At 36.5% G+C, this 72,089-nt stretch overlaps 1 pseudogene; it reads right to left on the minus strand.

Annotated features, from left to right (window-relative positions):
- Positions 1-49,771: 49,771 nt before the first annotated feature.
- On the minus strand, positions 49,772-50,272 carry LOC112813847 (prostaglandin E synthase 3-like; annotated as a pseudogene).
- Between the last annotated feature and the right edge of the window lie 21,817 nt (positions 50,273-72,089).

A 72,089-nucleotide genomic window follows, 5' to 3' on the forward strand; every position in this document is an offset into this window, starting at 1 on the left:
TAATGAGCCTATCATACTGTTGATACTTACTGAATTGATTCAAGTTAAACACATGCTGGTATTCAGCCGTATTTACTTGAACCTGATCGTATGTAAGTAATTTTTTTTATTTCAGTTTGGGGACCTTAGATTTATATCAGATGACGTATTATTATATTGGTCTATTATTATACTGTTCTGCTTGTCAGTATTTTTTTTGGCTCCTCATGCAGTAACTAGATTATATATCTTGTTCAGTAATGTCTTCATATCATTTAATAACTGGGTGTAAACTCACTCATCTGAAAGTGATCAAAACAGAGCAGAAGACAGAGCAGACCATTATAGATGTTACTCTGGGGTCCAAACATGCCTAGATGTATGGTAAACTAAAATACGTTCCTATAGCTTGTCCTCAATAACCTCAATAAATTGGCAAATATTTTATTATATCTCTCTCATCTACAAAATCAGTAAGCCTCTCCAAAAGTGAAATGAGGTGACAGAATATGTTCTTACTCCAATTATGTAGGATCGTAGTGATTACAGCTTTCTTCTTTTTTTCCTCAGACCCTAGTTTATTTTATAACAATTTTTTAAAGAATGATAAAAGTTATACATTCAAACTATAAAAATAAAAGTCACACAGCTATGAAACATAAAAGTCTTCCATTCTGTCCAATGTCCATACACAACAACTCTCTAGAAGTAATACTTTTTTTTTAACCAGACATTTTCCTTTCCTTTTATTTAAACTGGAAAATCCTAACTCACAGGAAGAGAATGACATAAGAGAGAAGCTACGAAAGCACAATTCACAAAGATGAAGCTCAAAACATTTATGAGAATAAAAATCACTCATAGGACTCTCTAACTTTAGAAAACTAGCCAGTGACAATATAGGAGGGGCCCATTCCACAAGGTAGAAATAAGTCCATTTGAACAAAACCCCGATCCACTATCACGTTAGTATTCTTCTGGCAATTGCTCCAATCAGTAAGACACATTGCAGGTACATTAGGAACCTTACTTGCTTTTATCGGTAACTAAGTTTTTTTTTAATAATTTTATTTTATTATGTTATGTTAATCACCATACATCATTAATTTTTAACGTAGTGTTCCATGATTCATTGTTTGCGTATAACACCCAGTGCTCCATGCAGTACGTGCCCTCCTTAATACCCATCACCAGGCTAACCCATTCCCCCACCCCCCTCCCCTCTAGAACCCTCAGTTTGTTTCTCAGAGTCCATAGTCTCTCATGGTTCATCTTCCCCTCCGATTTCTCCCCCCTTCATTTTTCCCTTCCTACTATCTTCTTCTTCTTCTTTTTTAAACATATAATGTATCTCACTAATATGAGGAATTTGAGAAACAAGACAGAAGATCATAGGGGAAGGGAGGAAAAAAATGAAACAAGACGAAACCAGAGAGGGAGACAAACCATAAGAGACTCTTATTAATCTCAGGAAACAAACCGAGGGTTGCTGGAGTGGTGGGGCGTGGGAGGGATGGGGTGGCTGGGTGATGGACTTTGGGGAGAGTATAGGTAACTAAGTTTAAACAATTTTAATACCTCCAACCTAGTTAGGATCCCTATGCCCAAACTAGAGCCTAAGCAGAATTAAAAACCTTTAAAATCTTGACATTTTGGGGGGCTCTGAAGATGATCAAAAGTGTTAGTTTCCTCGACAAGGTTTTTTAATTTTACCTTCATTATGCAAATTTCACTTTTTTTGTACATGCTGGACCAGAAGAAAGTAAAGAAGAAATTGGAAAAAAGGAAAAATAATAAAGGAAGCCAAGAACAGGAACAAAGAAAGAGGATACAATGAAGAAAACAGCAGATTTGAGAAAGAAATTCAATTCAGCAAATTCATCAGAACAGTGTGAATATATGCTAAAATGATCAAACTCATAAATAATGTACATGTTTCCAATTTACACGGTTTGACCAAAAATGAAATGATTTTAGATGGTAGCAAACCAACAGATTCTCACTTCTACATTCATAAGTGATTCTGCCTGCATATCAACCACCCACTTTAATTGTGTAAACAGCAACAAAGCTTTCAGTGAAACATCATCCATTTCAACCACAATCACACCAGGAAACTTGAAGGGGTTTTTTGTTTGTTTATGTTTTTGCCTTTTTTTTTTTTAAGTGAGCAGTCCAAAACAGATTGACGGCAAAGAGTTCTTAAAATTTTGCATTTCTCTTACAAACGGTCATTCGAAGAACAATAATTTCAAAGTCTATTAAATCTTGGCATATAAACAGGGAAACTTGATGAATAGGTTGTGGTTGGAATATTGAGGAACGTTTTTGTTCTGCCAGTAGCAATTTAAGTTTTTGTAAAACACACCCACAGTTAAAATCAATTATAGGAAGGAACATGTAACAAGATGATGCAACATGCATGCATTACATTTAGAACCTTCATGACCTCATACATGCAGAAGAGGAGAGGATGGTCTTATAATTTGGCATATTTTCAAACATTTTATTTTACATTCATATTAAAATACACAGATAGAGGGCTAGTTATACCTTATTTCTGGGAGTATAGATATATATAGAAACTTTTTTATCATCCATTATATGCCTACTATTTATTAACGCATCCACCTAACCATCCAACACGTTCATTTTGTTCAGTTACTTGCCTTTTATACTTTAAATGCCACAATTTATTTTAATGAATAGATGAAATTACATTGTAATTTATATCAAGTGTAAGTATCTTCTATTTGCCTTTCCATATTTATTTGCCACACTTCCATATTTATTTGCCACCCTTCCCACCTTTTTTTTTTTTTTTTTTGGTATCCTGGGATGCTGACACGCATGGACCACATCACCAGTCTCTTTCTTGCCAGAGTTCTGATAGATACACTCACTGATGGCTTTTAGATTGTTTACAATATTTTACTACTTCAGAAAAATTTCAGTGACCAACCTTGTACACATATCTGTGCACAACTCAGGGGACTATTTCTGTAGGAAAATTCTCTAGAGGGGGCATTTATGAGTACCTATCTTTTTAAGATTTATTTATTTATTTCAGAGAGAGAGCTCATGAGCGGGAGAGGCAGAGGTAGAGACAAAATCTCAAGCAGACTCCACCCTGAGCGCGGAGCCCCACTGGGGGCTTGATCTCACAACCAAGAGACTGCCACCTGAGGTGAAACCAAGAGTTGGCCAGATAGGCGCCCCTCTTTTTTCAGATATTATCAAATTTATCATACAATTTGCAAATTTGTACCTACAATGACCCTGTGTTAATGGGAGTACAAACTCAGCTCCCCTGTGTGGCATGTGATCCATATGAAGTATTGGATAATACATTCTAGAATTGTTCCTTAGTTTGACATAAAAAAAATCACCAGTTTTTAGAAGCCACTTCAAATGTTTTAAGAAAACTTGGAAAATGATATTTTCTCAGCTTGCATTTCCATTCTCTGTCCTCTTTCCACAAGCCTTGCTATTCCTCTGATAGATCTGCCTTCACAAGTATGTCTCCTAGTCCTGGGATGTGACCCTTCTGTAGCATTAATACAAAGACTGGAGTGCTTACCAAGCCTCTTTAACTTGGAGGGATTAAACTCTAAACTGTGTCTTCCTTTCACTAGGAGGCTGTTAACAACTTTGTTCAACACTTTCAGCCTTCTAGATCCTGGTCTCCCTCTGGGCTCCGTAGAGTGTCACAGTTCGTGAGTCCACTAAGGGTGGGTGAAGAGTCTGAATGAAGATTTTCAGGCTTTCCTGTCTGCGGTCCCCCTTTTCTGGGACACTGCCTCCCTGATTCCCAGCCTCTGTGACAGCTCTGAAATTCGAACACAGACTCTTCAACACAATAAGATGTGACTTTGGGCTTGCGTGTTATTTTTGGTTTGCTGTGGGGACCACAGCACCCCACAGAGTGCCCCAAGGGAAAAAAAATCAATGTCATCTTCCAAGGGTCATATCCTCTCTAGCTTCTGCAATGCATTATTAAGGTCCTTTAAATAGTTCCGTTTTAATTTTATTTAGAGCTTATTATTATTATTGGCAATAGGTCAGTCTTACCAAGCTACTCTACCATTATCAGAAGCCAGAACTTGGTTATATGACCCTTTAAAAATGTTGGCATCTCAGAATTTTTAGAAGTAAAAGCCTAGATGTTTGTGTGAACACTGCAACAATTTTTGCTAAATCTTAAAAAGTGAGGAAGCCAGTGATACTCTAGAGTTAAAGCTTGAGATAAGTGGGATCTTATTTTATCGTCTGTGATGATAATGGAAACTCAGGGCTTTAAAAAAACAGAACATTTAGTTACTAAGTGTATAGACTATTCTAACAGTTACAATACATTTTAAAAGTTTATAATTCAAGTTTTTCTCAGAAATTCTTACATAAGACAAAACCGTATTGAAATAGCTTTACAGAAGTTTAGAAATGCATGAAATATTACATGTTGGTCTTGCATTTTTGGAAAAATCTGGCCTTCAGTTTAGAGGCAGATGAAGTTCTCTATCCTGAGGACACTGTTTTATGAAAGTGGTTAATATGGGAAAGGCTGTACTTTTCCATGTACTCGTATATCTTTATATTAGCTATGAAGAACGCTTTATTAGAATAAATGTAATAGTTCAAAGAAGATTAGAGAGGGTATCTAATTTAATGGAGAGAGAGACTGCTTTTAAGCATACTTTTGCACTTTAGAAGTATACATTTAAAAGCCATTGAAGGACTGATTAGAAATCAGTCTTATCTTTTCACTAAAGCATGAACAATAATGTAAGCATGGTTTAGGATCTTCTTAGCTTATTTATAAGTTTAGTTTTTAGCATTTTCAAGCTGCTTCCCCCTCCTGTATACCTTCACAGATGCTATTAATCTCAGAGCTTATTGTAATTATTAGTTTACTTATCTGTACCCTCTGATTGCCTCTGTCTTACTCAGCTTCATGGTCCTTATGCTCACCATAGTGCCTTAGATGTGGCAGATGGAGTAAAATCTGACTGTATGTATATTTATTTTTAATGACTAGATAAGCAGAGTGAGTATATTTTTAAAACTTTATGATCAAGATTTCTACTGTTTCAGATTGGTCTTCCACAGTTAGACCAATTAATATTTTTCTGGATATTTTAAGGAAACTTATTAACTAAACTTAATTATACCAGAAGTTTAGAGAAATCTGACACTATAGAAGGTAGGCTACAGAAGTTCTGTAAAGGCAGTTTTGTGTGAGGCCGGAGGTAAAGTTAAGATTTTACCTGAATATTATTCTGCAACCATCTTTCATAGCTCCCCCATTAGCTCAGAGGTTCTGTCAAGGTCAAGAGTGCAGCACTAGTCTCTGCCATCTCTGAAACCTGATTTGCTGGCTCTTAGTTCAAACACATTGTCCAAACTTACATTCTGTACAATGTCAAAAATGCCCGGGGAGGAGATTCATAACTCCCAAAGAGACTGGCTATTCTCCCCACCTTCTGTTTTATGCATTCTTCCTGTAAAGGCATACCACATTATATATATCAGTTTAGGACCTGAACTTTATTTTCTGGGAATAAAATATGAAAAGGAGTTAATGTCAAATGCAACAATAATAACTCCAGTAAATATAAAAATAATAACAGCTATCATTTATAGAGCACATATCATACACCAGCCTCTTTTCTATGTGCCACGGCTCAGTGTTTTACAACATTAACCTAAGATTCCCAAATACATTTATTTACACAATAAGAATATACAAGTTATTAGAAGAACACGAATTCATATCCCTCTACCAGGATCTGCTGGACCTCTTTGTAACAGCAACTCTAAGAAATGCCATTCTAATTGACTTATTTTCTTTCAAATAAATTAAAAGTTAAATTAGGTTATAGAGAAGTCCAGCTAGCCCATGAGCCTTTTGGTTTCTTTAGAGTTCTTTGTACGTACCTTTTCTGATCCTTATATGCTGGTTTCATGTTTGATTCTCAAAGAGTATATTGCCTATATTTCTAAGTTCCTTGTAGGGAGGGGACTGCACTGTGGTGAACTAGCACAAGAAGTCTCCTTCCTTATACAGTTTTGGTAAGACTCAGATGATGACAATAATTATTATTACTGTATTAATAACTAATAACTATATATTATTATTAATTTATAACATTATGTGCCAGACACTGTCCTATGCATTACAGATGTTGAGCCTTTTAACCCTGACAATAATGTTATGAGATAGGTACTGCTATAGTGCTATAATCCTCATTTTTAAGAAGACAATGAGGCATAAAGAAGTTAACTACCATGACCAAGTTCCCATAGCCAGGAAGGGGCAGAGTCAAAATTCATACCAGGCAGCTGTCTCCTGAGTAATGGAGGTTGATCTGGGGCTTTTTTTGCTAAAGAAATATTGTTTTATTTTTTTCTTGTTATAATGGAAGTTGCCTTCATTCAATGTGAAAATCTGTACTTGTGACTCTGAACTAACTCTTCTTTTTGTCATTTTTACACAGAAGGCTGATTAAATCTACATGTAGCAACTGTGGAGCAACTGTGGAAATTCTATTTAAAATAGAAAGATAAACCTTGGAAGTAGGATAGTGACAGGAAAGGGACAGGGTATAAAGTGTCAGCTCTTTGGGAACCAGTTTTAGAAAAGATAGTCTCTGGGTATCTGCTTATTTGCTCTTAATACATTCAAATTATAGTTTTAGTAAAAGATATTTCTGATCTTCAAAATAACTCCAGGAGTGGTTCAGATCCAATACTTTTTTTCTAATTTTCATAAGCCTGTAAAAAATTATGAATGCACGGGAGCCAAATTTTAGTAGAATCGAGTTAATTTTGGACGCTTTCATTAATGAGATGACAAAGTGGCATAAAGAAAACTGCATCTAATGAGAAGTATATAATTAAATGTTTAACATCAGCTTTGAGGAATAAGAGTTATTTTCCTACTCGTTTTTCTCTGATGAATAAGAAATTAAAGTGATGAATCACTAAATTCTACACCTGAAACTAATATTACACTGTATGTTAATTAACTGGAATTTAAATAAAAACTTGCAAAAGGAAAAAAAGAGAAATTAAAAAACTAAAGATCTAAACAGTATTTTGGTAGATTTAACAGAAAGAGACAATATTACAAGAGAAGAAAAATATATAATAGGGAGAAAAATGAAAGGCTTGTTGAAAACATCAAATCTAGGAAAACTAAAGACCGTGCGTATAATGGGTGTGTCCTAGTGTCTCACTGCAGTTTTAATTTGCATCCCTTTAATGACGAACAATACTGAATATTTTTTTGTATGCTTTTGTCACCCATTTGCCTGACTTGGTGAAGTATCTGTTCAAATCTTTTGGCCATGTTTTAGAAAAAATTGGATGATTTGTCTTCCTATGCTTATTTTTTGAGTTTTTTATACATTCTAGATAGAAGCCCACTATCAGACATATGATTTGAAAATATTTTCTCCGAGTTAGTAGCTTGTTTTTTTCATTCCCTTAACAGCACCTTCAACAGAAGTTTTTCATTTTACAAAGTCCTTCTCACCATTTTAAAAAGTTTTACAAATCACACTTTTAGTGTTATATCCAAGAAATCTTGTTTAATCTAAGGTCAAGATTTTGCCCTGTGTTTTTTTTTCTAGAAGTTTTATCGTTTTAGGTATACACTTAGATTTGTGTACCACTTTGAGCTGATTTTATATGTGGGTATGAGGTATGGATTGAGGTTATTAGTTGTGCTGGATATTTGATTGCCCTAGCACCCTTTGTTGGTAAGACTATTTTGTCACCATTAAATTTCAGCTCCATAGCAAAAAAAAAAAAAAATCAATTTAAAATTAGGCAGAGAAACCAAATTGTCCTCTTTCCATAAAAGACATGTAAGTGGCTTTTTTCTCTTCTTAATATGAGCATCTAATAGTATAAATTTCTCTGTAAGCACAGCTTAATCTGCATCCCAGATATATCCATACATTGTATTTTCATTTTAATTCAATTCAAAATATATTAATTACCTTCTCAGTTTCCCACTTGGATCCATATATTATTTACAATTGTATTATTTAACTTCCAGTAATTTAGGAAGATTTTCTTGTTATTTTTCTATTATTGATACCAAGTTTAATCCATTTTGGTCAAAGAACACACTTCCTATGATTTTAGTTCTCTTAAATTTCATGTTATGAGTATTTTGGTAAATGTTTCATGTGTATTAGTAAAAAGAGTTATTCTGCTGATGTTGGATGGTTTGCTGTTTAAATGTCTTTTAGAACAAGATTTTCCATTTCTTCCATCAACTACTAAAAGAAGAGTATTAAAGTCTCCAGTTGTAATTGTAGACTTAGTTCTTTGTTTATATTTTATCTTAACACACTAACCAAAAGACAGAGATTGTTAGCTTGGTTAAAAAAGCAAAACCAGGGGCGCCTGGGTGGCTCAGTTTGTTAAGCGTCTGCCTTCGGCTCAGGTCATGACCCCAGGGTCCCGGGGTCGAGCCCCTCATCGGGCTCCCTGCTCGGCAGGAAGCCTGCTTCTCCCTCTCTCTCTGCCTGCCGCTCTGCCTACTTGTGTTCTCTATCTATGTCAAATAAATAAAGTCTTAAAAAAAAAAGTATCATCCTTTTAAAAAAGCAAAACCAAACTACTGTATGCCAGAAACCCACTCACACTATAATGATAAATATAAATTAGAAGGAAAAAGATGGATATGTTATACCATAGAAACACTAATCAAAAGGAGAGATGGGTGGATATAATAATATCAAGAGTAAATTTCAGAACAAGACGATTACCAGAGATTAACTGGAACACTGTATAATGATAAAAGTTTCAAATCACCAAGAAGACAAAACAATCCTAGATGTGTGTATATCTAACCACAGAGCTTCAAGATGCACCAAGCATTGTTTTCTTGTTTATTGTTTGCTCTTTTTTTGAAGCCTTTTAAAACTGAAGTATTATTTATATATTATATATCTATTTTAAGAGTACAGTTGGATAAATTTTAATAATTATATATAGTTGTGTAACCACTTCCACAATCAAGATATACTATAGTCACCTGACCCTAAAAAGTCATTTTCTACCTTTGCACTTTATCTTACACCTTGCAGCTCATCTTTCTCTCCCCTGTCCCCAGGTCTCAGGCTGTCATTGTTTGCTTTCTGTTATGCAATTTTCATAATTTCTACAACTTCATATGAAAGAGATCATTTAGAAATGAGATGAAAAGCAGATAAATGAACTTTTATTGGATTTTTTTACTAATAATTTTTTTTATATTCATCAATGTTGTGTTCATTAATATTTTATTCCTATCTCTAAGTAGTATTGCTTGGCTCAATCATATCAGTTTACTATTCAACAATTGATGGATCTTTGAGTTGCCTCCAGGTTTTAGTTAATATGAATAATCCTGCTATAAGTACTTGCAAACCAATATTTGTGGTGACAAATGTAATTTCTCTTGGAGAAATACCTAGATTGAAATTGCTTGGTTATATGAAAAGTATAGGTTTAACTTTTAAAATATAGCCATTTTGTTTCCCAAATGCTGAACTTTTTTTAAAATGATTTACCATTTTGCCCTCTCACTTGCAATGCATGACACTTCCACCTGTTATATATAATACTAATAACTGGTATTAATAGGCTTCTGAACTTAAATCTAGTGGGTGTGTATTTCTATCTCATTTTTGTTTTAATTTGCATTTCTTTGATGTCTGGTCATCTTTTCGTGTACATATAGGCTTCTTATGTGTTTATATATTCTTTGTGTAATGTGTTCAAATCTTTTGCCCACTTTTGGGGGGCATATTTGCCTGCTTGTTATTGAATGTTGAGTTCTTTATATATGGAGGATACAACTCTTTACTAGACATATGCTTTGTAGATATTTTCTATCAGTCTGTGACTTGTTCTTTAGTTTATTTAATTCTGTCCTTGAAAGAACAAAAGGTTTTAATCCCTAATGAAGTTAACTTTATCATTTTGTACATATTTTATGCTTTTAGTATCCTAAAAAAACCTCTAAAACATAAAAAAACTCTAAAAAATAAACCTCTGTCTAACCCAATTAAACAGATATTTTCTTCTCTTTTCTTCTAGAAGTTTAATAGTTCATATCTAACAGGTAAGTCTATGGTCCAATTTTGTTTAATTTTTGCTATGGTGTAAGGTAAGGATAGAAGTCCATAATTTTTTCCTTACAGATCTTCAGTTGTTCTATCACCAGTTTTGAAAAGATCACTATTCTCCCCCATTGAGTTACCTTGACAACTTTGTTGGCATGAGTTTTTAATTTATTTCTGGACAGTTTATTCTGTTCCATTGTCTCATATATCCTTTTGCCAATAGCACTTTGTCTTGATCACTATAGCTTTATACTAATTTTGAAAACAGGTAGTTTAAAACTACCAATTTTATTTCTCAAAACAAATTTTGGCTTTTTTAGGTCCATTGACTTCCTGTGTAATTTTTGTTTTGTTTTGTTTTTTAGTTTGAGTTACTACACAAAACCTCCAAGTATACAATACAAAAACCTGGGGGTGGGGGGAGTGCGTTTCTACAAATGGTGAAAGGGACCACCATATGTTTGAAGAAGGGGCATTTGATCTCAGGTAAGAAGGACAGAAGAAATGTGAAAAAAAAAAAAAAACGCTGAGGGAATGTCTAGATCTAATTTGAGAATGACCATCCACTGCCAAAATAGAAGAGGAAAGCTCAGGCCAGCTTACCTGTGTGCCAGAAGGAGAAAACTGGGATAAGTAGACATAAGAATGACTATGCTTTCTTTTTGCCCTTCTTTCTTTTTTTTTTATTATGTTAATCACCATACATTACATCATTAGTTTTTGATGTAGTGTTCCATGATTGTTTGCCTATAACACCCAGTGCTCCATGCAGTACGTGCCCTCTTTAAATACCCATCATCAGGCTAACCCATCTCCCTACCCCCCTCCCCTCGAGAACCCTGTTTTTTTCTCAGAGTCCATCGTCTCTCATGGTTCACCTCCCCCTCTGATTCCCCCCCTTCATTTTTCCCTTCCTACTATCTTTTATTTTAACATATAATGTATTATTTGTTTCAGAGGTACAGATCTGTGATTCAACAGTCTTGCACACTTCACAGCGCTCACCATAGCACATACCCTCCCCAATGTCTGTCACCCAGCCACCCCATCCCTCCCACCCCCCAGCACTCCAGCAACCCTCAGTTTGTTTCCTGAGATTAAGAACCACTATGCTTTCTAACCTGCCTGTTCCCATATGAACACATGCTCAAGAGAAAATCCTTAAAAATTAACTAATATGTCTCTGGGTCTACACATAAAAAGCTTGGAATTTGCCATTCTATTTTAACAACAAGTAAAAACTGAACAAACTAAAAATATCCACTTTTCTTGGATCTGTAAGAGAGAGGAGAATACAAGGCAAACTGCTGCCTCCAAGATTGGAGAGACAGACAGGAGAATACGAGGAGTCACGGCTTACCAGAGCTGGGAATCATGAGAAGAAATTGCTGCAGGAATCCGTACCATAGGAAAACCAGGACTGTAACTGACGAACTGCTGGAGGCTCAGTGTAGACAACTCTGAGAGTTAAAAGGTCCAGAGAAATCCAGTCATAGGGGAGCCCCACAATTTTGTGAGATTTTCTTCTAGGAGCTCAACCAGGTTTTCACTGTGAGTATCAGAGAAAAATCCCCTAGTGCATCTGGCAGGAAGAGGGAGGAAAGCTAACAACTCTGAAGCAAACCAGAGCACTTCTGGTCTTTTTTTCTTCTAATTTTTTTATTGTTCTGTTAATCACCATACATTTAGAGCACTCTGGTCTTAATAAGACATGCCCTCAGGAGAGTTAAAGAGAGCCTTGTTAAAGAGAGCCTAACCTGCCAGGATATTGTCGGAGCCTAACAGACCTGGGGAAAGGGACCTGGCCAAGTCCAGTCAGCTGTGTCCTCCATGTGAGGGAAGAAAATACCCCACTCCAGCACACACTAACCATCCTGTCTTAACAAATGGGGGAAAAATAAAGAGCTGAGAAACACTTGTGAAGTTCACCCTGCAGAGGCATGTCCTCGCGAAAAGACTAAAACCAAATCATAAAACATCTCATCCTCCCAACCTCAACACCACATTACTAAGGCTTTTATTTACATTAGTTCCTTTTGCCCAGTAGATCATCTCTGGTTATCAAGAAGAAATCACGAGGCACAAGAAAAAACAAAAATCACAATTTGAAGACACAGATCAAGCATCAGAACCAGGGTCAGCCACTGCAGGGATATGGGATTATCAGACCAGAATTTAAAACAACTGTGACGGGGCGCCTGAGTGGCTCAGTTGGTTAAGCCACTGCCTTTGGCTCAGGTCATGATCCTGGAGTCCCGGGATGGAGTCCCGCATCGGGCTCCCCCTTCTCTGTGGGGAGCCTGCTTCTCCCTCTGCCTCTGCCTGCCACTCCCCCTGCTTGTGCTCACTCTGTCTCTCTCTCTCTCTATGTCAAATAAATAAATAAAAAAATAAAATAAAAAAAATAAAACAACTGTGACTCACATGCTTAGGGCCTTAGTGGATAAAAAAACTTTCATTTTTTTATTCATAATTAGTCTAATAAATAAAATTTGAAATAACAATAGCAACAATGTATTTACATGTGTTTAGGATACACACATGTACATTTAATATGTATATAAAATGTACTAATGGACATTTTAACAATATTTGTTCTCCCAATCCCTGAGCATGAAGTATCTTTCCGTCTTTTGTGCCATCTTTAGTTTCTTTCATCGATGTTTTATAGTTTTCAGAGTATAAGTCTTTCACCTCCTTGGTTAAGTTTGTTCCTAGGTATTTTATTATTTCTGATGCAATTGTAAATGGGACTGTTTTTTAATTTATCTTTCTGCTACCTCTTTATTACTGTATAGAAACACAATAAATTTCTGTATATTAATTTTGTATCCTGCAACCTTATAGAATTCATTTATCAGTTCTTGTAGTTTTTTTGTGAACTCTTTAGGGTTTTCTATATATATACTATTATGTCATCTACAAATAGTGAAAGTTTTATTTCTTCCTTATCAATTTGGATGCCTTTTATTCCTTTCTCTTGTCTGATTGTGGTGGCTAGGACTTCCAGTACTATGCTAAATAAAAATTGTTAGAGTGGATATCCTTGTCTTGTTTCTGATCTTAGAGGAAGAGCTCTCAGTTTTTCACCACTGAGTAAGATGTTAGCTGTAGGTTTTTCATAGATACCCTTATTGTGAAGAGGTATATTCCCTCTAAACTATTTTGTTGAGGGTTTTTATCATGAATGGATGTTATATTTGTCAAATTTTTTTTCCCTGCATCTATTGAGGTAATCATATGGTTTTTATCCTTTCTCTTGTTAATGTATCACATTGATTAATTTGACAATATTAAACCATCTCTGTATCCGAGGAATAAATCCCACTTAATTTTGGTGAATGATTTTTTTAATGTATTGTTGGATCCTATTTACTAATATTTTGTTGAGGATTTTTCCATCTATGTTCATCAGAGATACTGGCCTATAGTTTTCTTTTTCTGTAGTGTCTTTATCTGGTTTTGGTATGCTGGCCTCATAGAATGAATTTGGAAGTTTTCCTTCCTTTTCTGTTTTTTGGAATAGTTTGAGAAGAATAGTTATTAACTCTTCTTTAAATGTTTGGTATAGGAGGAGGAGCAAAAGTGAAGGAGTAGAAGACCTAAATTTCGTCTAGTCCCAGGAATTCAGCTAGATAGGGATCAAATCATTCTGAACACCTAAGAACTCAACAGAAGATCAAAGAAAAGAATAGCAGCAACTCTCTAAACAGAAAAGCAACCACTTTCTGGAAGGTAGGACGGGTGGAGAAGTGAATCCTAGGTGATATTTGGGAAGATAGACCCCGAGGGGAGGGAACCTACTCAGCTGGCTACCGGCAAGTGCTAGAGCAGCAGAGCACAAAATTGGAACTTTTAGAAGTCTGCTCTGCTGAGGGACGTCACTCCAGTGGCTAAACAGAGGGTGGAACCCTCAATGGGACAGTGTGGTCTCAGGACTCATGGGGTCACAGAAAGACTGGAGGTGCCAGAGTGTGGCAGAGCTCCCAGGTATCAGAGCAGGGAAGCCGGCTGCAGAGATGGAGCCGAGGCACGGGCTCTCAGCTTGGGGTTGTCATAAACTGTGATCCACAGCACAGTCGGGCCACTGCGCCTCCAGCAGGGACCCAACAACATGCAGATCCGGGGAGACTCCCCTTCCTCCCCCGGGAGGAGCTGAATGGGAGCGCACCGCAGGAATCTTCTGGGTTTGGAGACTCCAAACACGGTCAGGTGCCAGAGATAGAAATGCTTGGTCACAGGCCGGGTGAGCACGGAGTGCGGCCGGAGACCCAGGAGATGGGAGTGATTGACTGCTTTCCTCTGGGGGCACACTGAGGAGTGGGGCCCTGAGTTCTCGGCTCCTCTGGGCAGAGATTGGGAGGCCGCCATTTTCACTCTCATCCTCCAAGGCTGTACGGAAAGCTTGCAGGGAACAAAAGCTCCCAAGAGCAAATCCAAGTAGATTACATAGTCTGCCCCCTGGCAAGGGTGGGGCAATTCTGCTCCGGGAAAGACATTTGAGAAACATGGAGATGGGCCCCTCCCCAAGAAGATCAGCAAGAACAGCCAGCCAAGACCAAGTTTACTGATCAAGGAGAACAGCAGAACTCCAGCACTAGCGGAATACAGCACATAGAATTCATGGCTTTTTTCTCCATGATTCTTTAGTCTTTCAAAGTTAATTTTTTAAATTTTCTTTTTCTATTTTTTTTTGAATTTTTCTTTTTCCCTTTTTCAACCAACATCTTATCAATCCCTTTCTTAAAAATCCTTTTTATTTTTCATTTTTAGAGTCATATTCTATCCCTTCATTGTAGTTAATCTTATTTTTGGTATATATATATATATATAAGTTGTTCTCTCTTTAAAATTTTGGGATACAGTTTCTCTAATAGACCAAAATACACCCTAAATCTCCAGTGTATGGCTTTGTTCTAGTCTCCTGCCTGATCACATTCTCTCCCTTTTTTTTTTTTAATTTCTCTTCTTTCTTTTTTCAACCAACTTCTTATTTTATCAATTCCTTTTATAAAATCTTTTACAATTTTCATCTTTAAAGTCATATTCCATCCCTTCATCATATTTACCCTTATTTTTATACATATCTGTTTTTCTTTCTTTAAAATTTTGGGAGGCAGTTTCTTCTAACAAACCAAAATACACCCAAAATCTAGTGTGTGGCACTGATCTGTTCACTAGCCTGATCATATTTGACCATCTTTGCTTTTTCTTCTTTTTTCTTTCTTTCCCCTTTTTTCCCCCCAGTTTCGGGTCTCTTCTGATTTGTTTAGTGTATATTTTTCTGGGGTCATTGTTACCCTGTTAGCATTTTGTTCTCTCATTCATCTATTCTCCTCTGGACAAAATGACAAGATGGAAAACCTCAGCTCAAAAAAAAGAACAAGAGGTAGTACCAACTGCCAGGTACCCTAATCAATATGGACCTTAGTAAGATGTCAGAACAACGATTATAAAGATACTAGCTGGGCTTGAAAAAGGCATGGAAGATACTAGAGAAACACTTTCTGGAGAAATAAAAGAGCTAAAATCTAATCAAGTCGAAATCAAAAAGGCTATTAATGAGGTGCAATAAAAAATGGAGCCTCTAACTGCTAGGATAAATGAGGCAGAGGAGAGAATTAGTGATATAGAAGACCAAATGATGGAGAATAAAGAAGCTGAGAAAAAGAGATAAACAACTACTGGATCATGAGGGCAGAATTCGAAAGATAAGTGACACCATAGGACAAAACAATATCAGAATAATTGGGATCCCAGAAGAAGAAGAAAGAGAGAGAGGGGCAGAAAGTATATTGGAGCAAATTATAACAGAGGACTTCCCTAATTTGGGGAAGGAAACAGGCATCAAAATCCAGGAGGCACAGAGAACCCCCCTCAAAATCAATAAAAATAGGTCAACAGCCTGACACCTAATAGTAAAACTTATGAGTCTCAGAGACAAAGAGAAAATCCTGAAAGCAGCACAGGACAAGAGGTCTGTAACCTACAATGGTAGAAACATTAGATTGGCAACAGACCTATCCACAGAGACCTGGTAGGCCAGAAAGGACTAGTATGAATATTCAGAGCACTAAAAAAGAAAAATATGCAGCCAAGAATACTGTATCCAGCTAGGCTCTCATTGAAAATAGGAGAGATAAAAAGCTTCCAGAACAAACAAAAACTAAAAGAATTGCAAACACAAAATCTGCCCTACAAGAAATACTGAAAGGAATCCTCTAAGCAAAGAGAGAGCCTAAAAGTAACATAGACCAGAAAGGAACAGAGACAATATACAATAACCGTCACCTTACAGGTAATACAATGGCACTAAATTCATATCTTTCAATAGTTACCCTGAATGTAAATGGGCTAAATGCCCCAATCAAAAGACACAGGGTATCAGATTGGATAAAAAAACATAACCCATCGATATGCTGTCTGCAAGAGACTCATTTTAGATTCAAAGACACCTCCAGATTGAAAGTGAGGGGGTGGAAAATAATTTACCATGCTAATGGACATCAAAAGAAAGCTGGGGTGGCAATCCTTCTATCAGACAAATTAGATTTTAAACCAAAGACTATAATAAGAGATGAGGAAGGACATTATATCATACTTAATGGGTCTATCCAACAAGAAGATCTAACAATTGTAAATATCTATGCCCCTAACATGGGAGCAACCAATTATATAAGCCAATTAATAACAAAAGCAAAGAAACACATCGACAACAATACAATAATAGTGGGGGACAAAGAAGAAGTCAAACTCTCACTCTTTGCAGATGATATGATACTTTGTATGGAAAACCCAAAAGACTCCACCCCAAAACTGCTAGAACTCATACAGGATTTCAGTAAAGTGGCAGGATATAAAATCAGTGCACAGAAATCAGTTGCATTTCTATACATGAACAATAAGACAGAAGAAAGAGAAATTAAGGAGTCGATCCCATTTACAATTGCACCCAAAACCATAAGATACCTAGGAATAAATCTAACCAAAGAGACAAAGAATCTGTACACAGAAAACTATAAAATACTCATGAAAGAAATTGAGGAAGACACAAAGAAATGGAAAAACGTTCCATGCTCATGGATTGGAAGAACAAATACTGTGAAAATGTCAATGCTACCTAGAGCAATCTACACATTCAATGCAATCCCTATCAAAATACCATCAGCTTTTTTCAAAGAAATGGAACAAGTAGTCCTAAAATTTGTATGGAACCAGAAAAGACCCTGAATAGCCAGAGGAATGTTGACAAAGAAAAGCAAAGCTGGTGGCATCACAATTCCAGACTTCAAGCTTTATTACAAAGCCATAATCATCAAGACAGTATGGTACGGGAACAAAAACAGACACATAGATCAATGGAACAGAATAGAGAGCCCAGAAATGGACCCTCAACTCTATGGTCAACTCATCCTCGACAAAGCAGGAAAGAATGTCCAATGAAAAAAAACAGTCTCTTTAACAAATGGTGTTGGGAAAATTGGACAGCCACATGCAGAAGAATGAAACTGGACCATTTCCTTACACCACACACAAAAATAGACTCAAAATGGATGAAAGACCTAAATGTGAGACAGGAGTCCATCAAAATCCTAGAGGAGAACACAGGCAGCAACCTCTTTGACCTCAGCCGCAGCAACTTCCTAGAAGCAGCGCTAAAGGCAAGGGAAGTAAGGGCAAAAATGAACTATTGGGACTTCATTAAAATAAAAAGCTTTTGCACAGCAAAGGAAACAGTCAAAAAAACCAAAAGACAACTGACAGAATGAAAGAAGATATTTGCAAATGACATATCAGATAAAGGGCTAGTATCCAAAATCTATAAAGAACTTATCAAACTCAACACCCAAAGAACAAATAATCCAGTCAAGAAATGGGCAGAAGACATGAACAGACATTTTTCCAAAGAAGACATCCAAATGGCCAACAGACACATGAGAAAGTACTCAACATTGCTCGGCATCAGGGAAATCCAAATCAAAACCTCAATGAGATACCACCTCACACTAGTCAGAATGGCTAAAATTAACAAGTCAGGAAACGGCAAATGTTGGCAGGGATGCAGAGAAAAGGGAACCCTCCTACACTGTTGGTGGGAATGCAAGCTGGTGCAACCACTCTGGAAAACAGTATGGAGGTTCCTCAAAAAGTTGAAAATAGAGCTACCATACAATCCAGCAATTGCACTACTGGGTATTTCCCCAAAGACACAAATGTAGTGATCCAAAGGGGTATGTGCACTCCAATGTTTATAGCAGCAATCTCCACAATAGCCAAACTATGGAAAGAGCCAAGATGTCCATCGACAGTTGAATGGATAAAGAAGACATGGTATATATATACAATGGAATATTACACAGCCATCAAAAAACCCCCGAAATCTTGCCATTTGCAATGACGTAGATGGAACTAGAGGGTATTATGCTAAGTGAAATAAGTCAATCAGAGAAAGACATGTATCATATGATCTCACTGATATGAGGGATTCTTAATCTCAGGAAATAAACTGAGGGTTGCTGGAGTGGTGGGGGGGTGGGAGGGATGGGGTGGCTGGATGATAGATATTGGGGAGGGTATGTGCTATGTTGAGCACTGTGGATTTTGTAAGACTGATGAATCACAGACCTGTACCTCTGAAACAAATAATACATTATATGTTTAAAAAAAAAAAGAAGATAGTAAGAAGGGGAAAATGGGGGAAAATCAGCGGGGGAGACGAACCATGAGAGACTATGGACTCTGAGAAACAAACTGAGGGTTCTAGCAGGGAGGGGGTGGAGGGATGGGTTAGCCTGGTGATTGGTATTAAAGAGGGCATGTATTGAATGGAGCACTGGGTGTTATATGCAAACAATGAATCATGGAACACTACATCAAATGAATAAATAAATAGAGAAAAAAATGAAAAAAAAAAGTTTGGTGTAATTCACCTGTAAAGCTGTCTGGTCTGGGACTTTTGTTTGTTGGGAGTTTTTTGATTACTGATTCAATTTCATCACTGGTATTTCAATCTGTTCAAATTTTCTCTTTCTTCCTAATTCAGTTTTGGGAAGTTATATGTTCCTAGGAATTTATCCATTTCTTCTAGGTTGACCAATTTGTTGGCATATAATTTTTTCATAATATTCTCTTATGTTAAAATGTCCATACCACCAAAAGGAATCTATAGAATTAATGTAATCCCTATCAAAATTCCAGCAGCATTTTTTTTTCACAGAATTAGAACAAATAATCCTAAATTTTCTCGGGAACCACAAAACAAACAAATAAACACCACCAAATAGCCAAAACAATCTTGAAAAAAAACAAATGAGGTATCACAATCTCAGATTTCAAGGTATACTGTAAAGCTGTAGTAATCAAAACACTATGGTGCTAACACAAAAATAGACACATAGATCTATGGAACAGAATAGAGAGCTCAGAAATAAACTCATGATTATATGGTCAATCAATTGTCAGCAGAGGAGGCAAGAATATGTAATGGGAAATAATAGTCTCTAAAACAAATGGTGTTGGGAAAACTGGACAGCTACGAGCAAATGAGATTGGACCACTTTCTTACACCATACACAAAAATGGACTCAAAATAGACTAAGGACCTAAATGTAAGACCTGAAGCCATAGAAGTTCTAGAAGAGAGCACAGGCAATAATTTCTCTGACACTGACCATAGCAAGATCTTTCTAGATATGTCTCCTGAGACAAGGGAAACAAGCAAAAATAAACTATTGGGATTATATCAAAATAAAGTTTCTGCACAGTAAAAGAAACTATCAACAAAACTGGGAGACAACCTACTGAATGGGAGAAGTTATTTCAGTCTGTCCTTGAACATTATAGGTTTGAACTGCAGAGGTCCACTTATACAGGGATTTTTAATAGTATTGTTGACCCTTAAACAACAGGAGGTTAGGAGTGGTGGCTCCCATGCAGTCAAAAATCTGCCTAGAACTTCTGCTTCCCCAAAAACTTTACTAGTAGCCTACTGTTGGCCAGAAACCTTACTGGTAACATTGATTAACATGTATTTTTTACATTCTATGTATTATGTACTGTGTTCTTACAATAAAATAGGCTAGATCAAGAAAATCATAAGGAAGAGAAAATGCATTTACAGTACTGTAGGTATATTTACTGAAAAAATCGGAACATAGGCAGGCCAGGTGGGCTGGGCTGGGACAGAGGCCATGGCCATGGGAGGCCTGGCCCACAGCCTCATGGCTTCAGATCAATAGCAGCAAATGCAAGGTGGGCTCCTGAGTGGCGACAGCAGCCTCGAGGCCCACTACCACTGCTCTGTCTGCCTGGAGGTATACCACCAGCTGTGGCCATTGGCAGTTGTGGCCACATGTGAGTGTGCCTGCTTCCTGGAGGCCAAGGGGCCAGGACCCCACTGCAGGCAGGGGTCTGGGCTCCTCTGCTTTCCCAGTGCAGTGCTGGAGCCCTACATGCAGAGAACCAGGGAGGGGGGGCAGTAGGAAACAAGGCTCCCTCTCTGTGTCATCTCTACCCTCTGGACACGTTCCTCTACTTCAGCCCAGCCTCCTGCTGGCCCAGCCCCAGGCACTACACCTGAGCACTCCAACAGCATGCACGCGCACGCATGTACACACACAAGCGAGCGCGCGCACACACATGTGACCTGCAGCCTTGCCGGGTCCTGGGGCCACCAGGGGCTGCTGACAGCCTCAGGGTGTCCCTGGGTACTCAGAGGCCAGCAGACATGACTTCTGCACTGTCATCCTCCAATCAGTCCAGTGGAAACCTGTATGGGCAGGTGCAAATAAATGGCTTTTGCTGTTAAAAAAGAAAAATCTGCATATAAGTGGACCCATGCAGTTCAAATCCCTGTTTGGTCAACAATACAGTACTACAATGTATTTTCTCTTCCTTGGGATTTTTTTTTTTTAATCATTTTCTTTTCCCTAGCTTACTTTATTGTAAGAATACAGCATATAATATATAATAACATACATAATATGTGTTGTTCATGTTATCAGTAAGGCTTCTGGTCAACAGGAGGCTATTAGTAAGTTTTTAGAGGCCATTAGTAAATTTTTAAAGGCTATTAGTTAAGTTTTGGGGGAGTCAAAAGTTATACACATTTTCAACTTCATGGGGGTCAGTGTTCCCAACGCCCACATTATTCAAGTGTCAACTATGTATGTATATATGTGTGTACATATACATCTGATGTGGGAAGCAAAGGCAGAAGGAAATGTAGATAAAATTAAATGTCTTCATAACCTGCAGCCCATTGACAAATACTTGAGCAGGTAGAGTATAGTGTTCCTTCAGGAAGTTCCCACCTGTCCTAATGTTAATGCCTTGCTACAGGGGGAAAAACAACCTTGGTTTGACAATAGTAAGGCCTCAGGTTTCTTTTGAGTCTCCTTTAGCATATGAAAATCCTTCTGAAATTTCCCTTATCCTTACTTCCCCCAGCCCCACAAAGTATATAATCAGTTGTTCCTCACAATCCTGGGGAAGCAGCTCCTTCTGCCCACAGGTCCTGTCCCCTGCTTTAATAAAATCAACTTCTTGTCCCAAAGAAGTCTCAAGAATTCTTTCATGGCCTTTGGCTCCAGACCCCACCAAACTCACCAACATTCCAAAACTACATCACATCCACAAATACATCCACATATACACCACACACTCACATATATATGTATATATCACATATCATATTAATTATGTACTGTGTGATGTGGGAAACAGAGGCAGAAGAGAAATTATTAAATTTCCTTACTACCTACAGCCCATTGACAAGTCCTTGAAACAGGCAGAGTGACATTCCTCTAGGAACTCAGCTGCCTCGATGTTGTTAGTACTTTGCTAAGGGCAAAAGGAAATCCTAGCCCTACTCCCAGGATCCTGTAAGTCTATTTTAACATATAAAAATTCCTTAAAAAATTTCCTTTATCTCTAAACCACCCAAGATACGTGTTGGCAATAATTCCCCAAGCATGTAGCCCACTGGTATACATCTGGAGGGTCTCATGACTAAGGTTTTGTTAGATGGTAATAAATGACCTTTTCCCGACAATAGCTAGCCTCCTCAAGGTCCTGGAAACCTTGCTTCCAAAATTCCTTAGAGACTACCCTATTCCTAATCCCCTCCTAATTTGAAGGTATATAATCACCACTCCTCATGCCCCCGGTGCAGCTCCTTCTGCCCACGGGTCCCGTCCCCAGGCTTTAATAAAACCACCTTTTTGCACCAAAGACGTCTCAAGAATTCTTTCCTGTTGGCTTTGAACCCTAACGTCTTTCCTATATCATCTTGCAATATTTTAAGTGCTATGTCTATTTTAACTCATTTAGTCCTCATAACAATACTATCACATACATTATCCTCATTTTATAGATTAAAAATAGGGAAACAGAAAGATGAAGTTTACATAGCTAGTAAGCGGCAGAACCCAGATTCACAACCCTGCAATCTAGCTACAGAATATCTGCTCTCAATCACATCCCATTTATTTTCTCTGGTTTTATTTACCTCTAGGTGGTAACTTTTACTCTCTACTCTTATTCTTGAATATATGTTTAGCTGAATATATTATTAGTGATAGTTATTTTTCTCTTAGCACTTAGAATATTTTATTCTATTGCTTCCAGGAATATGTCAATGCAACTAAAATATTGCTATACATGTGATTGTCCTTTAGTTTTAGGTAATCTCTTTATGTTAGCCTTTAAGATTACTTTTTCTTGTCATTTACATCTTTTAGTGTCAATATAGAGTATCAAAGATGTGTAGTTTTTATACTCCTATATTCCTGGCTTCTTAGTTCTGAATTAGGAATTCTAAAGAATTCATATACAGTCTATCCTTGAAAATAGTTCCTCTGCCATTGTTATATATATATATATATATTATAGTTGACTCTTGAACAACACAAGTTTGAGCTATGCAGGTCCATTTACAGGTGGATTTTTTTTTCAATAAATATACCTACAGTACTATAAATGTATTTTCTCTTCCTTATAATTTTCTTAACAACATTTTCTTTTCTCTAGCTTACTTTGTTGTAAGAATATAGTAGATGATATATAGAACATACAAAATATGTGTCAATTGACTATGTTATCAATAAGATGTCAGGTCAGCAGTAGGCTATTAGTAGGTAAGTTTTTGAGGAGTTCAAAATTATACATGACTTTTTGATTGTGTGGGAGTTGAGGGTTTGGGAGCCCCTAACCCCACATTGTTCAAGACTTTATTGTGTGTGTGTGTGTGTGTGTGTGTGTGTGTGTGTGTGTGTGTGTTGTGTCTGGAGAGAGAGAGAGATTGAGAGATTGAGAAATACATACATTTTGTACATATGTACATATATATACTATAGGTATACATTATTCTGTATGTACATGTCAGGTGACGTAGGTACATATTGCACACATATGTATTCCATAGACTATGTATTTTATTCACACAGATATTTTATCTATTTTAAATGTTTCTTGAACATTTCTCCTTTATAGGATTTTTGAAAGTTCCTTTTATATCTACTAGCTGTTGTTCCATTTATTCCTATATTTCTATTTATATTTATTCAAAAATATCCTTCACTTCAGTTTTTTGTTTTTATTTTTGTTTTGGGGAAGGGAGAGGATCCTAAATGAAAAAAGTCATTTTCATTGACCTATGGTTTTAATCCTATCTAGAGTGATAGGACATTGTTCACTGTCTTGTATTTGTTTTCCTGACGTGTTTTGAAATTTTTCTCAGCAGACTGACCTTGAATGTGGGGTCCTGCACGGGCTCTCTGTAACATGTATTAGGATGAAATAACGAGAGTGAGTTTAAGTCACTGAGAGCAGTTCAAGGCACATAAGCTTTTGATAAGCCTTAGGACTTTTCATTATACCTACTATCTGTCTAGCATTTCTTTTGTTGCTTTCATCTGGCCCTTATGGATCTCATTCTAGAACCTCTTGTTATACTGGGGAGTTGATGTAGGCTCTGGCTGTTGGGGAGTTTGTTAATTTCTCCCTTGGAATGTACCTTTACTCTCAGCTTTATCAACCTCCTTTGTGTGCAAAGAGGCCCATCTTAGTTCAGTAATAGTAGTAGTTTCAAATAGTACTCACTTCTCAAATGCTGCCTAAGCGGTCACTTTTTGCCTTTCACTCCACAGTTAAACTCTCCACTCCCTGATGCTACTTCCAGATCCACAGCTCAGTGGGCCCACAATTTGTTTGTTGTTTATAAGATTTATTTATTTGAAATAGAGACACAGAGAGAGAGAGAGAGAGTAGGGGGAGGGGCAGAGCGAGAGGGAGACAAGCAAACTGCCTGCTGAGCAGGAAGCTGGAGGCAGGGCTGGATCTCATGACTTTGAGATCATAACCTGAGCCAAAATAAGTCAGATGCTTAATGAACTGAGCCACCAAGGTACCCCGGCCCACAGTTTCTTCAGGACTTTCTGCTTTGTCTTCCATTTATGCTTTTAGTACACGGAGATGTTGACCTTGTTCACTTTCTCCAGCTTTGTTATGATGAAAACTGGCGGGTCCGGGGACACTGCAAGCATGAACTTTCAATACCATATTAATTAAAATCTCATCAATTTATTTTACAAGTTCTGCTTACAACGTTTAAAATACAGCCTTCCAGGGATGCCTGGGTGGCTCAGTCCGTTAAGCAGCTGCCTTCAGCTCAGGTCATGATCCCAGGGTCCTGGGTTCGAGTCCTGCATTGGGCTCCTTGCTCAGCAGGGAGTCTGCTTCTTCCTCTGCCTGTTGCTCCCCATGTGCTCTCTCTCTCTCTCTCACAAATAAATAAATAAAATCTTTTATATATATATATATATATATATATATATATATAACTTTCTTTTCCATTATACTGAAAATAGTTCCTGATAGCTTGGGATTGAGTCTTAAGCAAATCATTTCAATAAAAACATAGACTTTGAATTAATTCACTTTATCTGAATCTAGACTCCATTGGCCAACACGATATTTACTATTTATAAGAACGATAGCTCTATTTGCATTCTTTACTTTACTGAGCTTCTATTTAATAAATGGTTTCTTTGCACTAATTCCAAGGCTCTATTGTTGCCATTTTTCAAGCAAGGCCACTAAATATCTTCATTTTCTATCTGAGAAAAATTTGATCTGAATCAATGAATGCCTCCATAATTATAATGAAAATATTTTCCTGACAATGAAATTCTGAACATTAGTTTTATTAAAGTGCAGTACTTAAGAAACATGTACTAATTATCAAATCAAAATATTTTATCTTTTTGCTTATGTATGTTACGTATGAATTTCTTTTTGGTGGAGGAAAGGGAGGGATGGAAGACAACGTTTTACTTATTATGTAGCACTCATATAAATATTATATGAAGAGCTTTATATGAACAGTTTTCTGATTAAGATGTTTAGGGGCCTGGAATATTTTTATGATAAAAATATTGGTTTATATTTCAAGTGAAACTGCATATAACCTTTATTCAAGACAAATATTGCCTCACTCTTTAAAATTCAGTGTCCACACTTCCTGGCTGTACAAAGAAGTGGAATGCACAAGTTTTTTGTTTGATATTTTCATCAACTTGGTTTTCACCAAGTGTTAGAGATATTTACAATAGTAAAGTACATCCACATGTCTGGTGTACTCTTCTGCATCTTGTGGACCTTAATAAATACATCTAACCCGAATGACTACATGTGATTTTCAATAGTAATAATTCATAGAGAAAAGGAAAATGTTCTATTTCATTCTGTATCATTGGTATGGACAGGAAGTATTTTGCTGCCAAGCCACAAGGAATTGTTTTTCCTGGTGACTCTAGCAAAACAGCATCCAATCCAATTAAAAAGCTTTTCTTTCCCTGTTAGTTTAAGAAGTCAGCACCCACGCTTCACTGTGGTGTTCAGCTCTCAGGTATTAAAAGCTCTCTTGACATCTTATTAAATTGGAGAGGCTTTCAGACCCAAGATTAAATGGCATGTATGAATCTCTTTATATTATTCAAAATATATATTCTATCCACATAAACTACTATTTCTATTATCTTAATTTTGTACAGCACAATAAATTATGTGAACTATTACTCGTAGGTAGAGGGTCATTTTTCAAAAAGGAAGTAACCACGTAATAAAAAGGTCAAAGGAAAATCACAAAAGAAAAAGTCTCTAATCCTTAAAAACACTTTTATTTTTAATTTGGAGGAAGATGAGGCACATCAGATATCAGCTATTTTCTACCATAATCTAAGATACACGGTGGAATAAATCATAAATCTCAATTCTACATGATAGATTCCCTCCTCCCAGGAATAAAAGTATGCTTGTAGTACCCATATTTAGAAAGGGAATCCTTCTTCTTCTTTTAAAATTTTATTTAGTGAGGTATAATTTACACACAATAAAATGCACATACTTTAATTATAGAGTTTGCTGAGTTTTTGTAAATTCATACATGCATACACATACACACACTGATATGACATTAATATATAAAATATTTTTATCACCCACAAATATTCTTTCATGTCAACTAGAGTCAATCCCCAATCTCCATTCTCGGCTCCAGGCAATTACTAATATACTTACTCTTTATCACTAAAGATTAGAATGTTTCCTAGACTTTCACACAAGTGGGTCTATATATGGTATATATCCTTTTGTATCTGGCTTATTTCAGTAAATGTATTTTTTAAAATAAACTTTTCATTATAGGATAATTTTAGATTCACAGAAGAATTGCAAAGATGGTACCTCATACCCAGTTTCCCCTATTAAAATCTTACATTAATTAAAATGTAAATAATGTAATTAATATGGTACATTTGTCACAACTAATGAAGCTGTATTGGTACATTAGTATTAATTAAAGTCATATTTTATGTAAATTTCCTTACTCTTTAACCTAATGTCCTTTTTTCAGTTACAGGAGCCCATCCAGAAGATTGTATTACATTTAGTCATAGCATTTAGTTGTCATGTCTCTTGGCTGTGCCACTTTCTCAGATTTTTCTTGTCTTTGATGACCTTGACAGATTTGAAGAGTACTGCTCAGATATTTTGAAGAATGTTCCTCAGCTGGGATTTGACTGATGTTTTCTCATGCTTACAATGTGGTTAGGGGTTTGGAGTGGAAGACCACAGAAATAAAGTGCCATTCACATCACCTCTTATCGACATGACTTTGTTGATGTTAACTTTAATCACCTAACTGAGGTAGTGGTTGTCAGATTTCTCCAGTGTAAAGTAACTCTCCCCACCCCGCCCAACACCTGTCACTTCCATGATGTACTCTTTGGGAGGAAGTCACTAACAGTAAGCCACACTTACAAAATGGGGAATCATGCCCACATCCTTCAGTATGGAGACCAACATAACATTATTTAGAATTCTGTATAGATTTGTTTATTATCCCCTATTTAGTTCTTTAATAAATCACTTATTTATATCAGTATGGACTCATGCACATTTAGCTTAAGCTTTGAGTTATAATACAACACTATATTATTAATTTTGTTCCAGTTTTCGCCATTGGAGCTCTTTCAACTGGCTCTTTTTCCTTTTAATATACTCCTATCATTGTAGGTTGTTTTGTTTTGTTTTGGTTCAATTAGGTTATTGTTTTTGTTTTTGAACACTACCTTGCTTTCTGTCACTACAAGATTCTCCAGCCTTATATATTCTCTGCTGTAGCCCTTAATCTATTTTACCAATAAGTACCTATTGCCAGCATGTACCCTTAATAGAATGGTATGAGAATGATTATCTATGTGGTTTTGTTTCCCAAAACCTAAAACTACAATCTGAACATGAGAAAAATTGGAGAATACTCCTAGATACAAAGAGCTAGATATGGTCATTTACTGGGATATATCATAATTTTAAGGCCTTCTCTGTGGATATACAAGTTATCAACCTATATATACATATCATATATATATATATGAGATATATATATAAATATTTCTATATGTATCTATCTGTATCTACATTGAATTCTGTAAAGTTGTACAATGTCTCCACTTTAATCCATTACTATGTGGATAATTTTAGCCATTTCCCATTGCTTATTAGTAAAGTCCCACTCCAGCAGTGAGAAACTTGATTTAACTGATATATACAAAAAAATATATATATATAGACATATATATATGTGCATGTGTGTGTGTGTTTCTGAATTGTTATCCTATACTGCTGGAGAAACAACTTTATCGATTAAATTGCTGTAGATAGTTCCTCTAGTCTTTGGTTTAAAGTCTCCACTGAATTCTAAAGTTACTTAGCTCAGCATTTTTTCCCCTTGCCCCTTCAGTGATGCTGTTTCATACATTTGCAATAGCGATGAGTCACTGCTGTATATAAAGGTACCATTAACCTTTATATATATGTATATATATAAAGGTACCATTAACTGCTGTATATAAAGGTACCACTGGAAGAATGGAGGGGATGAGGTTTCTCTGCAAATCAAGAGTTACAGTTTCATGTATGTTAAATTAAAGATACTTATTAGAAATCCAGGGGAAATATCAAATAAATTGTCAACAAATATTAACCATTTTTCTGGTATGTGAATTGCAATAATTTTCTCTTGGCCAATGTTTATCTTTTGAATTTGATTATGATATAATCATATGTAATTATGTATTTATATTTTATATTTAAATATATATAACATATTTTACAGGGAAATTAAAATATATTTTCTTTATATCCTTCTATTCCTTCTAATTGGTATTTTGAAAATTAAAACATGCTCTGGGTGCTTTAAAACTTTGTAGCAGAATAATTTTGTATTCCATTTAGTGAATTTCCTTGTAATCATTGTATTTTCTATCTAATCATGATGAAATTTTGCTCTAAGTAGTTAAGATCCATTATGTCTATATACAAAAGTCAAGATCAAGAACAGTCTGAGAGGAGACAACTGTCCCTACTCCAATCACTATATGAGTGAAGAGATCTTTGGTTAGGTACTCCTATTTAACTACATCCTCAATTACTAAAGTGAGGGAGTAAACATTCTTACTTCTTGAACGACTTAATGCCCTGCATTGTTATCTCTTCTTTCCTTTATAAATGCACTGCTTGGTCTATTGGTATATTACTTAATTTACTTAAAGCTCTATTTTTCAGAATATTAAATTTATAATAAAATTGTACATCAAGAGTATAATATGTGGGAAATAGGTTAAAATAGCCACAAATCATTTCATTACAAAATGAAAACTGAACTCATACCTTACCAACAGTTGCCTTTTAATCAATGGTGATAATCGTGTCATCATTACCTTAGCATTTTCATGGATAAGAGCCAAATACTGCTCACCAGGAAAAAATACACAAGGTAAGGGAGAAATTTCTTTTTTTTTTTTTTTTTTAACATACAAGACACTACGACAGGAGCTACAGGAATGCTGTGTACAATTTTAATATGGATTCTCATCTAGAGAGGAGCAGAAGGAAATTTGAAGGGGAGCTCAGTTTACATAGTTGTGATACTTTAGTAGTACTTTATGTGACATGGTATAAATAGGTATAAAAAATAAGAGCATGTTTATAACTGGCAAAATTATGCCATAGAAAGCTTTGAAAGGATAAGAACTTGTTACATAAAGTGCATTGTGCTAAAACGAAAAACATGGTCCTTTGTTGTTGACATATAAATAGCATTCAGGCCTCCCATTTTTTTTTTCTGGGCTTATTAGCCCTCAAGTAAATTCCATTTGGTATTTTTCTAACATAAATTATATATAGGCAAAGTGAAGCCTCTCCATTAAATATACATAATTTCAAATAAACCTGAATATGATTAATTGATCAATTAATGAGTGAGTTGCTCTTGCTACTTTCAGCAAATACAGAGTTAGCTAAATTAATGCTGTACTGATTTTCTTTAGTGCTTTGTCCATAGCACACTTATTTTGCTTCCCATATTTGAAAACTTCAAGCCACATCATCATGGATTATATTTCTTTTCAAGAAACTGCAGATAAGAACTAAAATAGGCAGAAAATAAGAGTGCATTAGGTAAACACGGAGGTATTTTTGGGGGGTTTTCTCCAATTTTCCTAAGGGCTATAAGCAAGGATTCTATGGTGATTGCATTTTTTTCTTTTGTCTTACTTTTTTGGGGAGGGGTGGAGAAATCACCATATATCCACTACAAGAAGGAAGAAAAGGCTTTATTTTCTCCTGTTGTTAAATGTTTAATCTTGGGCTCTTCCACAAGAAGCTCAGCGTGTGAATGAATCTCACAGACCTAAATGTCATTTTAAAAAATACAGAAAGGATAAAATTGCAAATATGATTTTTCCCTAAAGACTCTCATCCAACTTATAAAAAGACACACACATATATATAGCACACATATTTTACACATGCATAGATCTGACCATGGGAGAGCACTTGATGGTAAATATGGTGGCTGAGCATTCATATTAAAGGTACGCAGTGATCATTTTAATCAGAACAATGGCTGGTTCTCCTGAGGAGGATAAAGTTTACCAATTGGTTGAAATTATTGAAATTAATATTACTGAAAAAATAATTATATTGCTCATTATAAATTATTAAATTAAGGTTTTGAGATAAATACATTAGAGTTGGATTTCTTTAAATGATTCACCACCAGGGAACCATAACAAAATTATAAAACATCCATTCAAAAGTAATGCTGGCTACAAAAGACTGCTGAAATGCTCATAACTGGGTACTAAGTTAAAACACTGTTTTGGGGGTAATTGGGTGATGGGCATTAAGGAGGGCACGTGATGTGATGAGCACTGGGTGTTATATGCAACTGATGAATAACTGAACTCTGCATCTGAAACTAATGATGTTGGCTAATTGAATTCAAATGAAAAATACACTGTTTTCACTTAGATCTCAACTATGTAAAATTACATATGATTTAAAAAGACTAAAAATGCTGAGTAGTTGTCTCTGGGAGTCAAGGGTATAGGTGATTCACACTTTCTCCTTTTCTGAGTTTCTCTAGCCTTCTGCAGTCATCCAGTAATGTTTTAATAATCAGTGAAACACACAAAATTTTATTGCATAGCTTGATCTATCAAAGTAAATTCTCTTGCTCACACATTATCCTGCCTGTCATAATTATGTTCTAAAGTGAATCCCTATCTGTGGACGTCCACCCTGACAACCACAGACAAGCTCTGCTAATGATTTGTAAATAACCCTAGGAAATTACCTCCATCTTATAAACAGCACAGCATCATGTTTTCTTTACTTTAACATATAATAGCAAATTTGGCCTGGGATGCAAGAGACTACCATAATAAATAGTGTTTTCATTCTGACAATATTCTCTGCTTCAGTTAAATTCAGAGCAGCTGCTGTGTTCAAAAACTGAAGAGAAAACTGCATGTGAGTTTTTTGGCCAGAAAGAGGATTTTCGTTTCCTCTGTGGTGTTGTGAACATGCTCATTCCTCACCTGCAAAACAAAACAACGTTGTGCCACTGTCCTTTTATAGCCCAAATTATAGTGAGAAATGTTTCTTTTGGTGCAAGGGCAGAGTTAAGCTATATGAGAAGGGAAAACAACGTTGACAAAAATAGAGTCACATGAAGGAAAACACCATAAAGAATTGAATCAGTCTTTGACTTGGAGCTATCATGAGATTAATCTGATCAATTATATGTATAATGTTGAGCATGGTTCATAGTAGCAGCTCAATAATACTTGTTGAATAATTATAAAGTGTGACCATAAAGTAATAAGGCAGGTCTTGTAGGTTGCCATGTTATCTTATGGTCATGGTTTTCATATTTTGTTATAGTTGGTATAACAAGGATCTTCTACAAAAACTAGTGATGTCTTTCTTGTCTAATTTTAATGCCATTGATTTTTGCAGTGTAAAAACTATGAATCTGGGAGTAAGACAGAACTGGATTCCAGTCTCTGCTCTTGTATAAGCCTATGTCCTTGGGCAAATAACCTAATTTCTATAAGCCTCAGTGTCTTCTTTTGTAAAATGGAAAAAATAAAATGAAACCTAGAGAAAAAAGTCCTAGGGTTTTGATGAGAATTAAATGAAATTATGTGAGCAGAGCAATACCTGAGATACATTAAGTGTTCAATAGATAGGCACTATTATTATCCTTGAAATTAATTTATGCTATGATGTTCAGAGCTATTATCTTAAGCAACAATAAAGTATAGTGGGTAAGAGTTTGAGATTAAAGTCACACAATCTTGGTTCCAACTCCTTGCTCCATCTCTTACTAGTTTTGTGACCAAGTCAAAATACTAAGCTTCCTTAAAACTCAGTTTCTATATCAGCAAAATGATGATAAAAGAATTGACGTCACTGAGTTGTTCTAGAGATTCGACTAGAGAATCCCTATAGATGTGTGGTGGAGGGATAGGATTTACTAAGTGTTCAATAAATATTAATTATTGAAGCTTTTACTGGCAAGACTCAGCAGATGGTAACACTAATCTCGCCTCTGACTCCTAGATGGACTTTCTAAAACTCTTGCTCAGCTAGGATCTCTTGTGTGAGCATCTGGGGAGGGCTATTTTTAATCATCTTCCATGTTATTCATAACTGGACTTCAGCAGAGTTAATAAATGTCTTCTCTTCACCCTGTTTCTAATGTTCTCAGTCAGTTCATCAAACAATAGCTGCTCTGCTGTATGTATCCCATAAACATTTATTCAGTGTTGTAAGTCCTTATATGTTGTTATCTTTTCCCACCATGGGGATATAGATAAAAGGAAAATTACAAAATATAAGAATCCTTGGGGAGCCTGGGTGGCTCAGTCATCAAGCATCTGCCTCTGGCTCAGATCATGATCCCAGGGTCCTGGGATGGAGCCCTGCATGGGGCTCCCTGCTCAGCGGGAAGCCTGCTTCCCCCTCTCCCACTTCCCCTGCTTGTGTTCCCTCTCTCACTCTCTCTCTCTCTCTCTCTGTCAAATAAATAAATAAAATCTTAAAAAAAAAAAGAATTCTAAAATTTGTATGAGTGGTCATTATTCCTAACCCCTATAAACAAAGCTAGAGTTTAATTCCTCAGCTGTCTTTTCAGACTGTCCTGCAAGCTGAAAATACAAACCTCTCTAGACCGAGATCTATCAGACTTTTCCCCATAGTCTTCCTACTCTAACATATGGATCTCACTCCCTATTTTCTACCGACACCACAACCCTCAATGTCTTTATAATAATCAGAACCTATTGTTACTGACAGAATCCAAGTCATCCTTAATGAAGCACTCACTAAAGGCTAGGGAACAGACGCACATAATCTCTGACCCTCACAAAGCCCCACAAGGCAAATATCTCCAGTCTCACTTTACAGATGTACAAACTGAAACTTGGAAGATAGAGAAAAGGTGAAATATAAAATCAGGTCATGATCAATGTACCAGATTTTCACTCAAAAGATAATCTACATGATCAGTCAAGACTCTTAAAAGTTGTAGAATATATTCATGACTCAGTGGGATCTCCAGTCTATTTCTCCCATATCTGTCCTCAGTTTTATCTATAAAATGTTAGCGTGTATTGTTTCCTGTCACTATACCTGCCCCACTAATTGTGTACCATGTTAAAAGAGTGTAAAACTTTGAAGTAGCAAAAGATACATTTAAAGGAGTTTTATTTGGGCGCCTGGGTGGCTCAGTTGGTTAAGCGACTGCCTTCGACTCAGGTCATGATCCTGGAGTCCCGGGATCGAGTCCCACATCGGGCTCCCTGCTCAGCAGGGAGTCTGCTTCTCCCTCTGACCCTCTTCCCTCTCATGCTCTCTGTCTCTCATTCTCTCTCTCTCAAATAAATAAATAAAATCTTAAAAAAAAATAAAGGAGTTTTATTTTCACTAGAAGATGATGCTTGTCTTTACAGAAGATTTATGAGAACATTCTAAAATAATGCAGTCCACTGAGGCAAGTCTGAGGACAGTATATGGTCACATTACACTAAGTCACATCTCTAATTTCATTAGAGTTTTGTAGTTATCCGGATATAGATCCTGGACATATCATTTTAGATTTTTACCTAATTATTTCATTTTTGATGCTAATTTAAATGGCATTGTTTTTAATTTCAAATTCCACCTGTTCATTGCTGGTAGATAGGGAAGCAATTGAGTTTATATACAAATTTAGTAACCTGTGCCTTTTAATAATGGATTGTTAGTTTCAGGAGGGTTTGTGTGTGTGTGTATGTGTGTGTGTGTGTGTTGATTCTTTTTGATTGTATACGTAAATAATCATGTCAGTTGTGAGAAAAGACTGTTTTATTTCTTCCTTTCCAATCTGTATACATTTTATTTCCTTGTCTTGTCTTATTGTACTAGCTTAGATTCCTAGCAATTCCCAGTAGGATGTTTAAAAGGCATGGTGAAATGGGGGCATTCTTGCCTTGTTGTGATCTGGCGGGGAAAGTATCTAGTTCCTCACCAGTAAGTATGATGTTAGCTATAGGTATTTTGTCAATATTCTTCATGAACTTGAGGAAGATCCTCTCTATTCCTAGTGTGCTAAAACATTTTATCTTAAATGTTTGCCAGCTTTTGCCAAGTGTATTTTCTATGTCAATTGATATAACTATTGATTTTTCTTCTTTATCCTTTGATGTAGTGGATTTTGATTGATTTTGAATGCTGATCCAGCCTTGCCTAGCTGGAATAGATATCACTTGGTTGTAGTGTATAACTCTTTTTATATACTTTTTAATTCAATTTTGCTAAATTTTGTTAAGAATTTTTTCATCTATACTCATCAGAGATATTGGTCTGTAGTTTTCCTTTCTTGTTATGTATTTACCTGATTTTGGTATGAGGGTAATGCTAACCTCATATAATGAGTTAGCAAGTATTCCCTGATTGTATTTTCTGGGAAAGATTTTGAAAAATGGTATCATTTCTTCCACAAATGTTTGGCAGGATTAACCGTTTAGACCATATGATCTTGGTGCATTCTATTTAGGAAGGTTTTTAATTATTTGTTCAATTTCTTTATTCGATATAGACATATTCAGATTATCTTTCTCATTATGTGAGTTTTTTCATTTTTAAAAAATTATTATTAAAGCATAATTGATATGCAATATATTAGTTTCAGGTGTACAAGATATTGATTTGACAATTCTATATAATGCTTACTACGATAAGTATAGTCACTATCTGTCACCATACAAAGTTATTAAAGTATTATTGAGTGTATTCTCTATGCTGTACTTTTCATCTACATGTCTTATTTATTTTATAAATCTGTTTGTATGTCTTAATCCCCTTTATCTACTTTGCCCATCACCCCCACTGACCTACCCTCTGGCAACCACCAGTTTGTTCTCTGTATTTAAGAGTCTGGGGGTGGGGGGGTGGTTTCCTTGTTTGTTTTTGTTTGTTCATTTGTTTTGTTGTTTAGATTCCACATATAAGTGAAATAGTGTGGTATTTGTCTTTCTCTGTTTTACTTATTTCACTTAGCATAACTAGAACAGAACTAGAACAAATAATCCTAAAATTTGTATAGACCACCAAAGACCTCAAATAGCCAAAGTTATCTTGAGAAAGAAGAACAAAGCTGGACGTATCACAGTCCCAGATTTCAAGATATACTACAAAGCTATAACAATCAAAACAGTATGGTACTAGCACAATAACAGACACTTAGATCAAGAAAACAACACAGAGAGTCCAGAAATAAACCCACACTTACATGGTCAATTAATCTATGACAAAGGAGGCAAGAGTATAAAATGGAAAAGAGACAACCTTCTCAGTAAATGGTGCTTGGATAACTGGACAGCTACATGTAAAAGATTGCCTATTCTCTTTTTTAAAAAATTATTTTTTCTCTTTGCATTTCAGGTTGGGGAGTTTCTACTGACATATCAAGCTCACTTATTCCTTCCTCAGTTGTGTTAGGTCTACCAATGAGCCCAATAAGGCATTTCTGCCTCTGTGTTCCTATATCTAGAATTTCTTTTTTATTCTTTCTTTGAATTTCTTTCTCTCAGCCTATATTACCCATCTGTTCTTGCATGTTATCTACATTTTCCATTATAACTCTTAACATATTAATCATAATTATGCTTTCATATCTACTCGTTCCCTGACTGATCATTCCAAACTTATGTCATATCTGTTTCTGATATTTGTTTTGTCTATTCAGACTTTTTTCATTTCATTTTAGGATATATATTAGTCAGAGTTCCCCCAAAGAAAAAGAATCAACACGATGTCTTTTTCTTGCTTGCTTGCTTTTTCTTTTTCTTTCTTTCTTTCTTTCTTTCTTTCTTTCTTTCTTTCTTTCTTTCTTTCTTTCTTTCTTTCTTTCTTTCTTTCTTTTTCTTTCTTTCGTTCTTTCTTTTTCTTTCTTTCTTTCCTTCTTTCTTTCCTTCTTTCTTCCTTCCTTTATTCGTTTTTCCTTTTCTTTCTTTCTTTCTTTCTTTCTTTCTTTCTTTCTTTCTTTCTTTCTTTCTTTCTTTCTTTCTTTCTTTCTCTTTCTATCACCTCTCATCTATCCATTTATTACAAGGATTTATTATAAGGATTTGACTCAGATGATTCTGGAGACTGGCCAGTTTCAAAACCTGCAGTCAGCAAGCTGGAGACATGGAAAAGCTGATGATATAATTCTAGTTCCAGTTTGAAAGATTGAGAACCAGGACTCAGTTGAGTCTAAAAGCAGGAAGAGACTGATATCCTAGCTCTAAGGTAGTCAGGCAGAAGGAATTCTCCCTTACTCAGCCTTTCTGTTCTAGTCAGGCCTTCGGTTGATTGGATGAATCCCATTCACTTTAGGGAAGGCAATCTGCCTTACTCAGTCTATTGATTCAAATGTTATCTTCTATAACACTGCATGGGCTCAGTACTCCTTAGGAGATGAGAAAAAATGGCCCACTAATAGGACATCAAGGTTCAATGTGACCTATCAGTTAGATCTCTTCTGCAGGAAACAGGGCAAATGGACAGAGATACCCTAAGTCCAGGACTTCATGGCCCTAAATGAGGACCCCAACCTACAGGCCTCTTGCAGAATGTGTTTGGCTAGTAAACCTCCTCCTGACATATTGGATAAATAGGCCTCCTCCTAATAAATCCAGGTTGCTGGAACAAACACAGGCCATCCCTAAGGAAAGGGACACTGACTCTCTCACTATTCTTCCTAATAGACCCAGGTTACTCTTGTAATGTGTGGACTTCTCCCTTATTCATTTCCAGAGTTAGTGGCTATTATATTTGGAGCCAATTGTCTCTGGCTAGTCTACCTCAGAACGGAGACTTGAAGGACTATTCCCAAGCAGCTGCCAAAACTCCTTTTGTTTTGGGGAAGTTCGTAGGCTTTTCCAGCCTGACATGGACTGCCTATTTCCACTTGTTGGTGGAAGAAACATGGGTCTGCTCATCTGTCTGAGCTGACAAGCTTTAGGATCAGGATTCCTCTTTCTCTGCCCTCTGGGTTTTTATCTGCCTTTAGCCTTGTTGGCAGCACCTCCTCTCTTCTGCCTCCCCCTCCCACTCCTCCTATTTCTGCACCACCTTGGGTAGGGGCCTACATAACTGGCTCCTACACCATCCTGGGTGCTTCCAGCACCATTGGCTTCCCCTCCTACCCTCACTGTCAAGGAGTAAACCCTTGGACTTGCACTGCCCACTTCAGATTTCCCCACCAATGCCCCAGGTAAAAATTGCAATGGGAAAAAAACTGACTTTTAAGTGGACTCGGGTGGAACATATTTGGTATTTAAACTAATGTAAGTTTGTTGGTTTATTTAAGATAGACACGTCTTCGTAGTTATCAGCATTATAGAAAGTACTGTTATTCTACCAATGTTTACTCAAGGTCAAATAAGCTCATGATTTCTGTTGCAACTTGTCAGCAAAAACATCACTTAAAATGATGGTTAACTTTGTCTCAAAGTTTTCATGGGTAATTGTTAAGATAGCTTTCAAAGTCTTTGGTAACCTGAAATTTTAAAGTTTTGCTTGGATGATAAATTAAGTTCATTGGACATCTAAGTCTTTTCCAAATGAAATAAAATACTAAAGCATTGATTACTAAACATAAGGTTTATCTGCTTTTGACTTCTTATTGCAGAGAAACTAAGGATATTTGAATCTGTTCGAAAACATGCTTTGGGCTTAATTGATTCATAAATTTGCCATCTAAAGAATTCTGATGTAACAATTCACAGTTGGTTACTACTTAGTTTTCACTGGAGTCTAAGGTTTCTAAAAGTTAAAATTCTGCTAAATATAATTAAGACTGATGAAAAGAAAGGAAATCTTTGGAAAGGAATTTTGTATGCCCTCAGGATGGACTAAAGTTGAAATGAATGGATTTTAAAAAGTACACTGCTTTAAGATTGAAATTCTGTTTTGTCTCTGTTAACGTTTCCTTGGATCCTTGATCTGCTCTTGATAAGAAAATGTAAACAAAGTTTTTATTTTCTCTTTCCTTTATCTGCCCACAAAAAAGTTTCTATGTTTTGTCTTTATCAGGTCCTTGATTATCTATAATCTTATTTAGCCGTGTGCTTTAAAACTTTCTAAGGCTTTTAACAAACTTCTCTGAAATTTGAATTGTAAATGAAGTCTCTGACTAATTAGGTCTTTTTATTTGTTATGTAAAGTTACTCCACAGGCATTGTTAAACAAATGATAAGCCTTAGGTTATGCTGTTTGGGTAAATGCTATATTCTAGAGGTTATATGCAATTCCTAAAAGTTTTAATATGTTTTGGTATAAGGCCATCACTTGATATTGTGATTATTGAAGTGTTACGTGTCACAGAAATAACTGGATTTCCTTGTCAGCTATGTTATAATGAAATCTCATCAGATCTTTAACAATGTCCATTTTTGAGTCTTTTATCATTTATAGTTATTGTTCTTATTCTCTTGTGAAATGTGTTTCATCTTCAAGGAGATTCATGAAAAGGGCTTTTGATAAATACAGGTATTGATATCTTTAAGATCATAAAACTAAAATGGATAAGAATTTCTAGAACTAACTAAAAAGGCTGCATTGAAACTGAATAAGAATTAATAACATGGGACTAAATAAATTGAGGAAGATGATTATAATTTTTGTGACTCTTGTTTGAAATATTGCTGGTTTTCTAATGTTTGCTCTTCAGATGAAGGGAACTTTCTCTTAAGAAATCTATGACTTACAGAAATACAATAAAATGTTTGTGAATAAACTGAAGCATTTAACTTTTCTCTCTAACCTGAACTCTGAAATTCAGAAAAGTCTCAATGAGTGTTCTTTCTTTCATGGTAATTACAATTATTAGCATAAGTTCTATAAGAATTTGTTCTCCTTGTAACAGGATATCATTGGAAGCATTGGTTATTTTACCAAGGCTTTGACTGGAATGTCATATTTGAGAAATATGTATAGACTCAGATATGACCAGACAGCTTTAAGGAACTAAGGTTGATTTTATGGAGCCAGAAAGCCCCTTAGAAATGTTGGCCTGATACTTTGCTTACAGAGTTCCCAGCAGCTTTACCAGGTGAGTAAAGAATGTCACTTCCTGGCAGGTGCAGGAACCTCAGGATATTTTGGTGACCAAAAAAAGAGGAATTCACTGAAATCTACAGGTATTACTGGCTTGTCTGATGGCAAGTATTTGGCTTGGCTTCTGGCCTAGAGAGGCTACTGAAAGTTCAGTCTAGAGATTCCTTATAAAAAGTTCCAGCAAAGCAGATTTTAAAAGATCTATATGATCAATCACTGTTTTTACTGAGCTTATTTAAATAATCAGGTCAAGTTTATTAAAACTGGACGTGCTTTACAAATGAATTAGTCTTGGTTTGGCTATTTCTGATTAAAAATGAGAGTGATTATAGAGAGAAAATATTTCAGTAATATCTTGGAAGATATTAAATTTTAATACTATTTCCTGAATTCTTCTGGGTTTTCTCAAATATCTAGCTATTGCTCTCCAAACTAAGATTTCCAATCTTCTTCCATTTTTTTGACATAAAGTCACTGCAAACTAAAACTGCCCTTATGCCTGGACCTGACCATCATACTTGTATAGAACATAATTGTTCAGAAGTTGTTGATGTTGTTTATTCTAAATGCAGATCTGACTTAAAAGATTCTCCTATTGTTAATGAAGATGACTTGTTTTTTTCCCCCACTTGCCAGTGATTCCTCATAATTAAGATATTTTTAAGGCTAGACATCAAACAAAGAGAGCTTCTTGATGGTTTTATCCCTTAGCCATATTTATCCCAGGAGTTGCTTCTATTGATGTAAAATTGCAAATAGAGATGTTAGCCAAGCATACAATGGCCACCTTTAATTGCCAATATGCAGTCACCCACAAATTCAAACGGTGGCTCTCCAAAACCAAATGGTCCTTGATATCCTGATTGTGGCTCAAGGAGAAACCTATGCTTTATTAAAAAAGTGTTATGTAGGGACGCCTGGGTGGTTCAGTCAGTTAAGCATCTGCCTTCGGCTCAGGTCATGATCCCAGGGTCCTGGGATCGAGTCTGGCACTGGGCTCCTTGCTCAGCAGGGAACCTGCTTCTCCCTCTGCCTGCCACTCCCCCTGCTTGGGCTCTCTCTCTCTCTGACAAATAAATTTAAGAAATAAAAAATAAATAAAAAAGTGTTATGTATATACTCCAGATTACCACAAAAATGTGACAGCGTTACTAGAAGGCATGAATACTCAAATTGGCACTTTAAATGATCCCTCTCTCTCCTTTAATGATTGGTTAAACTCCTGGACTGGAAGAAGATTTTTGTTAACTATCAAAGGACTCTTATTTGGACTTCTCTTTTTCTTGTTACTCTAATTATGTTTGGCTGTTTTCTCCCATGTCTCTCCACCTGGTGCTGAGAGTCCTTCACTTCCATAACTTCAATCCAACAGATGATCCTTTCTACTCAAGGAGGTTCATATATGTTGTTTACCTTGGATTTGGCTGCCTCTGCCTTTGGTATATATATTTATATATGTTATAGTTATATAAGATGTGTGTGTGTGTATGTATATATATGTGTGTGTGTGTATATATATATATAGTTATACAAGTTAGTATATATAGTTAAATATATATACATATATATATGTTTCCCAACTGACCGATGTTGACCCATAGGTAGGGACCTCTCTACGCCCTTATTCAACAGGAAGAAGTTACAGACAATAAGACCTTCCACTGTCAACCACCTTAAAGATTTAAGGGTCAAAATTGTTCGGGGGGGGGGAGGAGGATGTGGAGAACAAAGACAAAAGGAAATATCAATAAAATTAAATTTCCTTACAACTTGCAGCCCCTTGACAAACACTTGAAACTGGTGGAGTATGACATTCCTCCAGGAACTCCCGACAGTCTTGATGTTAACACTTTGCTAAAGGCAAGAAGCAACCTTAGCTTGACAATAGCCAGATCTCCAGGATCCTGTAAGTCTTCTTCAACATGAAAATCCTTTGGAAACTTCCTTTATCTTTGCCCACTCCCCCACACCTTAAAAATATATAATCCATAGGTCCTCACAATCCCAGTACAGCTCTTTATGCTCACAGGTCCTATCCCCAACTTTAACAAAACCACCTTTTTTGCACTGAGAATGTCTCAAGAATTCTTTCTTGACCATTTGCTCCTGGACCCCAACATCAAATCACATCATAAGCACCATAGGTTCCACTGAGCTCCAGTGTCCTTATTTGTGTCTACCTTTTTGTCTTTGGGTATCTCCAAGAACCCCTTAAATTGAATCTCTGTCTTAGGGCTCTTTTAGCTATAATCTACTCTTATCTGAAGTCCTGTTGATGAAGGAAGGGGAAGTGTTCTATAATGTTCTGAATTAAATCTCAGTCTTTTAGTGGGCCTGTGTCCCTGGACTGTAAACTTCATATATGTTTCTTACCTTTTCTCTTTCTCTTTCCCTCTCTTTCTTTAGGGAAGACAGGGAGGCCAGACCTGGATTTAGCTAATTAGCCTTTTCCCAAGCAGATAAGGTTCTGTAAAGTTGTTTCCCCTGGGAAGAAGTTCTTTTTCATGATCTGGACATATTTCAAAATGATGATTTTCCCCTACCTCTGCCAGAACATGAGGGGATTTGTCCCTGATCTTCACCATGGGAACCTAGTGGGATTCATGGAGGTAAAACCCATGAAAGTGTGGAGGTCTCTTTATGACTGTAGTCCCCAGGAGTTTCTCACTCTCATGCTACTTAGTCCAGACTAAGCCTTCAAGAGTCTGTCCAAATTATTTAAGTACTCCAATCGCTTTATGGCTATAATGTCTTCTGCTCTAGGCAGGCTGATCTTAGTTGAGATTCTCTATATTAACCTTCCTTTCCAGATTTCAGGGCTTACTCTGGACCCTAATTCTCTAATAGGTCCAAGAACAGTAGCTTATTTTCAGTTTGTCATGGGAGTAATGACTTCCAAGCTCTTTATACATCGGAGCTGAAAGCAGAATTTCAGAGCTTCTCTACCACTGATTGTTTGGATTTCAATGAAGGGAAACCTACAGCTACCATATTTTTTCTTCTAAATTCTCCCTACCCTACACCATGGGATTAATGATGAATTTATTTTCAATATCTTTAATTCTTAGCATTTTACTAGTCTCTCCCTTGGTGGTGGAGGTGGGGGGGGGTTATCCTACTATTGTATGTTTAAAAATATAATCAAAACATTTTTTGTAAGCAGAAATTACAGTTAAAATATAAATAGTAAAGTGTGGTTTGTCATGTTTTGAAATTTAAGAACAGAAATTAAAACACAAGGAATAAAACCAAAATTGGGCTGTTCTTATTTCTCATTTAATTGCTCATCTAAATTTTATGGACTATTTAGAAGATAAATACTATTGACTGGTGACACAAGAAGCAATAAGTACTCACAGAAATAGATTAATAGATACTGATTTTTAAAAGTAATTCATCTATATAAACTGTTTCTTTTTAGCAAATGATAAAGCTAAAGATTGTGTTGTTTTTATGCTGTGGATCATTATGCAGATAATAAAATTCTAATTCTTCCTTGTAAGAGAATGGGAATATGCAACTTCTATTTCTTTGAGGGAGGTAATATTTTAATATCTTATTTATCATTGTCTTTATGAGTAATATATCCATATTCACTTCAGCCTATGAAATTTTACATCTAACTTTTGTACAGGTAATGCATTCATATGATTCAAAAATCATTAACATAGAGAATAAAATGTCTCCTCATCTTTACCTCTGTTCTTTTGGTGTCTGTTCCTATATATTCACTCTAATTAGTATTTAAGTACAAATAAACAAAAAATCCAATATTCGCTCACAGATTTTCTTAGGTTTTGGCGTAAGTAATTAAAAGATTGCATTCCCATTAACTGAAATGGGTGAGATTTTAAGTAGTACAGATTTGTGGGAAAATTCCACTTTGGATATTTATGCTTCAGACTCCTACAAGCTATCCAAGAAAATAGATTGAGTAGGCAATTGGACATGTGTATGGAGACCACCATAGAAATTCAGGTTAGAGACATACTTTTGAGAGTTATCATCAGTGATTAGAGACTAGATGAGATCACCAAGAAAGAGTATATTTGACAAAGACAACCAAGAATTGAGCGCAGGCACTACGACATTAAGCATGAGGATGTAGGGCAAACTGTAGAGACTGAGATGGGAACAAGTGGTAGGAAGAACAGTAGGCAAGCCTGGAAGCCAAGGGAAGAAATAATTTAAGGAGAAAGGGGTGATCAGCTGGATCAAATGCCGCTAATAAGTCAGATGATACGAGAGCCAGAAGATGATTATTTGACTCAGCAACTTTACAGTCATTAGTGATCCTGCCAAGAGACATTTCAGTAGAGAGATAGAGGTAAAAGTCATGTTGGAGTAAGATCAAGAAAGAATGGAAAAAATAGAAACAGAGATACCAAATACAATAATTTTTATGGTAATATTTTTATCCTTTAATTTTTTTCAGTCTGTCAGTTCTGTTTAGGTGATCCACTAGCTTGATTAAAGTGATGAGTGAGCTGATGGTGGCTATATAATCCCTCTTTACCTGGAATCCTCTCTCTAGAAAAATTTCTGCACCTACAAGATGTTTCCCATAGCTAGTCTTCTGCCCAGAAGGGATTCATTTCCTGGACTGTGTCCCTATGTCTCTAATGCAGGGTGTAACCTGCTGCATCAGGAGACAGTTCAGTATTTTCCAAGCTCTTAGCGTGTCTTCTCTGCTTTCAGGGATATGGTACTACTTTCCCCACAAGAGATAATGTTTGTCCTCAATGGTTTATTTTTAGTCATATCTGCATCATATCTAGAAATTCTTTGACATAGTTGGCATAATAATTCATTTTTTACATAGTATCTAAGACTGATGTAATTTTTCCACTAATTTTAATAATTTTTTATCGTTTTTGTTTGATTTGTAGGAGAAAGGCAAAGAGATAGTGATCATCGATGTTTATGCCACATTTCTGTAAATTTGGCTCTATAAAATCTTATTTCCATTACTAGATGACTGACCTTGGGCAAGTTACTAAACTTATAAAACTCAGTTTCGCTATCCATAAAGTGAGTGATGACACATAAAGCATTACTGTGAAAATTTAAGTGCTTGGCACAAGTTAAACTCTCATTAAGTCTCTGCCACTTTGAAAACACACAAGGATATTCAAGATATATGAGCATCGCTGTTTGTCTATTATTGGTAATCCTAAAGGCATCTTTAAACACTGGGCGAAGACAGGTTGATTGAACATACAATGCAAAGAAATAGTTTTTTCCTTATTTCAGAGAAGCATTGGGAGGAGGTACAAAGAGGTACATTTTATTGCCAAGATTTAAAAAAAATAGTTCTGGAAAAATTTGCAGAATTTTTGCTATAAATAGGACACATTACAGAATCATGTTATGAAGATTAAAAACATGATAGCAGAACACCAGGAGGTATCCTGCACTTGGATTCTGTGATTAAAGGAAACATTTTTGTGTGGCCCTAAAATTAATTTAGAGTACTTCCATTGCCTTTAGGCATATGACAGAATAATGTAAGGTCACAAGCTTTAAAGGTAGCAGTCATCACCGAATCCAATTTCTTCATGCTGACTGCAATTTAGTTGTTTTTCCTTGAAGAACTGTTCTAAATCAGGGAATTAATAAGCAAAGCATAGTATTTAAACCTTCCTGCCTTACAAATTATATTGCAGCTCTGCAGTGAATGTAGAATATTAGCAAGACTTTTTTTAATTAGAGAATTTTAGAAAAATAAAAATTTATATTGTGCATCTTATTTTTAAATTTTTAAACATTAAATGGCCCAAAAAGCTCTGATTTCTGTTTTATTCGACATACTAATTCATTTTCTAACATATTTAGGGAAGCAATTTTGGTTTTAATGTCAACAATATTAAACAGTTTTGAAACTGAAAGCAAAAGTATTTGTATTGCTGTATTTAGAAAGATTAGCATATCATGGTTAGGAGATTCTGATTTTTTCAAAATAATTTCACTTTTAAAGTTTCAAAATATTTACATGTGTAAAGTTAGGAAAAAAGGAATAGTGGGGAAAATGGAGATTCATTCTTTAATCTATTTATCTATTATCTATTAATCTATTTATCATTTATTGAATGGCTATTCTTTGCAAGTGCCTACACTGTGCAAAAGAATATAGTATCTTATGGAAAAACCAGTAAATAAACAGATAATAAAACAATTTAGAGGTGCTTGGGTGGCTCAGTTGGTTAATTGTCTGCCTTTGGCTCAGGTCATGATCCCAGTATCCTAGGGTAGAGCCCCATGTGGGGCTCCCTGCTCAGCAGGGAGCCTGCTTCTCCCTCTCCTGCTCCCCCTGCTTGTGCTTTCTCTCTCTCTCTGTCAAATAAATAGAATCTTAATTTTTTTTAAATTGCTGTCACAGAGGAAGTTCTTGGAGATGAGAAGACGGAGAACCAGACAAGGGAAGGAGAATAACTGTGGGTGCATAGAGATGGCTTTCCAGATCCCTGTGCTGCATGTTAGAAGTGAAGGATGTGGAAAGGGCATAACAGAGAGGAGTAGCATTTACAAAAACTCAAGACATGAGGAAATTGGTTTGGTTGGAATAAAGAGTAAGAGGTGGGGAATGGCAAATTTAAGGCTGTATGAGTAGAACCCTGATCAAGAGAAATGTCTTTCAGATAAATGCTATATGATTTTATTCATATGTGGAACGTTAAGAAACAAGACAAACAAGCAAAGGAATAAAAAGAGAGAGAGACAAACCAAGAAATAGACTCTTAGCTATAGAGAACAAATTGATGGTCACCAGAGGGGAGGTTGGGGGGGGTGCAATAGGTGATGGGGCTTAAGGAGAGCACGATGTATGGAATTATTGAATTATCACTATATTGTACATCTAATATTAATGTAACAATATTAACTGTACTGGAATTAAAAACTTTAAAAATAAAGAAAAATGTCTTTTTTTGCAAGGAGTCTTGATTGAATCCTTGACAGGTAAAGGTTAACTTGTCAGTGTCTGATTACTGAAAGAGCTGCTTCTCTGAGAGATAATGGTCTTCCTAGGGCAAAATAGTCTGACAATGGCTGATAGGTCAAAATAAGAACCAGAAGTTGTTCATATAATTCAGCAATATAACATCACTAATAACCTTAACAAGATTTAGAATAGATGCCATGAACCAAGTCAGAGGAGTAGACCAATGAACCTAGAAGAATCTCTAGGTTATATTTAGGGCCTACCTGTGGTTGATAACCATGAAAATAAAAGCTATATAAAGATACACACTGTAGATGGAGGTTAAAAAAATCATTGAGGATAATAATCTAAGTTTTTATTATTTTTTTAAGGATTTTATTTATTTATTTGAGAGAGAAAGAGCACAATCATGGGGAGGGGCAGAAGGAGAGGGAGAAGCAGACTCCCCACTGAGCAGGGAGCTCTATGCTGCACGGGACTTGAGTCCAGGACCCTGGGATCATGACCTGAGTCAAAGGCAGATGCTTAACCAACTGAGCCACCCAGGTGCCCCTCTAAGCTCCTACTATTAAAAACTCTTTCCCAAAGGGGTTTAACTAGGGGTCTCTGTAGATGAGTTCTAAACTGCATAGGGGGTTCCATCCTCAAAATTTAGAAGCAAGATCAGAAAATGTCACTGTATGTTATTGAAAGTAATCATCATCTTCACAAAACATGTGTTTATCCATCTTCCCAAAGGTAAGTCACAAGAAGAAATGGTTTGTGGAGGCTCTGTTGGTAACACTGATGTGGTCACAATTACTATCAAGTGAATAATCAGTCTCCCAAAACTCATCAAGTATTTAATATAAGTTGGGGAGTAATGAGTTGTAACATGTTTAAAAGGTTGGTGACAGAACACTAAGATGGCAGCTCAAATATATAAAATGTTTGAGGTGAATGTATGTTAAGTAGAGGTCTTGTTCAAAGTAGTATTCATGCATGTTACAGGGTTTACAAAATGGTCTCAACAGATCCATGCAAAGGTTAAACAAAATGTTCCCACTTCTAAAAATACATATATGCATGTGTATACATGCATATACACATACATACATATGAATATATAAAGATATATTTTTGTAGATAGATATAGGTTTGTTTTTATCTGGAAAAAAATACTAACCTTTATTACCATTTAATGCAGAGATTTACACTGACTTCTTAATTGGTCCATGAACAAATAGCTGCTACCCTCTGGGAGAAGGGTGATACACCTATGTATGAAGGTGACGGCAGAGGCATCCTTGGCTCCTTCTCTCTCATCATAATGCACACATTTCTGTTTACACATGAAGAGTCATTCTAAGCAGACAGAGGACAAACACAACTGTTCAAAGATTAGGAAATACAAATGAGCAAATTCATTCAGGAAGCTATGAACCACGTGATGCTATAGGAATGTAAGGAAAATGTATATGGGTGAGGACAAGCAGTGGAAGTAAAATTATAAATCTTGTGGTATTGATATTAAGGCATAATTTTTCCACCTTTACCTGTCTCTCCATTCAAGAAGTTAGTGGGCTCTGTGCTCACTGTTTTGGGGATGGGATGTGGTAGAGAAGCAAACAGGACAAGACCTGTAAGTCCTTATAATTTTTATTTCCAGAACCTATATGCAATATATATTGAAGGAAGCCAAGGGGAGCAGGAGGCTCCCATCTATGACCCCCCAAAATAAACTCCTGAACTGTAGAGAGAACAGACATTGGAGTGATACATAGGGGATAGAGAGAGGAAGGAAGGGGGAAAGTGAGAAAAACATGAAGAGAGAAAGAGAGAGAGAGAGGTGTTGGTGGGTCTTGTGAACAGGACAGCCTTGTGGCAGACCAAGGGGATCTAGCAAGTCACCCACAGAGAGGTATGTGGTGTGTCTAGGAAGATGGAGCCCTGTACAATCTCTCCAAAATACTCTGTGTCCCAGCTGGCACAGAATAGTTGAAATCACTGGACCTGGAGTAGCCCAACCAACTGGGTGATATGTATTTCATTGTCAAACTACTGCAGCAAAGCCAAGGAGTACATTGTCCTCCCTCCCTCAACTCTTGCCTTGACACTACTTAAGACTCTAGTACTATAACAAATCCCTGGGAGGTGAGTATGAGGAGTGGTGATGACCCTTGAAAGAATGAGATGTTTCACCCACAATGATAAAATAGAGACAGAAAAAGTTGAATTATAGAAAATTAAGTTGATTTTGAGATCAGATATTTAATAGTAATTGCATAAGGATTTTGGACTTAATCTGAGAAGTAATTGAGAACTATTATAGGAGTTTAAGTGCAGGATTTAGCATCCTGGTTCTTTTTTCTTTTCTTTTTCTTTCTCTCTCTCTCTCTCTCTTTTTTTTTTTTTTTTTTGGTCTTCCAACAGTGTATTAGAATTAGAAAGAATGTAGACATTAAAAAAAAATCCCCACTGTCATGAACATAAATTGAGGCTTTCAGCCTGGGATAAGCTGAATCAAAAAAAAAAAAAAAGAAACAAAAACATCCAATAGCGTATCAACATTTTTTCACTCATTTGCCAAATGCAAATTTGGTCTAAATGTACACTCTTTAGCAACAATGTACAACCTTTCTCTGTCCTCCATGCTAAGAGATGTAAAAGTTTAAGGGTCAAACAGTACTAAATGTACAGGCTTCAAAACCATCAACGTTAAGGCATTCACTAGTTTTAGCTAAAATACATCTGGAACACTGACAAGTGATTACTTACAATAACGTGAAGGAAATTTTTTGAAAAATAAAACGTTAATGGAATAATTCTGGAGGATATACCAGAGGAACAAGTTGGGTATCAAACAATTTGTTTCATTAGCCACTTTGAGTCCATGTTCTAAAATCTAAAATTTAGTTATCTTTCTTCTAAGCCAAGAGCTTCCTATCATGTCAGTGTCTACATTATGAAGTAAAGGAGACTGAGGTGGAATGCTTTTATTTATCACAATGGCTGTATCAATTACCTAGGACTTCAACAGCATCATGGAAGTCTGGGAAAAGTTCATGCATAAAGTTATTGCCTTACTGACTTAAAATTGCTCCATTCAATGGTACATATCAACCCTTGGTGAAAACTTTACAAAAACAAACAGGTTGAAAAATGGGTTAACAGAGGCAAATACAGCATCTGCCTTTAGAGCTATCAACTCAGGAATTCCTTCATTTACGAAATCTTGCAGAGAAGTTATTTTTCTTTCTCAAAATCTGGTGATAACCACATTCCTTACTCCAGAGCTGGCATCATCACTGTCTCGTGAAACATCATCTGCTCCATCTACTTCCGATAAATCAAATCCTAATCATCACCCATGTTGTTCATCATCTCAGAGAAATGATCAAAATTCTATGTGTCTTCATCTGAATCATCTCCCCAGTCTTTCCAATACTGAAGTCCACACTAAGTCAATTAAATTTTGCCCTTTCTTTTGTTAACCTTGGCCATGACTGACCAGACTCGCCTTTTCTATAAACAACATAAAATTGATCTGTCTGTTCTTTTATGCTTGGAATCATTTGGACCAATCCAGTGAAAAAGATCAATTTAATGTAAATGTTTAAAATTATCACTTCCTCCAGAACAACTGAATGTAAGTTTGGATTTTTCAAAATTTACATTAACATCTTTACTAATCTTCAGCACAAAATTTAATGAAGATGTAGTCTCTTCTATCATACCACTTTGCTGAAGCGGACTGCATGGTGAACCCAACAGGGGTACAGGTGAATGGGTGGGCCGGGGCCTCTCTGATTCTTCTCGCTTCCCTCAGGCTACAGCAGCATCAGGCTCCCCCCAAGTCCCCAGAATGCACCGCAGAGAGAATACCAACTCTGGTCTTGGGAGAGGAGGAACCTCTCAGCATCACAGTTCTCTATAGAAGATTGTCTGTGGAGGAGATATTGGAAGTTAAATATGGCAAAACATGCTTCCTGGTAAGTAGAAAGATACATTCTTTATTGTACATTAACAAAATTGGACCTTTACTGTATAAATCAGTATCTCCTTGAGGTTGTTTATAGTGTTCTAGAACTTGAGGTCAACAGTGACAGAGTGAAGTGAATCAGCTGGCTGTGTGTTTTTCTCCAAATGAAGCACTGGAAGGGTCGATTATATGGATTTGGGGCTTGAGCAAAAGAGGGGAAAATGAGTTGAGAATATTGGCAAGTGTGTTATTTTAATGATGAACTACAGAGCTTACTTGGTAAGAAGGGAACTGTCAAAGAAAACTTGCACCAGAGTTAAGCAGGCGATAAAGACCCTTGGACTTGCTACAGGGGAGAGAGAATGAACTCTACTCCCCTGAATCAAAAGGTAGAAGGGAAGGGCATCTGGGTGGCTCAGTTGGTTAAGCAGCTGCCTTTGGCTCAGGTCATGATCCCAGGATCCTGGGATCAAGCCCCACATGGGACTCCCCACTCAGCGTGGAGTCTGCTTTTTCCCTCTCCCTCTGCCCCTTCCCCCAACTCATGCTCTCGCTCTCCAGCACATGCACTCTCTCGCTCTCTCAAAAAAAAAAAAAAAAAAAAAGTAACAGGGGGGGTGCTGAGGTAAGCTAGTGAAAAAGTACTGGAAGTTGGTCAGTGGAATGTGTCCAGTACACTGAATCATTCCTGAGTTTGAAAATGTTTTTTCTTTGTGATTAAGCCACCTGAGTTTGCTAATAGGCACTTAGCAAGTTAGGCTTCTATCGTCCAGTCCAATGGGAGATAGGGGTACTATCTTTCTTGATGATTACATTTCAAAGAGATGACTCCCAGGTCCTTGAAAAAGACATTCCTGGGTTTTAAAACTGGCTAGAGGCTGGGGGAGGATTTATCTACATTTCAAAAGGGCAGAGAAAGAATTTGCAATTACAAGCATTTAAAGCAAATGCTCTAAGAAAAGGGAGGTTAGGGGCCAATAGTGGGGAAGAAACCTGCCTAAAATTTTGTCAAGCTGAGAGGAATGTTAAGGCCATCTTGGTCAGAGTGAGAAGAAAAGGTGGCGAGAGACACAGAAATCACATCAGGATAAATGAATTATAGTTCCCTGTTCGGTCAAATAATTTAGGTGGTAGCCTACTGTTGGGAGTTAGGAAATACAGGTCTTATACAGACTGGTCTTAGAGATTAGTGACTTTTTTTTTTTTTTTTTTAAATCCTGTGACAGTAATCTTTTCTGCTCCAGGAAGGAAAGACGTTGGTATAATAGAAACAAAAATGGGTTTCATGTAAGGCAATCAGACATTTGTTCTCAGAATTCCTACTGGTCCTTTTTATACTGGAGTGAATCCTCTGAAGCAAGTAAATTAACTTTGTAAATTGTACCATAATCAGTAAACCTCAAGAAAAAAGGGAAGAAAATAATCATTTAGGGTACACACCCCGAGTATCAATAGATGTTTGATATTTTCTTGTAGATTATTTCATTTAATCTTCACAATTCTTAGAAATAAATAAGAATTAATTTATGCATATTTATGGATGAAGAAACTATATCTAATGCTGTTTTTAAAAGTTGTTTAATATATTAATCCAACTTAGTGTTCTTTGGTATTAAGGAAGACCTCTTCATTGTCATTGTCACTATGGAATATGGAACTATAATTGTGAGACAGAATGCTCCCTCTAAAAACAGTTGATCAAACTTGGTTATTATCAAATTTCTTCTCTCTGGTGTGATTGTTTCCACGTTACACTTTTCCAAATACGCATTTTCTTAGTAAGTATTTTACTCAAAGACAACCATTGTGTAGATTATTTTTACTCCAGGGAGGGTCACTGCCAACATCTTGTACAGACATTTTTTTTTTAATACAAACAAGGAATAGCGATTTCCAGCTGTTAACCAAAGAATATACCAGCACCTAACTAGTAAGTTTGCTAAAGTACTTTTTTACTTGAAGCACCACATTTTAGTAAAATTGTTTACTTTGATATGCAATTTACAACCTCTTAAAGCATTTACCCATCCGTCTCTAAACTTGATATATATTTATATATAGGTTACTTTCATTTCAGTAACACACTCTAAGTCTACTTGATAGAGGTATAGGAAGAAATAGTTAGTCTGACCTTAAAGTAGTAATTCTTTAGAAGTAAACACTGTATTTCTCCATTTCAATTTTAGAGCAACTGTCAATTTAAAAAGTGTTCCATTTATATGTATATCATCTTACAGGATTTTGATGATATGAGATTTGGAAATATAAAAATTTGTATTTATTTTAACTGTACATCAGCTTTAAGGCTTTGTTTTCAAAATCAAATATTTTTCCAATTTAAATTGCTTTGTTTTCATTCTAAGTACTATCTAAATACAATAGATGAATCATGTTAAAAAAATCAAACTAGTTGACTCTGGATGGCTATTGATTACTAGAGAATGAAATAATATCAATGGCAGAGCTGGGCTCCAGAAAATTGCTAAAATAAAGTTAGTTCATATTGAAACATCCAAAATTGCACTTATGAAATCCTGTGCAAGCTCACTAGTTCAAAGTGTGCAATGAGTTATTTCCATGATATGAAGATTGCCAGCTTTGGATGTGGTTGTCAGTCCTTAACATTCTCTAGAAAAATGATCTGAATTGTATGGATCTTTTCCATGCATTTAAGGAAAGAGAGTAAGTATTACACTTACAGATCCACTGAACCCACCCCTTGATATCTATTCTAACTTCCTGCAGCAGAGAAAATTGTCTTCACTGCATAGACCAGTGAGTAGAGTGGCCATCAGGCTAGCATCCATCTCGTGGGGCTTCACCTCAACATGGACATTTTCATATATTTTCCCCTCACTTCACTTGTGTGTGTGTGTGTGTGTGTGTGTGTGTGTGTGTGTGTGTGTTTTAGAAAAGCAGGAGAGAAATGCTCTGGCAAATTGCCACTACTCTGTGAGGATTTCATAAGCATTTGAAATGGTATTTGCCAAGTGCAAAGCATTAGATGAATAAACAAAGCAACATGCAAAATTATGAAGAGACTCAAAGGGGATTTTATACTTTACAGCTCTGTACTTACTGACTTTGATTTTAACATCATTTCCAAAAGTAATTATTTTGCTTATGACTTTATTTGATTATTTTTTATCAAATAATTCAGTCAACATTTGACAGTCATTTTTTAATTCTTTGTCCCTCCTTCTTCTTTTTTCTTGCTTCCTATTCGTTTGTCTTTACTTATTTATTTATTTGAGATAGAGACAGAGCAAGCAAGAGAGAGCACAAGTGGGGAGGAACAGAGGCAGAGGTAGAAGCAGGCTCCCCACTGAGCAAGGAGCCAGATGTTGGACTTGATCCCAGGACCCTGGGGTCATGACCTGAGAGGAAGGCAGATGCTCAATGACTGAGCCACCCAGGGGCCCCACCTGTTTGTCTTTATCAGAAAGTAAGCAGCATGAGAGTAGAGACTTACATCTTGTTTCTCCAACATGCCTCCTGCACCTGCAACATTATCACCATTGTTTCTTGTACAATAAATTATTGTTAAGTGCTTGAATAAATAGTATTAAAATGATGTGATTTAGTAATCAAATTCTTAAGACTGTTTTCCTAATGAACATTCTGATGAATTATTTGAATCCGAGTTCCCAATACCTTCATCAGTCTCCCTGTAGTTAACCGTAACCCAGTGTTGTGTGAACATAATACAATTTGCCTCCATTTACAGAAATGTTCATTGTCTTCTAAAAACAATCAATTATATGATTTTGTAAATAATGGTAAGTCTAAATATCATTTATAAAAGACTAAATTTAGATTAAGAAGTGACTATGGTTACAAATTACATTTGCTCTGTTTTCTTTGTAAAATATTTTTCTTAAAATCCTTACTCTTTAGGTAATATAGTGACTAGAAATAGTATATTAGCTGACTTAAAAAAAACCTTTAAATCAGGAAAAGTATTTCATCTGGATTTTGCAGTTATTAGTTGAAAAAGTTTGAGATACTGATTCTTTACATTTATCCTAGAATCTAATTTTGTGTATGTTTCAATGGTTTTGTTTTTAAAATAAGAATTTGTCATTTTTCAGAGGAGTTAACTCTATCTTCAAAAAAACACATCCACAGTAGTGTTACCTTTTTATTTGAGGCCAGCAATATTGACATAGAATTAATAAAAACACTAATGGAAATGGGCACAATGAAAAGTAGCCTAAAATTCTCTGGATACTGTAGTTTATCAATAATCTTTGTTGATGGTTATTATGGTAAATCAGAGATTCCTAATTAAGACATTTTTAAAATAATATTAGGACCTGGATACAATTCCTAATTCTGAAGCTTGAGCAAAGTAGCTATATGACATTGGCTGGTTTGTTGGAAATCTCTCTAAGATTATTTTCTGATACATTTACAATGTATAATAATAATCACATCTATGCTTGTTGAGAAATTACAGATGTAAAAGATGCTGTAAGTAGTAGCAATATGAATGTTAATATAATTATTACTAACAATGGTTGATCCTGTTGGCTCTGTAAGATTTTCTTCCCAGGTGTCAGCCCAATCTGTTATTTATCTTTGATAACTCTGTCATATATGGATCAGCTTCAAATTATCTTCCCACATCTTTTGTTCAAATGAGAAATTTGTAAGAAAGAAATACCTAGCTGAATTAGTCATAAAAGCAGCATGGACTCATGACTTTAGGTACTAGCACTCACTGATAATGCTTTACTGGGACCCAAAAAACTACCTGCACTTTCCAGAAGGACAACATTGCAAAAGTGAGCATATTTAAACTCTGCATTATAATAAATCTCTAAATTCAGACCCTTTCCACCTAAAAGAAGATCTGTGTTTTCCTTCCCTTCATCTTGAATTTAATTTTTAATTTAATTTTATGCCAAGAGCATTCTGTAGTATTGTTAAACTTGTACAAAATGATATTTTGACATTTCTCATCCATGTATATTTTTTTACTACTCTTAATTTTGCTCTTTGCTCTGTATCCCTTCCATGATTAAAACTACAAAACAAAACAAAACAAGGTTAAAGTGCTTTGCTCCAGTGAAATAATGCACAAACTATTTCAGTATTTGTTTCAAATTCTCAGCTCTGAGTTCCAAAATATACTCTTGACCTTTACAACTTAAATATCCTTGAAAACATTTTGAGAGTGATAAGGATTTATGTCATCTAAAGTGTCAGGGAGTGGAGAACTTGAAACATGAAATTTATGCTATGAATTCCAGAGGAAGATAAATGCAAGAGGTAGTAGTATGGGTAATACCAGCTGCTGGAAAGAATAGATCCAAAAGGTATAAAGGCCTAAACACAATAAAATATATTTCTAGCTCACCTAACTATCCAATGCAGGTGTTCCTGGTTGATAGGAGGCCTTCTCCATGTGGGGATCCAGTGACTTAGGCGCCCTCCATCTTGTGGCTTACTCATGCCCTCACAGCTCCTCACTATCTGAAACTCAGTGTCCAGCCAGCTGAAGGGGAAATAAAGTGGAAAGGAAAATCACCTGCTCCTAAAAAGTTTTGTTCCCACAACACTTGCACTCTTATTCAGTTTATAAGAACTTCCGCATCAGGTAACTAAGATATGGTAATCTAATCAGGTTCTTGAGTGGTATGATGTTTTTCCATGTTAGTAAATGAAAGCATTAAATTATCACATGTTAAGAGTTATCTTTCAATGTCTATTGGCTCTTGGAGAAGATGCCCTTAACCAGCTAGAATGCCTCCAAATGGAGCAACTGAAAGGGATAGAAGACTTGCCTCCAAGATAAGACACTTGATAATGCTGAAGTGAGCTACCTCTTAACAGAAAAGTATTTTACTACCCTTTGTCAATAAGAAAATTGTCAAAAAAGAATCTTGTCAATCCTTAAAGATTTTGGTAAGTACTTGTTCTTTCCATTTGAACATAGTTCATATTTATTATCCCTGGTGCATTAGATATATAAGCTTTTGAGAATAAGTGACTTTTAAAAAAATTGTATCCAACCTTTGCTACACATCTAGTATTCATATTTGAGATAGAAATGTGGCTGCACAAGTGTGTCTGAACCTTCAAATGTTCTATCCTTCAGCTCTATTCAGGAAAATAGGCAGTTAATTCCATGTTTCTGGTATTAAGTCCTTACTGAGTAATCTGATCTTTGAAGGCTAGAAATCGAGAATTAAGAATAAAAGTACACTTTATTTGAGACTCTAAACCTTGGTTTAGGAATAATTCTAAAACTGTTCTCCAGGGGAGCCTGGGTGGCTCAGTCAGTTAAGCATCTGCCTTTGGCTCAGGTCATGATCTCAGGGTCCCAGGATCAGAGCCCTGCATCAGGCTCCCTGCTCGGTGGGGAGTGTGCTTCTCCCTCTGCCCGCCTTGTGTTCTCTCTCCCTCTCTCTCTCTCTCAAATAAATAAATAAAATCTTAAAAAAAAAAAGTGTTCTCCAAAGATTCCTGTACCTGGTTATTCAATCAAATACTAGTCTAGTTATTTCTGTGAGAGGACTTTGCAGATTAAATTCAGATTATGAACCAACTAACCTTAAGAAAGGGAGCTTATTCTGGTAGACTTAATATAATCCCATGGACCCTTAAAATTAGAAGAGGAAAATAGAAAAGTCAGTCAAAATATGTGGTGGAAGACAGCAGAGGAGCAATGAGGCCAAAAGGGATGTCAGAGACAGTCAAAGCATGAGAAGAACTCAATCCACCGTTGGTGTCTTTGAAGATGGAGGAAGGGGGCTCCAACCCAAGAAATGCAGGCAGCTGCTAGAAGACACAGATGACTCCCAGTCACCAGTGAGCAAAGCAGCAAGAACCTCAGTTCAACAGCCACAGAAAACTGAATTCTGGCAGCATCCTGATCTAGCTTGGAAGTAAATTCAAATCCAAAAAGTCTCTAGAAAGAAATGCAGTCCTGCCAAGAATTTTGACTTTTTGAAACCAGAAGTAGAGAACCAGATGAGCAATGTGCCTGGGCTTCTGACTTACAGAACTGACGTAATAAGCGGCTCTTATTTTAAGCTGCTGAATCTGTGGTAACTTGTTACATCAGAAACAGAAAAATAATACCTGCATTTATGGGCCAAGAAAACCAGTATTTTTACACTAGGTAGCATTAAACTAGTGGAGTGGAAGTCACCCAGTGGTGCTTCCTTAAGTTATAAAAACCACTTCATCAAAGGAGGTTTTTAAAATGTTCACTAGAAAACATATAGTGAATTATCAGAGCCCAGTAATACAGTTTTATAAGGATCTAGGACTTAGGGGAAATCAGGGCAAATACATAACAATGTTTGAATTTTAACCTTATGTTCAGTACCTACAGAAACCTCATTACTTCACAGCGATAATCTAGCTGATTCCCAAACACCCTGGATTGTATTGCGGCTGTATGTTTTCAGGCTTTATAGACTAATGACTTTGGTACGTATTTTCACCCTCTCAGATTCTGATTCTTTTTTATTTGCTACATGAAATCTTCACATCCCTTATGTTGAATTACATTGACAAAACTGCCTCCAATTCTCAGCGATAATCTATTTGGAAACAATACTGCACTCATATTTGAAAACACTTTCTGAAGAGACATCTGATATATAAAAATGCTTTAAAAATCAATGAACTTTTAGAAATGGTGACAAAATGATAAAGCAGCAAACTTCAAAATCTCACTGAAGGTTTTCTTTTGTATCAACAAACATTTATTAGGAATCTACTGTGTGTCTAGGACTTAAAAGCGTCTAGGATATAACAGAAAAACAGAATCAAGTTGGAGCCAGACAGATCTAGGTTTGAGTCAAATATTCAATCACTGACTACATGTAACTTTAGGTTAGTCACCCAACGTCTGGGACTTCAGTGGTCTCACCTGTCAAATCAGAACAGCAATTAATTTCTTCACAAACTAAGCAGATTGAGAAAAACCATGCAGAGGAACATGTCTAGTTGATATTTATTGCAGGCTAAATAATGGCCCCCAAAGATATAAGGTTCTAATCCCTGGACTGTAAATGTTACTTTTAAGGAAAAAGGATCTTTATAGACCAAGTTAAGATTCTTGAGATGGGAAAGTTATTCTGGGTTATCAGCTTGGGCCCCCAAATGCAACCACCAGTGGCCATAAAAAAAAAAAAAAAGAAAGAAAGAAAGCAGAGAATGATTTGACACAGAAGAGGAGAAGGCAGTGTGGCCATGGAGGCAGATTAGAGGGATGTGGCCCACCAACCAAGGAATGTCAGCTGCCACCAGAAGCTGGAAGAAGCAAGGAATGCATTCTCCCCAGGAGCTTCCAAAGGGAGTGCCGCCCTGCTGATACCTTGATACCATCCCAGTGAAACTGATTGTGGACTTCCAGTGTCCAGAACTGGGAAAGAATACATTTCTGTTTTGTTTCTAGTTACCCAATTTGTTGTCATTTATTATGGAAGCCACAGGAAACTAACAGTGTTCAATGAAAGTTAGTTTGCTTTCCCATTTTTGGACACATTTTTGTCTGTCTTGGTACTACCTCATTGGGACTTTCATTCCATTTTTATCATTGGAAATGAGATATCATATCCATTGTAATATAACTGGTAGAACTCTTTCATCTAGTTCTCATTTTACTCAATAAATTTATTTGGTTAAAATTATTCCTACACATGTTTACTAACAACCATCTGCTAGCCATTCACTGCATTAGGGAATATAGAGGATGACAAGCTAGACCAAGAACCTCTCCTGAAAGAATCTGTAATCTGCTTTTGTAGTTACACTTGTACAAGACATTTTGCACTAAATAGGTTAAAAATTTTCAGAAAATCAAAGGAGGGAAAGATCAGTTCCTACTAGAGACTCAGGAAAGGCTTTATGGAAAAATTCACCTTTGATCTGTGTCTTCAAGACAGCTTATATTTTATGCAGGTGCAGAGATGGTGCAGGAAAGAACAGTAAACAGTGGGGGAATTACGACTGAGCTTAATCAATGGGACCATCATATGCCCAGCAAAAAGTGGGAGGAAAGGCTATTTAACCAGAGGACTAGAGAGATATATTCATGGCAAACAGTCTCTGGATATTGTCCAATCACTTCATATATTTTGGAAACAAGTCCGGTCCCTTATTTTTGAAAATTGCATGACGTTTAATTTTTAAACACTGGAGACTATCAGAGCCAGGACGTGGTTTCATCAAAACGCAGCCTGCTGCTCTTTTTAGGGTGACTATTAGGTTTTCTCACACCTGAGTGTTCTTTAAATTGATCCACTGCTTAGGTGTTTGGGGCTAAATTTTAAGATCAATATTCATTATCCTCTGTGTAGACTGTCTCTCGTTTTACCCTGATGTAGAATCAGAAGAGGAAAGGAAGAACAGCAAAACCATCTAGGCAGATGCAGGGCAGAGAGATTGATGAGCCATGGAAGCAAGGAAGGGACATTAGACCGTTTGCTCCCGGAGCTCATGTATATCAACAATGGAAGAAAAAAAAATGGGAAAGTGAAAAGATAGAGGGAGAAACTGTGGAGAAATCTAGCGACACTTAAAAAGTTAAGTTTCACTACTAAGTTGGTTGGACAGGTAAGTTTCCTCTCCTTGATAAGTAAGGAAAATGAACCCTCATATACTCAAGAATAACTGGATATTCTGATATATATTTCTAACATGTCTCTTCGGCACATGGTGTAGACTACCAGCTGCAGAATCTGGTTGTGCAGCCTTAGCTATTTCGAAGATAACTGATTAAATGAGTAGATAGCAGGCCTTCACAGCTGTATAGGATTTTATGATTTACCTTCAGTAAATATAATCCCACTTGATTTTCACAATGATGTAAGTATAGCAGGTTTTAGGTCCACTTTCTAGGCCAGGAAACCATAGATGGTGGCTTGCCAAGGACACCTAACCTCTAATTTGTAGATCTAAGACTCCAACTTAGATCCAGGGTGTTTCCCATCAAACTGATAACTGATTGCTGTCTACAAAAACCGAGGCAGCAATTGTCTGATGAAAAGCAATGGTAAGTATCAGATAGTTTTTAATAATAAGTTAATATTTTAAGTGTTTACCATGTTCCAGATACTATTCGATGTGCTTTATCACACAAGCACCCTATGAGGTAAGTGTTAATATTACCACCATTTTACTGATGGGCAAATTGAAACAGGAGGAGGTTACAGAGTACCTAAGGTCATACAGATAATGTGAAGCCGGGATTTGAATCCAGGGAGTTAAGCTTCAGATCTCATGTTCCTAACCACTAGGCATATTGCTTCAAATTCGGATATGTAAGAAATAAAATTACTTTAGGCCTAGTTTCTACTCATAAACTAATAAACAGTCACTCCTAAAATGCTGTGCTTGGTTTAATTTGGGCATGTTTACATTTTGCTCCAAACCAACCCATGGCCAGAAGTGCTCAGGCAAATTAAAACAGAAAGGTGATTTGAGTTACTGCAGACACCCAATTTAGATAATTAAGACTTCCCTATTTCATTTTGCTTTGGATATGCGAGAACTGATCTTTGCAGAATATATAGGTTACTCTGAAAAAAAAACTTAGGAGACATTTCTTATAATCAAAAGCTAAAGTTAATGGGGAGAGAGAAAAATGTTGATCTATCTTGTCAATATTTTCTTTATCATTTTTGGCATCTGATCTGTCTGGATTTCTCATGTAACAAGTGGATCTGTGGATAAATTTCAACTTTCTACTTCACTTACCTAGGATAAATTTCCCCATGTCAATCATTTACGTTTCAATAGTAGAGAAGAGTGCTGTAACATACAGATGTCATTTAACCCCTAAGATTAAAAAAGCTGGTTCCCTGCTGTTGGGTGGGGCTCTGAGGCTAGCCAGGCCAGTGAGGTGTGAGCTTTCATCTTTCCGTGGTCAAGCAGGGACCTTTGGGGCAACATAAAGAAAGGGAAGCACAGAGTGGGTGACTGCTCCATGTTAGGAAAAGTAAAAGCGGATTGTAGGGAGAGGGTGGGTCCAAGAGGGTGATATAGGAAGACCCTGAACTCACCTGCTTCATGGATACACTGAATCTACGCCTACATATAGGGCAATTCTTTATACATATAGACTAATTCCTCCTGAAGAACAGCTGGGGGCTCACTGAACAGCATCTGTACAACAAAGGAGAGAGGGACTACATAGAGAAGGACAGGAAAGATAGAGCTAGAGTGACCACGGGGCCCCAGCCCTGGTGCTGCGGACTGCAGTGGGAGGGAGAGTACTGAAGGACCGACCGGGGGCAGAGTCGTCCACCCGGAGGCCCAGGAAAAAAGTTGTGGTTTAAAAGAGCAACTAGAATGTAAATGAACCAGGCCTTGAGTGTCTGCCAAACGGTGGCAGTCTTGTTGAATGTTCTCCAGCGTCAGAGGGGCTGGTGAGTGCCTTTTTTACGTTCCCCTTCCACCTTGACAGCACAGATGGAAGGAAGCAGGGTTCAGGCACCCTAGCCAGACCGATACCAGCTCCAGTTGCCCTGGGGCACAGGAAAAAAAAAAAAAGCCATGGTTTAAAAAACAACCAGAATATAAAGTAAACGGCCCTAGAAGGGGCTGTCAAGTGCCACTATTTATGCTTACCCTTCACCCAGATAGCATAGATGGGAGCAGGGTATGGGCACCCAGGCCAGCTGGTTGCCCTAGCAAGCCCTGGACCCCTAGCCCAACCTGCCATCCCTCAGGAAGGCTCCCCCCAACTTCCTGAGCTCCAGCCATCCTGCCAAGGCAGCCCCAGTGCAGCACACACCAAGACATTCCTGGATAGTGCCCACTATAGCTCCAGATGTCTCACCAAAGCACTGCAGGACACGCCAGACCCAGACCCACTTCAGCTCCAGATGATTCACCAGAGCACCTCCTCTTTGAGGCACCCCAGAACCTCCCAACCTGCACCTGCTTCAGATCCAGCTGTCCTGCTAGGGCACTGCCTGCAGGGAGTGCCCTGGAACCACCAGGTATATGCCTGGCTTTAGCTCGTGCCATCCTGCCAGGAAGCCCCCCGAATAGAGTGCACCAGGACAACCCTGCCTGTGCCCACTTCAGCTCCAGCAGTCCCACCCACATGCCCTCTGTGCAGAATGCCCTGAGACCCCCCCAGCCTGCACCCACTTCAGCTCCAGCTGTCCTGCAAGGGTGCCCCCAGTGAGGAATGCCCTAAAACCCCATGGCCTGAGCCCACTTCAGCTTCAGCCCTCCACCAGAGTGCCTTGTGTGTGGAGCACTCTGGGAAGCCCCGGCCCATGCCCACATCAGTACCAGCCATCCCACCAGGGAGGCTCTGATGTAGAATGCCCTGGCACTTCAAGCCAGCCAAAGCTGCCAGACATATGCAATCTATATAGGGGACATTCTTATAAGGCCAATCCTTCAAGACTAGCAGAAGTAGCTGTTCTGTCTAATTCAGAGAAACAAATACAGAAAGTCAGACAAAATGAAAACACAGAGAAATATGCTCCAAACAAAAGAACAAAACTCCAGAAAGCAAACTAAATGAAACAGATAAGCAATCTACTTAATAAAAAGTTCAAAGTAATGGTCATAAAGATGGGCTGGAAAGAAGAATTGATGAATTCTGTGATCATGACCCAAGCTGAAGGCAGACACTTAACCAACTGAGCCACCCAAGTGCCCCCAAAATATAGTATTTTTAGAAAGGGTTTGAACTTAAGTAACCATCACTTTAATATGGTCTGCTATATATTTAGGATCCTGTATATGAAATTCATGGTAACCATAACCTATAATAGATAAAAAAAAATAAAGAGAAAGAGCTCCAAACATAACTAAAAAGAGCTATCAATCACAAGGGAAGAGAGCAAGAGAAGAACAGAGAACTACAAACATAAACAGAAATCAATCAACAAGATGGCAATAAGAACATACTTAGTCAATAATTACTTTTAAGGTAAATGTTCTAAATGCTCCAATCAAAGGAAATAGGGGTGACTGAATTGGTTAAAACACACACACACAAAAAAACAAAAACAAGACCCATCTATAGCCTGCCTACAAAAGACGCACTTCAGACCTAAAGATACATGCAGATTTAAAGTAAAGGGATGGACAAAAATTATTCCACTCAAATGTAAGCAAAACAAAAAAATAAACACAAAAACATGGGTAGCAATATTTATATCAGACAAATAGACTTTTTTAAAAAGACCGTAACAAAAGACAAAGAAGAGCACTATATAATGATAAATGGATCATTCCAACAATAGTATACAACAATTGTAAATAACTATGCACTTAACATATGAGCACCTAAGTACAAAAAGTGAATAGTAACAGAGATAAAGGGAGAAATTGATAGGTACAATAATGTAGAGGACTTTAACATCCTACTTACATCAATAGATAGATCATCCAGACAGAAAATCAACAGGGAAACAATGTCTTTGAATGACACATTAAACCAGATGAAAACAGATAGGAACCTCAAGCAACAGAAAAATCTCAAACAATCTAAACTTGCACTCAAATGAACTAGAAAAAGAAAAACAAAGCTCAACTTTAGAAGGAAAGGAATAAAAAGGTCAGAGTGAGAACTGAAATAGAGAATAAAAAATAGGAAACATCAATGAAACTAAGCTGGTTCTTTGAAAAATAAATAAAGTTGATAAACCTTTAGTCAGACTCATTAAGAATGAAAGAGAGTTTTACTTCCTTGCTGATTTGGATGCCTTTTATTTCTTTTTGTGTCTGAATGCTGTGGCTAGGACTTCGAGTATGATGGTTTTTTGTTTTTTGTTTTTTTTTTAAGATTTACTTATTTATTTATTTGAGGGGGGGAGAGAGAGAAAGTGGGGGCAAGGCAGAGGGAGAGAGAGATACAGAGAATCCCAAGCAGACTCCATTCTGAGCACAGAAACTGACACAGGGCTTGATCCCATGACCCTCAGATCATGACCTGAAGATCATGAGCAGAAACCAAGAGTCAGAGGTTTAATTGACTGAGTCACCCAGGCACCCCTAGTATGATGTTGAATAAAAGTGATGAGAGAGGACATCCTTGTCTTATTCCTGACTGTAGAGGAAAAGCTTTCAGTTTTTCCTCATTGAGGATGATATTACCTGTGGGTTTTTCATATATGGCCTTTATTATGTTGAGATATGTTCCCTCTAAACCTAATGTGTTGAGAGTTTTTATCAAGAAAGGATGTTGTACTTTGTCAAATACTTGTTCTGCATCTATTGAAATGATCATATAGTTCTCATCCTTTCCTTTATTGATGTGTTGCATCATGTTTACCAATATTGAACCACCCTTGCACCCCAGAAAGGAATCCCACTTGACCATGGTGAATGATTTATTTTTTAATGTATTGTTGGATTTGGTTTGCTAGTAGTTTATTGAGTTATTTTTGCATCTGTGTTCATTAGGGATATGGGCCTGTAGTTCTCTTTCTTAGTGGTGTCTGTATCTGGTTTTGGTATCAGGGTAATGCTGGCCTCATAGAATAAATTTGGAAGTTTTCCTTCCTTTTCTATTTTTTTGAATAGTTTGAGAGGAATAGGTATTAATGTTTGGTAGAATTCACCTGTGAATCCATCTGGTCTTGGGCTTTTGTTTTTTGGGAGTTTTATGATTACTTATTCAATTTTTTTGCTGGTTATTGGTCTGTTCAGGTTTTCTGTTTCTTCTTTCAGTTTTGGTAGTTTATATGTTTGTAGGAATGTATCCATTTCTTTTTTTAAATTAAAAAAAATTTTTAAAGATTTTATTTACTTAATTGACAGAGCACAAGCAGGGGGAGCAGCAGAGGGAGAGGGAGAAGAAGGCCCCCCACTGAGAAGGGAACCCGATGCAGGACTCCATCCCAGGACCCCGGGATCATGATCTGAGCTGAAGGCAGATGCTTAACCAACTGGGCCACCCACATGCCCAGAATGTATCCATTTCTCTCAGGTTGTCCAATTTGTTGGCATATAGTTTTTTATAATATTCTCTTATAAATGTTTGTAATTATAAATGATTTCTGTGGTGTTGGTTTTTTTAAAGATATTTATTTATTTATCTATCTATCTATCTATCTATCTATCTATCTATCTATCTATTTATTTGACAGAGAGACAGAGAGAGAATGCACAAGTAGGCCGAGGGGCAGGCAGAGGGAGAGGGAGAAGCAGGCTTCCAGCTGAGCAGGGAGCCTGACACAGGGCAGTGGTGTTGGTTGTTATTCCTCCTCTCTTACTTGTGATTTTATTTATTTGAGTCCTTTCTCTTTTCTTTTTGATAAATCTGGTGAGAGGTTTATCAATTTTCTTAATTTTTTTCAAAGAATCAGCTCTGGTTTCATTGATCTGTTCTATTGTCCTTTTTAGTTTCTGTGTCTTTTATTTCTGCTCCAATCTTCATTATTTCTTTCCTTCTGCTGGCTTTAGGCTTCATTTTTTTTTTCTTTTGCTAGCTCCTTTAGGTGTAAGGTTAGGTTGTTTGAGATTTTTTCTTGCTTCTTGAGATAGGTCTATATTGCTATATACATCCCTCTTAGGACTGCTTTTGCTGCATCCCAAAGGTTTTGGACTGTTGTGTTTTCATTTTCATTTGTTTCCATGTACTTTTTGATTTCTTCTTTGATTTCCTGGTCAACCCATTCATTGTTTAATAGCATGTTGTTTCACTTCCATATATCTGTGGTCTTTCCAGATTTTTTCTTGTGGTTGACGTCTAGTTTCATAGGCAAGAATATACAATGGAGAAAAGACAGTCTTTTCAATATATGATGTTGGGAAAATTGGATAGCTACACGCAAAAGAATAAAAGAGGACCAGTTTCTCACACTATACAGATAAAAAACTCAGATTTAAGACCTAAATGAGAGAGCTGAAACCATAATACTCCTAAAAGAAAAGATAGGGGGTAATCTCCTGGATATCAGCTTTAGTAACATATTTATCGCTATCTCTCCTCAGACAAAAGAAATAAAAGCAAAAACAAACTACTGGGACTATGCAAAATTAAAAGTTTTGCACACAGAAAAGGAAACCATCAACAAAACAAAAAGGCAACCTACTGAATGGAAGAAGATATTTGCAAATGATTTATCCAACAAGGAGTTAATATCCAAAATATATAAAGAATTTATACCAAAGTCAGCACCAAAAAAGAAACCCCATAAAACAAACAAACAACAACCACCCACCAAATAATTGAATTAAAAAATGGGCAGAGGACCTAAATTGACATTTTTTTCCAAAGAAGACCTACAGTTGGCCACAGACACATGAAAAAATGCTCAACATCACTAATCATCCGGGAAATGCAAATCAAAACCACAATGAGATATTACTTTATACCAGTCAGAATAGCTATTATCCAAAAGACAGGAAGTAAGTTTTGGTGAGGATATGAAGAAGAAGGAATCTACTGCACTGTTGGTGGGAATGTAAATTGGTGCAGCATCTGTGGAAAACAGTTTGGAAGTTCTTCAAAAAATAAAACTAGAAGTACCATATGATCCAGTAATTCCACTACTGAGTATTTAACCAAAGAAAATGAAAACACTAATTTGAAAAGATCTATGCATCCCATGTTTATTGTTGGATTATTTATAATAGTCAAGATATGGAAGCAACCCAAGTGTCCATTGGTAGATGAATGAATAAAGAAGATGTAATATATATGTACAATGGAATATTATGCAGCCATAAAAAGAATAAAATCTTGCCATTTTCAAGATCATTGATGGATCTCAAAGGTATTATGCTAAGTGAAATAAGTCAGGTAGTGAAAGATAAATACCATGTGGTTCCACTTATATGGGGAATCGTAAAAAACAAAAAAACCAGACAGAAACACAAAGAACTAGTGGTTACCAGAGGGACATGGGGGGCGATGAGCAAAATAGGTGAAGGGAATTAAGGGGCACAAACTTCCAGTTATAAAATAAATAAGTCTCAGAAATGAAAAATACAGCATAGGGAACATAGTCAATAATATAATGACATTGAATGGTGACAAATGATTATTACACTTATCATGGTGAATACTGTGTATGTTTAGAATTGTCCAATCAGTATGCTGTGCATCTGAAACTAATATAATGCTGTATATCAAGTATACTTAAATAATAAAAAAAAATTTTAAGTGGGTTGTCGGTTTCTACCTTCTTCAAACAACTAAGAAAATCAGAGAAATTTGTGTTGGAGGCTTTACTTAGTATATCAGTCAGGGTTCTCCAGAGAAAAAGAACCAAATACTATATATAGAGAGTGATAGATTTATGTAATCGGTTCATACTATAGTGGGGACTGGCAAGTTGAAATTTGTAGGGCAGGTCAGCAGGTTGGAAACTTAAGCAGGACTTAGCATTACATTTTGAGGCAGAATTATTTCCCTGGGAAACTTCAGTTTTTGTTCTTAAGGCTTTCAACTGACTGGATAACATCCACCCACATTATTGAGGGTAATACCCTTTACTTAAATCTACTGATTATAATAAATGTTAATCACATCTACATAATGCCTTCAAAACAGTACCTATATTGACATTTGACTAAACAACTGGGCACCACAGCCCAGCCAAATTGATGCACAAAATTAACTCATCTGTCCCTATAACTCATGTCTATCACTTATCACATATTCACAATATTCTCCAACCAATAAAGTTAGCTTAAAGACATAGTAATTGCTTTACACCCTATTTTTTTTTCTGATGTACTCCAATAATGCCTCCAAATTACCTTGAAATCTTGATGGCTACTCAACACTCTAATGTCAAAATTTCCTCATACCACCTGGACTTGGAGTTTGTTCCTCTTCTCTGGATATTTCTTGTAATGGATCATATAACACTGGTCATATTGGCCAGTACCCCAACTTGAATAATCTGAACACTCAGGGAGTGGATGAGATTCTGACCCTAAAACGAAGTACAAAATTTCCTGTTGTCTCTCTTGTGATTTTCACTAGAAACTAAAAATAATGATTTTAAGACATGATTTCACATAACATTTCCACAATCTGACATCTACTCTTTTCTGTGGATGGATGTTTATAGCAGCTTTATTCATAATTGCCCAAACTTGGAAGCAACCAACATGTCCTTCAGGAGATGAATGAATAAACAAACTGTGGTACCTCCAGACAATGGAATACCATTCAGTACTACAAAAGAAATTAGCTACCAATCCATGAAAAGTTAAATGTGTACTACTAAGTGAAAGAAGCCAGTCTGAAAAGGCTACATAGTATATATGACATTCTGGAGATTCTGGAAAAGGCACAACTGTGGAGATAATAAAACAATCAGTGGTTGGGGCGCCTGGGTGGCTCAGTCATTAAACGTCTGCCTTCAGCTCAGGTCATGATCCCAGGGTTCTGGGATCAAGTCCCACATCGGGCTCCCTGCTCCACGGGAAGCTTGCTTCTCCCTCTCCCACTCCCCCTGCTTGTGTTCCTGCTCTCGCTGTCTCTCTCTGTCAAATAAATAAATAAAATCTTTAAAAAAAAAAAAGATCAGTGGTTGGATGGGTGATAACTAGGCAGAGCACAGTATTTTTAGGGCAGTGAAAATATTGGGTATGGTATCATAATAATGAATACATGTCATTATATATTTGTCCAAACCCACTGAATGTATAACACTAAGAGTGAACCCTAAGATAAACTATTTTGGATGATTATGATGTGTCAGTGCAGATTCATCAACTGTAACAAATTTATCACTCTGGAGGGGATGTTGACAATGGGGAAGGTAATGCATGTGTGGGGGCAGAGGGTATTTGGGGCAGAGGAAACCTCTGTACTTCCCTCTCAATTTTTCTGTGAACCTAAGATTGCTCTAAAAAAATAGTCATTTTAAAAAAGTACACAATTAAACTGCTGTCTACTTCTCTATCACACTCCCCTTGTCCACATTAGCCTTACCTCTCTTTCTAGATCCTTCTGTTTCTAAATCACATTAAGATAATTTCTTCCTCAGGGATTTTGCCAACTATGTCCCTTCTGGTTGGCATGCTCTTTCTCTAGAATTCTAAATGTCCCTTCTTTTCACTACATCTGTGTCTTTGGGGTAAATACCCACTAGTGCTATTGCTGGGTCGTAGAGTAGCTCTATTTTTAAATTTTTCATATGCACCCTAATGTTCATAGCAGCAATGTCCACAATAGCCAAACTGTGGAAAGAGCCGAGATGTCCTTCAACAGATGAATGGATAAAGAAGATGTGGTCCATATATACAATGGACTATTACTCAGCCATCAGAAAGGAGAAATACCTAACTTTTACATCAACATGGTTGGGACTGGAGATTTTGCTAAGTGAAATAAGTCAAGCAGGGAAAGTCAATTATCATATGGTTTCCCTTATTTGTGGAACATAAGGAACAGCATGGAGGACATTAGGAGAAGGAAGGGAAAAATGAAGGGGGGGAATCGGAGGGAGAGATGAACCATGAGAGATTATGGACTCTGAGAAACAAACTGAGGGTTCTAGAGGGGAGGGGGGTAGAGGGATGGGTTAGCCTGGTGATGGGTATTAAAGAGGGCACGTACTGCACAGAACACTGGGTATTATACACAAACAATGAATCATGGAACACTACATCAGAAACTAATGAAGTATTGTATGATGACTAACATATTAGTCATTAAAATTAAAATGCTACATTAGATTTGAGAACTAGTTCACCCAAGGTGTCTGCTATCGCCTATGTGCTTTTAGAAAGTAATATCACCTTCATTATTTCTGCTTTGATATGGGTGTGGCATCAGCCTTCAGATACTGAAAATACTCTTCAGATTAAAATTATTAATTAAAATTCAGATTAAAATTAAATTTAAAAAATTAAATTAAATTAAATTAAAAAAATAGAATTCTAAATGTCTTTTTGTTCTTATCCTTCACATCTCAGATAAAAGTTCTTAAATATGCCTCTACATTATTCCTTTCTCTTCCAGATCATTCATATCTCATTAACTCACTCTATTTTTGTACTTATTGCTATCTGAAATTATCTTATTCATTTCTTGCTCATCTGTCACCCCCCCCCACCCTCCTCTAACTGCATGGTGATTATCAATGAGCTTTGAGATTTTATTGTATCCACGGTTGTATCCTGGGACCCAGAACAATGCTTGTTAATTAGTAGGTGTCTAAAACTGTTGGTGAAACCAATACATCTGGCAACATTCCATTCTTAAAAAGGAGGAATATTGTATTAGCTGCTCTTGGATGGGGGATGAGTAGAGTGTGGATCACAAATGTCCAAATTTTCTCACTGAATATGGAGAAATCTTTGAGGTTTATCATTGAATATAATCATTTCTGTGCCTCATTTTTAATAAAATACAGATCTTTGAAGGCTTTGGGTTTATTTTGCTAATAAATAAGCAACCCTTTTTGCAACTGTGTTAGAACATGGGCAGCCAGGGCAAAGCCTATGGAAAATATTGAGGTAGGCAAAATATGTATTATTTGCCTTTAATTCCTCTTTTTGTGTCATATTCTTATCTTTCTACAACCAGTTATCTTTTAACTCCAGGTCCCCTACTAATTATTGTAACTGTTCTTTTTATCAGTGGAAAATTTCTCTGATAAATCCCTATGAATATTCGTGACTTTAGAATGTTACTCCCTGTAGGAAAATGGGAAATTGATCCCCTTGGGGCATTATATGTTATTATTAGATGAGCAATATCTGCTCTCAATTTTGCCTGAGCAATAAGTCCTTGATAAAATTATGGAAGGCACTCTAGATATGAGGTTAGGTGAACTAGCTTCTTATCTTACTTATGCCACAAACTATTAAGATAGTTTACTTTTACTTATTCTTGGGGGGACTTGGTTTACTCATAAATAAGATAGGAAGATTAGACTAGATTATCACTAAGTTCATTTCAACTCTAAAGTAAACACTAATACAATTTTCTAAGATAACATTCATATTCCCTCACTAATCTTACTTGCAGGCACTATTAAATTTTAAAAGATAATTCTTTTATCTAAGTGGTAAATATTTGCAACTACATTGACTATAACAAATTATCTAGTATGTTATTAGAGAAACCCAAAATTGTTTCTAATAATTTTTCTGCATGAATAATTATTCTTCATTTAAAGAAGAGATTTTTATCTGTGCATTCGTCCCCTAATTTCATTATTGTCATTTTAATAAATTAGATTTAGAGCATTGCAATTGCTATTTTAAGGCATTCAATTAGGAAGTGACATGTTGAGAATATATCACAAATCTGTGATTAAAAAACACTGTAGTATGCTCCCTAAAAAAATCAGTTTTTAGTTATTTTCTCTGAAAAAGAACTCTAAGAAGTTCAAAATATACTATGATTATATGAATTTGAGTGGGAGCAGAAGCAAAATTAAAATGCTACATTAGATTTGAGAACTAGTTCACCCAAGGTGTCTGCTATCGCCTATGTGCTTTTAGAAAGTAATATCACCTTCATTATTTCTGCTTTGATATGGGTGTGGCATCAGCCTTCAGATACTGAAAATATTCTTCAGATGTGAGACAATAAAATAGTCTAGAAAAAGTGGCTGTATTTTAGAATAAAGAAAATATATTTTATATCCTCAGATCCTCATAAGGGAGTACTATGGAATGGATTCCTACA

The sequence above is a fragment of the Callorhinus ursinus genome, unplaced genomic scaffold, assembly GCF_003265705.2.
Source record: "Callorhinus ursinus isolate GAN/ISIS: 27379988/994484 unplaced genomic scaffold, GSC_fseal_2.0 scaffold6, whole genome shotgun sequence".
Classification (NCBI taxonomy): Eukaryota; Metazoa; Chordata; class Mammalia; order Carnivora; family Otariidae; genus Callorhinus; species Callorhinus ursinus.